We start from the raw sequence: 70,950 nt of genomic DNA, 5'->3' as shown, positions 1-70,950 counted from the left end.
ATTCTTCCGTGTGAATTTCAAGCTTAATTTTCTACTTTTGGCTTTTATTCATGTAAAAACGTGCCTACTATGCCTTTCCAGATCTGCTGGAGAAGTCCCGAGTCACCTTCCAGCTCAAGGCTGAGAGGAGCTACCATATCTTCTACCAAATCATGTCTAATAAGAAGCCAGAGCTCATTGGTAAGGAGCATCTTGGTTTGTTCCCATCGAGAAAAGCCACCATCTTGTCTATGCTGTTCCTCTGAAGCGTGGTGATGATCAGAGTAACTCTTCACTCTCTTCCCCACGTGTCCAGAAATGCTCCTGATCACCACCAACCCATATGACTTCACTTACGTCAGCCAAGGTGAAATCACAGTGCCCAGCATCGACGACCAGGAGGAACTGATGGCCACAGATGTAAGTGACAGGGAAGAGGCTAGCAAGGCCCTTGTTAGTGCACAGCGCTCTCCTCCCATCAGCGTGGGAAGAACCAGCAGCGAGTGGGCCAGACAGTGTTATCATTCAGGCTTTCTTACACTTGGAAAAGAAATCACAGAATATTTAAATGCCATCCTACACATGTATTTACATTTCAAATAGCTACAATATATGTTAGGTACCTGAATGAGTAAAGAAAGGCCAGTAAAGTTCATGCCCAGGCATTTCAAGGCCAGCCAAGCCGTGACCTGTTACCAGAGAAACGTGTAAAGAAACTCGGAGCCATTGCCGTTCTCATGATTCTTTCCACGGGACTGTCCATATCTACTGAGGCGGAAGGCTGGGGCTGCACAATAAATTAGGACAACATAGGAAAAGAAGAAATGTCCCGGGAGACTAGACAAGAAAGTGTGTGGCTAACTCACGTGCTGTCCTTAGCACCCACATTACTCAAATGATGTTTCTATTGGCTAAGAGGGGAAGAGCTCGACTTCTAAGCCATCCAAGTATGCGTCAGATATAAGGCAAAGTGGAACTGGGAATCAGGGAGCCAGACCCCTAGTGTCCTGAGCAAGCTGACCACTGTGATAATTGTTCCTAATTCAATTCTTTCGACAGACTGCTGTGGACATCCTGGGATTCAGCGCAGATGAAAAGGTGGCTATTTACAAGCTCACAGGTGCTGTGATGCACTATGGGAACATGAAGTTCAAGCAAAAGCAAAGGGAAGAGCAAGCTGAGCCAGATGGCACGGAAGGTAACAACCCTGTTGTCACCATTGACACGAGCCTTTTCAGAGGTGGGGACCTGGTTGTATTGTCTTTCTAATGAAAGGCAGAAGTTTTAGGGAGAGGAAATAACACATTGATACGTTGGTAGTTTACATAATTGAGCAAATATATAGGAGCTTTATTATTTCGGCTCATTCTACTGTTCTGTTTTTCCTGTGGTGTGTGTGTGTGTGTGTGTGTGTGTGTGTGTGTGTGTGTGTGTGTGTTATGGTGCTGATACTGAGCCCAGGGTGGCCATGGAAGAGTGGCCATGCTTTTCAGATATAAATAGGCAGAACTCACAAGCTTCGCACCTTACTGTGTGTGTAAATCCATTGTCAGCAACATCATCATTTGCAATGTAGCTGTGGAAGTCTCCATCAGTTCCACTGTTCTCGGTTCTTTCCTGCAGTGGCTGACAAGGCTGCCTACCTGACAAGTCTGAACTCTGCTGACCTTCTCAAAGCCCTGTGCTACCCCAGGGTCAAGGTCGGCAATGAGTACGTCACCAAAGGCCAGACGGTGCAGCAGGTGAGTATGATCTAAGCCCCTGATTCACCTAAACCACTGGGACTCAAAAGGTCATCCCTGTATCCAGCTCAAACAACTCAACCGACCAACCCTTTCCCTGAAGGTATACAACTCTGTGGGTGCCCTGGCCAAAGCCATCTACGAGAAGATGTTCCTGTGGATGGTCACCCGCATCAACCAGCAGCTGGACACCAAGCAGCCCAGGCAGTACTTCATCGGGGTCTTGGACATTGCTGGCTTTGAGATCTTTGATGTGAGTAATGAACCAGTTAGCAAACACACATTGGCAGTCACTTGGCTAAATTTGCTGGAGCCCTGGAAACACTCTTCACAAAATACAATCTACAAAACACACAAATTCCTGCTGAAGTGGGTCGGTGGAGGGATCTGAACACAAGGAAATGAATGTGAATGGAACAGAGAGAACGCTACATTTGCAGGATTAGAGTCTCAAAGAAGGACCATGAACACTCAAAACTGATCTTGGATTCAAACCCGGCACCACAGAAACACTTGTTTAGATTACCCTCAGTGACTATTTCAAAGATCTCCTATTTAACGTCATTTTGCTCAATATGCAAGATCTCATATTGTTCCTTGGAAAAGCATTTTGAGGATTTAACTCGATTTAGAATTATAACATCCTTTAAGAGATTATCTGAGGCCTACCTCTTCAATATAATAACCCTAAATGTCTCAGAATTTGAAGAAAATGTATTAACTGCCTTATAGATACAAATAGGGAATTTGTGACCAATTTCCTACATTAATCTCTTCCATAGTTCAACACCTTGGAGCAGCTTTGCATCAACTTCACCAACGAGAAACTGCAACAGTTTTTCAACCACCACATGTTCGTGCTGGAGCAGGAGGAGTACAAGAAGGAAGGCATCGATTGGGAGTTCATTGACTTTGGGATGGACTTGGCTGCCTGCATTGAGCTCATTGAGAAGGTTTGTGTGACTTTTCAAACTTTAAAACAGGAATAACAAATTATCTCTCTTACTATGTTTATTAACAATCCCAATTCTCATAGAGTAATTAGTGATATCTCATGATATGCCTGTGTGTAAAAGGTGTTCTCAGAATGTCATAGATGATCTGTTACTAACAACTCTAACACATGCACATACAAAACACAGATTCACACCCCCTCCCCTGGATTTTCAAGACAGTATTTGCCTGTATAACCTGGCTGTCCTAGAACTTGCTCTGTAGACCAGGCTGGCTTCAAACTCACAGAGATCTGCCTGCCTCTGCATCCTGAGTGCTGGGATTAAAGGTGTACCGCAGCGCTGATCAACCAATTCACATTTTCAACTGTTATAATCTCACATTTCCTGAGTTTTTTAATGGCATAGGGTATCACCATGTGACCCTTGCTGACCTTGGAACTCACTATGTAAAATTAGGCCAGCCTTAAACTCACAGAGATTCTCCTCCTCCATCTGTTTTCTGAGTGCTAGGATTAAAGGCACATACCATGAGCTTCTTTCTTTCTCAGCTTTATTTTTATGTGATTTAATTGGTATAGAAGAAAGGGATGAAAATATAGTTAGTCCTTTGAATAGTCAATTAATCTTGGTGTGGCTATGATGTATCCTCCTATGTATACTATATAACAAGGCAGTGCATAGATGGTTAAGATTGAACAGTAATGTTGTATTCATCAATTCATTCCTTACTTGTGATTACTACCAAGTAAATTCACTAAACTTCTATTTGACCTTACCCTGGGAATGAGCTCTGATTTTCCCATTAAGTAATTAAGGGAATTAGTAATTAAGGAAATTAATCCAATTAGGTTAGAGCAACAGATGTATCATATTTATCTAGAACTCATTAAGCAACTTCATTGTCCAAAACTGTTGGGCTCTTGGGACTGGAGAGATGACTCAGTGGTTAAGAGTACCTGTTACTTTATCATGAAGTCTGGAGCTTTGATTCTGTATCAAGTGGTCCACTAGACACCTGTAACTCCAGCATCAAGATCCTACATCTTTTTCTGGTCTCCATAGGCCTCCAAGTATATACATCTCTCTCTCTCTCACACACACACACACACACACACACACTGGAATTTTGTCATGGTACCAAGAAAGAAGCTATGTGAAACTTGTGAAGATAAAGTCAAAATAAAATGCAATTGCCAGCTAGAAAATTTTCAAATATTCAGATCAAAACTCATAAAATTTTGAAGAAAAAAAACCCTAGTATGCACAAGTTAAGGAAATATCTTAATTTGGTGATGTACTAGCTCCACTGTTTACCAAAACTACAAAACTATACAGTCCCAAGAAAAACTATTTCCTTTACTAGTATTTCAACTTCTGGATTATCAAAATGATTTTTGAGAATGAATTTGTGAATTCATATCATCATCAATGCTGAATTTGCTTTCAGTCTTTCATATCAAATTTGTCTCAGAAAAATCAAACTGCTTCATGAGCAAAACCAACATATTATCAATGCTTGAGTCCATAGAGATGGGAGGTGAAGCTGGGAGTAGAAAGAGGAGATTCACTTTCATCTTGGTGAAGTTGCATTTTTGGTCATCAGAACATAGTCTATCCTTTTCACATCCTTCCCACATCTAGCGTTGTGGTGAAGGATGTCACACCCTGAGAAAGAAGTATTCAGAACACATATGAGTATATATAGTCACAGGATAAAAACTGAGCCTTGAGAGGGTACTTTTAGAATTTAATTTTACTCATTGAACACATTTGCCAGACGGTACAGATGAACTTTTAAACTAAGTCTTTCAGCAACATATATCTTATGCATTCTTCAGACGATGACTGTCATATTTTTGTTAGGAGAGGGGAGTGATAAGTAGGATCTCATCTGTTTAATACATAAGTACAAGTTCTGTTTTGGAATGCCTTCTTTTCAGGTTTGTGCCAAACACACAAACTACTGGGAATCTCTTTTCTAAAGGACTCATCACTATTTCCTCCCTTTTTTAATACTTAGCCAATGGGCATCTTCTCCATCCTGGAAGAGGAGTGCATGTTCCCCAAGGCAACAGACACCTCCTTCAAGAACAAGCTGTATGAACAGCATCTTGGAAAGTCCAACAACTTCCAGAAGCCCAAGCCTGCCAAAGGCAAGGCTGAAGCCCACTTCTCTCTGGTGCACTATGCGGGCACTGTAGACTACAACATTATTGGCTGGCTGGACAAGAACAAGGACCCCCTGAATGAGACTGTGGTGGGGCTCTACCAGAAATCTGGCTTGAAGACTCTGGCTTTCCTATTTTCTGGAGGACAAGCTGCTGAAGCAGGTAATTTTTTATAGTATCAACTCGTTCTAAGAATCACAACACAGAAATAAACCATCTGTCAGAGACAATATAGGTCAGTGATTCTCACTCTGTGAAAGAATCAAATGAACATTTCACAGGGGTCACCTAAGACCATCACAGAACACAAATATTTACATTACAATTCATGACAGTAGCAAAATTTCACTTATAAAGTAGCGGTGAAAATAATTTTATGGTTGGGAGTCACTAAAACATGAGGAACTGTATTAAGAGGTGGCAGCATTAGGAAGGTTGAGAGTCACTGAAACAAATGTTACAAAATCTACTCTGAAAGTTCAGGCCAACGTGAGTGAAATGAAAGAAAGTGTATTAACAACCGTGGTACAGAGGCATCAGGAACACAGTCGGTCCACAGCCTTGCTTATCAGTGAGAAAGTGGGTCTAGAAGGCTCAGTGATTTGCTGCTGATTGTACCAGCCGCTCTTCCACATCAAAACTACTGCTTCCATCAAGGGTCCAGCTAAATTGGAGCTAAGGAAACTCTTCATCAGGACCACAGCACTAGGTGAACAGAATGAGGTTGTATTTCCTCCCTTAAGTATCTGAAGTCCAGATGTACAAGTGTCAACACGGGAACCAAAGAAAATAGAAATTACAAGTCCTTGCTGATGAGCCAAGCTCAACTACCTAGAAGCAAGCGTGCAAGTCTGCCTGTTCTAGGGGATGTGTGCACTGACAGGATCTTACTCCGCTGTCTTCTGGGTGTATCCTGCAGGAAGCAAAGCAGACACTGCTGATCTGGATGGAGTCAGGGAGTCCCATCTCTGACCCATATCTTCCAAGTTGTGCACAACTTTGTTCTTCCCTGGGCCTCTATAACCATGCCAGTGACTACTGTCTCTTCATCTAGGAATTCAGGTAGATGAGTTCTGGAAGGCAGAAAGGGAATCAGTGCCACAGACTCTGGAGGAAACATGACCATGGTGTCGCTGGAACACACAAGAGGACTCAAAGGCTGCAGCGAGTAATCTCCATTTTGTCTTTCTGTTTTTCAGAGGGTGGTGGCGGTGGAAAGAAAGGTGGCAAGAAGAAGGGTTCATCTTTCCAGACGGTGTCTGCTCTTTTCAGGGTACAGTGTGCTCTTACACTTAGAAGATAATTAAACTGTAGTTAATGAGAGATTTAAAGGATGCTTATGGTAAAAGTGGGGAAAAATTAGTAGTATATATTTTCAATCTGAAAAATACTTCAGGAAATTTTTAACAAAACAAAGGCATGAGATATTTCCCCATGTTTCAAATATAAGAGATTTGGTAGTAAAGAGATTTTACATAAAATCAAGCCCTCATTTAAAAGCGCCCACTGTGTTCTACTCCATATAATCAAAGTCTCAATACAAAAGTTTTCTGATTGGCAGGGTTTGAGAAAAACAATCTGAAATGGACTATTTTTGTATGATCAGGAATGTTCTAGAAATCCACCTTCCAGACATAGGCTTCCTCTTGGTCATCCTAATTGGTTTGGATATCTCATTAGAATGTGATAGAAAAAAAATACAGCTACAAGTTATTCTAAATGTCTCCGTACGGTTTTATAGGAGAATTTAAATAAGCTGATGACCAACTTGAGGAGTACCCACCCCCACTTTGTCCGCTGCCTCATTCCCAATGAAACCAAGACTCCTGGTAAGACACTTCTCATGCGCAGAGCAGCCTCAGTGTGGCTTCTCTTTAGATGTCTTTAGATGTAGAGTTGTATTCCCCTTTCCAGGTGCCATGGAGCACGAACTGGTCCTGCACCAGCTGAGGTGTAACGGTGTGCTGGAAGGCATCCGCATCTGTAGGAAGGGCTTCCCCAGCAGGATTCTCTATGCAGACTTCAAGCAGAGGTTTGTTTCACATCTTCCGATGTTTTATGTAGAGCAGTGTTAAATTTTAAATGTCATTTGGTTTGCCATTTGTTTTTTGATTGACCCATCTTTTCAAGAGTAGCTACTACTGTTCTATCTTTTATTTCTTGGTAAAGAAAAGTCATGTTTTAAATTTGCATTTCATTTCAACAGATACAAAGTTCTGAATGCAAGTGCAATCCCAGAAGGTCAATTCATCGACAGCAAGAAGGCTTCTGAGAAGCTTCTAGGCTCTATTGACATCGACCACACCCAGTACAAATTTGGCCACACCAAGGTACCACCAGTCCAAATTGCTGACAGACATTTGGTACTTTCAGAGTTTCTGCTTGGTTGGCCATACCATAACAAGTCTCACTGTTCTCTACCAAGGTTTTCTTTAAGGCTGGCCTATTGGGAACTCTAGAGGAGATGCGAGATGATAAGCTGGCTCAGCTCATCACGCGCACTCAAGCCATGTGCAGAGGGTATTTGATGAGGGTGGAGTTCAAAAAGATGATGGAGAGGAGGTGAGGAACAAAGCTTGTTTGCCTTTCCCGCCACCTTCACCACTGAACTCAGTGCAACTGTGATGGTCACTCGTCACATTTTTGCCCATTTGGACCTCTTTTTCTCCTTCCACAGAGAGTCCATCTTCTGCATCCAGTACAACGTCCGCGCTTTCATGAATGTGAAGCACTGGCCCTGGATGAAGCTGTATTTCAAGATCAAACCTCTCCTGAAGAGCGCGGAGACAGAGAAGGAGATGGCCAACATGAAGGAAGATTTCGAGAAGGCCAAAGAGGATCTGGCTAAGTCAGAGGCCAAAAGGAAGGAACTGGAAGAAAAGATGGTAGCTCTGATGCAAGAGAAAAATGACCTGCAGCTCCAGGTTCAAGCTGTGAGTAGCAGATGTGGCGCACAGCCTTTTCGTATTGCCTAATCAGGATGTAGCTGAGGACGAGCAATTCCAGGCTTCAGAGTAAACAGTCTCTATCCAGGAATCTGCTGTGATTTCCTGCCTTTCAAAAACACTAAGATTCAGACCCAAAGAAACAACAGCTGCAAAGCCATACCCATGATGCTTATGGTTATATGTGCATCCTACACATACACATGATGCTGATGTTCATTTGTGTATCCTACACATACACACCCATGATGCTGATGTTCATTTGTGTATCCTACACATACACAGCCATGATGCTGATGTTCATATGTGCATCCTACACATGCACATCCATGATACTAATGTTCATATGTGCATCCTACACATACACACCCATGATGCTGATGTTCATTTGTGTATCCTACACATACACACCCATGATGCTGATGTTCATATGTGCATCCTACACATACACACCCATGATGCTGATGTTCATATGTATAGCCTACACACACACATGGCGTTTATGTTCATATTTGCATCCTACACACACATACATGATGTTTAAGTTATATGTATTTCCTACACATGCACATCCATGATGTTTATGTTTATGTGTGCATCCTACACACACATAAACACATGATACTTATGTTCATATGTGTATCCTATACACACATTCATGATGCTTGTGTTCATTTGTGTTTCTTCCACAGTCTGGTCACTAGTGAATAAAGTCAAGAAAATATCTTTAGGCATTTTCCTTTCTGTATGGAGCATCTCTTATACTAGAATATTCTCTTTCATGAATATTGTTGAACACTAACTAGAAAATGCATTATTTTTATCAGAGCAGAAAAAAGGCTAACTTAAGCCCTTAGTTGAATGTGGAAAAAAACTGAATCCAAGAATTAGTAAATTGCCTTTTCAAAAGGACTGAGAGCTAGTGGATTATATATTTTTGCAACAAAACTACTTTTTCCTGATTTTTACCTTCTACACGTGGATTCTTATGGAATGTCTTATTCTGTTTGATCAACAGATAAAGATATTTGCATTTTGTCCTTTTAATTTTCTTAAAAAGTTGGCAATTGAATGGCCTATCCACTGAGCAGCTGGTAGTCATCCATGAGTGTGTATTTGCAGATAGAGCCCATACAAATGGAAAGTCACTATTTCTCCCCTCAGGAAGCAGATGGCTTGGCTGATGCAGAGGAAAGGTGCGACCAGCTGATCAAAACCAAAATCCAGCTGGAGGCCAAGATCAAGGAGCTAACTGAGAGAGCTGAGGATGAGGAGGAGATCAACGCCGAGCTGACGGCCAAGAAGAGGAAGCTGGAGGATGAGTGCTCAGAGCTGAAGAAAGACATCGACGACCTTGAGCTGACCCTGGCCAAGGTGGAGAAGGAGAAGCACGCCACAGAGAACAAGGTACAGTTATTATTCACTTTGAAGCATTCACAAGTATTCATTTAGTACTGAACCTTAAATCTTAAAATTCTGGAACATGAAAGATAAAGTTACAACCATAACATGGTTTTGCGTTCACCTTTATCCCCCATTGTATTCAGTCATGCAGCCTGCATAGGCTTCTGGCTGATGTTCTCCATGTCAGGCTAATGTTGTCCTAAGAAGTTCTCATGTACTTTATCAAGCTTTCCTACCATCTCTTCAAATCTATAGGTGAAAAACCTCACAGAGGAGATGGCAGGCCTGGATGAAAATATTGCCAAGCTGACCAAGGAGAAGAAGGCCCTCCAAGAGGCCCACCAGCAGACCCTGGATGACCTGCAGGCAGAAGAGGACAAAGTCAACACCCTGACCAAAGCCAAAACCAAGCTTGAACAGCAAGTGGATGATGTGAGTAGGAAAGATAATCTTTCTCCTTAGAAGGGATGAAAGAAACGGTGGGGAGACGAAGCCATCAGTGGTCTCCATGAGCTTCATGGAATCTTCATGCTGTTTGTTTTCTTTTGAGATTTTTCTTGAGCATCTGACTAACAACATTTGGGTCAATGCTTGAGAACCTAATCAAAATCCTTTATCATTTAGCTTGAAGGATCACTGGAGCAGGAAAAGAAGCTTCGGATGGACCTAGAGAGGGCAAAGAGGAAGCTAGAGGGGGACCTCAAATTGGCCCAAGAATCCACAATGGACATAGAAAATGATAAACAGCAACTTGATGAGAAACTCAAAAAGTAAGTCTGATAGAATTCAGGGCTGGCTTCTCGCTGTGTCAGCACAGATGCAACATGTATTTAAATGTTTCTCAGTTATTGCTTAATGACACATGGGGTAAAAAAACAATGACAACTTTGGTTTTTCATTTAATTAATATGGCACTTTGCGAACTTGCAAAAAAAGTACTTCTCTCTCTCCTTTAAGGCCAGCAGTATGAAAAATTTCAATTATACAGAGATAGGGCTGTGGGTAAAACTGACCATAAGCTAATGTGTTGCTGTTAAATTAGGAAAGAATTTGAGATGAGCAATCTGCAGAGCAAGATTGAAGATGAGCAGGCCCTCGGCATGCAGCTGCAGAAGAAGATCAAGGAGCTGCAGGTAAGTCAATGGCTTCCATCAGTCTAACTCATCAGGAAAAAACATGACTGACTCAAGAAGCTGAGTCTGTTCTTCCTGCCACCCCCAGGCCCGCATCGAGGAGCTGGAGGAGGAAATCGAGGCAGAGAGGGCCTCCAGGGCCAAAGCAGAGAAGCAGCGCTCTGACCTCTCCCGGGAACTGGAGGAGATCAGCGAGAGGCTGGAAGAAGCTGGCGGAGCCACTTCTGCCCAGATCGAGATGAACAAGAAGAGAGAGGCTGAGTTCCAGAAGATGCGCAGGGACCTGGAGGAGGCCACCCTGCAGCATGAAGCCACAGCAGCTGCACTTCGGAAGAAGCATGCGGACAGCGTGGCTGAGCTTGGGGAGCAGATTGACAACCTGCAGCGGGTCAAGCAGAAGCTGGAGAAGGAGAAGAGCGAGCTGAAGATGGAGATTGATGATCTCGCTAGTAACATGGAGACTGTCTCCAAAGCTAAGGTCTTTCCTAACTTCTTGATTTATCTGAAATACTTGGAAGCAACTATATACTGTATGTGACTCTAGCCAGCCACACTGCATGTAATCTGAGATTTTTCTGATTGACATTGCTATACTGAATGGAATTCCTCAAGTGTACATAACTTATTTTTCAAAATCACCTTAAACTTTGTTGCTATGGCCACAACAGTAATAATGCAATGACAAGGAAAAGTCCCCTACTCATGATGTGGGCCATAAATAATGTCCATGTTTCCCCCAAAGAAAGGAACCCAGTTTTGATGCGCACATATTCACTTAGTCAGTAACCTAAGCTCCTCCGCTGCTTCCCGAACACTGTGTGAGGCTTTGACAGCAGCATAAATAAGATTCTGTGCCTGTCATAAACAGTTACAGATCTCTAAATCTCAGCCTTCTGAGTAGACATGTGTCACCTTGCCCTGCTTCCCGCCACAGGGGAACCTTGAGAAGATGTGCCGCACCCTGGAGGATCAGCTGAGTGAAGTGAAGACGAAGGAGGAGGAGCAGCAGCGCTTGATCAACGAGCTGTCGACCCAGAAGGCACGCTTACACACAGAGTCAGGTCAGTCCATGAGTGCTGCTGCCTTTGGAATAGCAAGCAGAGAAGGTTGGGCCCCTTTGGGAAGCAAGACTCGTGCCTTGTACAGTGTTTGCACATTTATAGATTCTTACTCCTTCACCTTTAGGGTCTAAGATGGTTACAAAGCCATGACTTGAAGCTCTAACCAAAGGGGCAAAATGTATCTCTTGGGCTTAGAAGGGTTTTCTTCCCTCCACCCTAAAACACCAAAGGGAGTAGTGCACCAACACTCTGGAGACATTGTTTGCACTATGTGAAATAAGAAGGGTCCAATGCTATCCCGCCTCACTCATGGCTGAGACAAAAGAATTCAATCGTTCATGTTTGCCCTCTCAGGCGAGTACTCCCGACAGCTGGATGAAAAAGATGCTATGGTTTCCCAACTCTCCAGAGGCAAACAAGCATTCACACAACAAATCGAGGAACTAAAGAGGCAGCTAGAGGAGGAGACAAAGGTGAGAACCCTGAGTTGATGCTTTCATTTGTGGGACTGGGCAACCTGACACACTACTAACTCCCCAAAGAGGCTATCAGCGATCAGAACACAAACCCACACCATACAATTTGGGGTTTTTTAGGCCAAGAACGCGCTGGCCCACGCCCTGCAGTCAGCCCGCCATGACTGTGACCTGCTGCGGGAACAGTACGAGGAAGAGCAGGAGGCCAAGGCTGAGCTGCAGAGGGCCATGTCCAAGGCCAACAGCGAGGTGGCCCAGTGGAGGACAAAATACGAGACAGATGCCATCCAGCGCACGGAGGAGCTGGAGGAGGCCAAGTATGGGTTTCAATGAGTTAGACAGAAAGAAACCAAAGCAAAGGAAAGGTGAAGGGAAAATGGGAAAGAATATTCATGCAGCAAAGAATCATGAAATAATCTCACAATTTCCATATCTGTATAATTAAGAGGACCATCTGCATAATGTCTAGGATCCCATTCAATCACAACATTGTTGAGCAAATGTATCCTCTACAGAGCTGTCAGGGTTAATTCAGCTTCAGAGCCCTCCCCCTTCCTCCTTCTCTCTGGTTTTGTAGATATGTTTGATAACGCTTGAGATGGAAAAGAACTCACCCGGGAAATCAGAGTTCTGAAAGGGATAAAATGGACTCTAAGAAGTAATCCTGGAAAAACCTGTGGGCACACAGAAATAAAAGATCTTAGGGGAAAACATGCTTTCCTAATCAGCAGCTAGGCAGAGTTTATTGTGGTAATCGATTCTTCCCTTGGTCACTCACACTGACCACCTCCTCAGGAAGAAGCTGGCTCAGCGTCTGCAGGATGCAGAGGAACACGTAGAAGCCGTGAATTCCAAGTGTGCTTCTCTTGAAAAGACGAAGCAGCGGCTCCAGAATGAAGTGGAGGACCTCATGATTGACGTGGAGCGGTCTAATGCTGCCTGCGCTGCCCTCGATAAGAAGCAAAGGAACTTCGACAAGGTGGTCCACGTGACCCGTGAAGTGTCCCCGCTGGGGGAAAGGGTGTCATGGCTGGGTTCAGAGTTTAACTAATGTTGTGCGTGTAGGTCCTAGCTGAATGGAAACAGAAGTATGAGGAAACTCAGGCTGAGCTAGAAGCCTCCCAGAAGGAGTCCCGGTCTCTCAGCACAGAGCTGTTCAAGGTGAAGAACGCCTATGAGGAGTCTCTGGATCAACTTGAGACTCTGAAGAGAGAAAACAAGAATCTGCAACGTGAGTCCCAACCTTCTAGATCCTCCTTAGCCCTGGCTGGACCCTCGCTTGTTGCCACCCTCCCGATTCTCCTTAGCCCTGGCTGGACCCTCCCATGTTGCCCACCTTCCTGATCCTGCTTATCCCTGGCTGGACCCTCTCCTGTTGCCCACCTTCCCCATCCTCCTTAGCCCTGGCTGGACCCTCTCCTGTTGCCCACCTTCCCCATCCTCCTTAGCCCTGGCTGGACCCTCTCCTGTTGCCCACCTTCCTCATCCTCCTTAGCCCTGGCTGGACCCTCTCCTGTTGCCCACCTTCCCCATCCTCCTTAGCCCTGGCTGGACCCTTTCCTGTTGCCCACCTTCCCCATCCTCCTTAGCCCTGACTGGACACTCTCCTGTTGCCCACCTTCCCCATCCTCCTTAGCCCTGGCTGGACCCTCCCGTGTTGCCCACATTCCTCATCCTCCTTAGTCCTGGCTGGACCCTCTCCTGTTGCCCACCTTCCTGATCCTGCTTATCCCTGGCTGGACCCTCTCCTGTTGCCCACCTTCCCCATCCTCCTTAGCCCTGGCTGGACACTCTCATGTTGCCCACCATTCCCACCTCTTCCTCTCGTCTGTTCTTCCACAGAGGAGATTTCTGACCTCACTGAGCAGATCGCAGAGGGAGGGAAGCATATCCATGAGCTGGAGAAAATAAAGAAGCAGATTGATCAGGAAAAGAGTGAACTACAGGCTTCTCTAGAGGAAGCAGAGGTACGCACCTTGTTTGCTCAGTTGTCCATTATATTGGGACTCAGACTAAAAAGAGAATGACAACAGAGGTCTACCATTTTGTGGGCTTTAGGGGGACAATGCTCATCATCAAGGAAAAGTCTGGCATATATACGTCACAGGTGCAGAATCGGTGCTCTAAATGGAGAAGTGTGAAAGTCTGGGGAGGGGGCTCAATGGCTCTTTGAGAAGTCACCAAAATGTCACTTTTATTAAAGGCATCTCTTGAACATGAAGAGGGCAAAATTCTACGCATCCAGCTTGAGTTGAATCAGGTGAAATCTGAGATTGACCGCAAAATTGCTGAAAAAGATGAAGAAATAGATCAGCTGAAGAGAAACCACCTCAGAGTAGTGGAGTCCATGCAGAGCACGCTAGACGCGGAGATCAGGAGCAGGAACGATGCTCTGAGGATTAAGAAGAAGATGGAGGGCGACCTGAATGAGATGGAAATCCAGCTGAACCATGCCAACCGCCAGGCTGTGGAGGCGATCCGGAACCTCCGGAACACACAAGGAATGCTGAAGGTACCTTGGGGGTGAACCCACACTATGCTGGCAGGCAAGGTGTTGCTGTAAGCTCGTCTTAAAATTTTAGGAAAATTACAGGTCATAAATCATCAAAGCAATGTGGTAGCAAGATATAAAAATTGTTTGTTGAAAAGACGCTAAATTCTGCCTGAAAGGTCCAAGAGAGAATCTGCTTTGTCATCTGAGACAAAATGAGTGGTAAATATGTGGAGACAGAGTGTTGATAATTTAGCCTTCCAAGTACGAGGACTGTAGGCATGACCTACCAATTCTGACTCCTGGACTTCCTTCTTAAATATGTAAAATAATGTAATCAGGTTATCTGATTTTTGAGGATACTTTTCTGATACAAAATTCCATAGATTTATTCATGATTGTTTTTATGATTTGGGATCTTAACTAAAACATCATGTCATTAATGGTACTTGTAGATGTCCTTATTGAATCAGGCTCTGAGTTAGTAAGATCCAGGTGTGAGCGTGATATTAAATCCGAATCCACTTTAACTGGAACACAAGTCAGAGCTTCTCTTATTTCTGTGCAGGACACTCAGCTGCACCTGGATGATGCTCTCAGAGGCCAGGATGACCTTAAAGAGCAGCTGGCCATGGTTGAGCGCAGAGCGAACCTAATGCAGGCTGAGATCGAGGAGCTGCGGGCATCCCTGGAGCAGACAGAGAGGAGCAGGAGAGTGGCGGAGCAGGAGCTTCTGGATGCCAGTGAGCGGGTGCAGCTGCTGCACACTCAGGTGAGGTTTAGGACCAGGCTTACTCAATGCCTTCCCTAAAGCTAAAGGCAGTCTGCGGGGATGTTCACGAGATATACAAGTAATGTTGGCCATTGTAGCACAGATAATAAAAACCCAGAGACAGATATTGGGGTTCAAGCTGAAAGATCAAAGAAGTAAAGCGATCAATCACTAGACAGCACTTACTTCTACACAGTCTTCAGACTGAAAAAAGATTGAGTTCCTGTCTCATCCCACCTTATATCCCTCTCTAGTGCTGGGATTTTAGGTATGCACCACCACAGCCAGGCCTCTGTGGCTAACTAGTGTGGCTGTTGGGATTAAAGGTGTGTGCCACCACTGCCTGGCCTGTATCACTGACTAGTATGGCTGGCTTTTCTCTCTGATCTTCAGGTGGTAAGCCTTATTTGTTACATCATAAACAAAATATCACTATAGGCAGGGATACCTTCCCAGGGTTTGGGGAAATGCACAGAACGATCTAAGTATGTACTGAGACATAGACAGTTCACAAGTCCACTCAAAGGCTGGTGGACTTGTGGACTTGGAAGGATCTGGAGCTTAAAGCATATATAAAGAAGCACAGAAGACCACCCATGAGTAACGCATACAACACCGGTGGCCGTCTTATCTTTAGAAACTCTACACAGCAAACAAACAGTAAAAAAGTGCAAAATTAATAACTCATCATTATAGTTATTATCACGTGTGTACCTAAAATTAACATCACAGGATCTATAAAGAGCTCTTGGGTTCAAATTCCTGGAGCCATATTAGTGCTAGCAACCACTTGTGTTCTACAGTGCATTTGTCAAGTAAATGTTGGCGTTTTTTTTTTTCAAAAAAGTATACAAAAAACATTCAAGGGGGCTGGAGAGATGGCTCAGAGGTTAAGAGCATTGCCTGCTCTTCCAAAGGTCCTGAGTTCAATTCCCAGCAACCACATGGTGGCTCACAACCATCTGTAATGGGGTCTGGTGTCCTCTTTTGGTCTTCAGGCATACACACAGACAGAATATTGTATACATAATAAATAAATAAATATTTAAAAAAACATTCAAAAGGATAAGCAAAAGTGTTATTAATGGTTGTTTCTTGTTACTGAGCATGTATTACTTTTGTCTTTTGCTAATACGTATGCCCTCTACTTTTATTTTATTTATTTTAAATAATAAACCTATGTAACAGACTATTTTGAACACTGTAATTATCTAAAATCAGCAATTATGAAAAAGTTCAAACCAATATTCTAATTTTAAAAATCAAATTAATTAATATTTAACACTTTTCTTACTAATTATGACTATCTAGAATTAGCTCTTTCAAATACTATTAACTTTCCAAAAGCACGGGTATTCATGATTGGCCCACCTTTTGTACCAATAAGGATGCTATTTATGAACTTATGACAAAGAGTCAGTCAACCAATACCGATGAGCAGCTAAAACTGGTAAGTTATTTTCATCAGCGGTGTGCTACACAACAGTTTGGAGCTGGAAGATTTTACTCTGTGTTTTTTTATAAGTATCCATGGATAATAAGGAAATCCCTTTGGCACAAGAGATTAAATTTTACATGGAATCATTTATGTTTTAGAACCAGGGATATAGGTAGAAAAAAACCCACAAACTTGGAAATGACTTCTAATTTTGTTTTTATTCTGAACATTTCTAATGATTAGCTTTTAGGTATTATTAACTAGTTATAAATGTTATTAAATGTAGATTTTCTTTTTTTAAATTGCAACAGAACACCAGCCTCATCAACACCAAGAAGAAGCTGGAGACAGACATTTCCCAAATCCAGGGAGAGATGGAGGACATCGTTCAGGAAGCCCGCAACGCAGAAGAGAAGGCCAAGAAAGCCATCACTGACGTGAGAAGGGGGCAAGACGGAGGCGACAAACCTGAATCCCGCTGGGCCTTCTTAGTCCTTACCCAGCTCTGTTTTATCATTCACCAGGCCGCCATGATGGCGGAGGAGCTGAAGAAGGAGCAGGACACCAGCGCCCACCTGGAGCGGATGAAGAAGAACATGGAGCAGACGGTGAAGGACCTGCAGCACCGTCTAGACGAGGCTGAGCAGCTGGCGCTGAAGGGCGGCAAGAAGCAGATCCAGAAACTGGAGGCCAGGGTGGGTGCCGGCCTGTTCTTTCCGCTCCCACCCTGTGCGTGCGAACAGCCGCAGGCAAACTGTTACCCATGATCTTCTCTTCCAGGTGAGAGAGCTGGAAAATGAGGTGGAAAACGAGCAGAAGCGCAACGTGGAAGCCGTCAAGGGTCTTCGCAAGCACGAGAGAAGAGTGAAGGAGCTCACTTACCAGGTGACAGGCCTTCCCTTCTCCGCCAGGCCCCCTGTGTCTGGGAAAATAAAGATGGAAGGGTAGTGTCAGCTGACAACACTCTGTGTTTGCTGGGTCTTTCAGACCGAGGAGGACCGCAAGAATGTGCTCAGGCTGCAGGACTTGGTGGACAAGCTACAGACTAAAGTGAAGGCCTACAAGAGACAAGCTGAGGAGGCGGTGAGTATCTCCACAGGAAAGGAGTGCTCCGGGACCATGTGCGGTTCTGTGAAGGACCCAAGTCCCTCTCATTCAAGGGACTTTCTTCTAAGGCAATGAACAGGCCAGGAGCCCCAAATTCGGTGGGAAAACGAATATCTATTTGAAAACCCAAGATTTTGCTACAAATTATCAGAGCTTTAGATATTCTAGTTCATTTCTCTGAGACTACATCAAGTAATGCTTGAAAGGAGTTAACACAGAAATGCTTCGCTACTGCCCTATTCTTACTATCTAGAACATTCCAAAATCCCAGCATTCATAGGGACTATGCAAAAGAGAGCTTGAATTATTCTATGCCTTCCCTAACATTAGGATTAAATCCAGTTCTGAACCTTAAAAAATATTCATCTTTCTCATTGAGTAAGTGCTTCACTCTGCCTTGGGGCTCTCTGTAGCCAATATCACTCTTGTGCCCTTTCTTTAAAGTTGGTTTGCAGAAACAAGATGGAATAACATCCCTGCTTCTGTGGCCTCTGTATAGTCACCCAAGCATCCCCAGCTTGAAAAGGAGTCAAGTGAAAGAGACTAAGGAACAGGAATAGGGTTGCAAGCATTCTCATTCATGTAGTCAAATCCATGGGAGGTTCTGCCCCAAATAAGAATGCCACCAAATGACAGGACCGTTTACTTTCCCATTCAGGAAGAAATCCTGTAGCTTCTTTTAGCAACAAGGGAAATTAGCGAGCAGGAAATGTCAACTCTTGTTCTTTCTGATGGATTTCCATTCACAGGAGGAACAATCCAACGTCAACCTGGCCAAGTTCCGCAAGATCCAGCATGAGCTGGAGGAGGCTGAGGAGCGGGCCGACATTGCCGAGTCCCAGGTCAACAAGCTGCGGGTGAAGAGCCGAGAGGTCCACACCAAAGTTATCAGTGAAGAATAATAATCCATTCTTCTGTTGAAAGGTGACAGAAGAAATCACAAAATGTGACGTTCTTTGTCACTATCCTGTATATCAACTAAATAAAATCTGCAGATAATTTTGCAATCAATAGGTTCATTTGTCTTTTAATGATAAACTCCAGGATGTTTTGGAGACCAACTTATTTCTTAGACACTTGTTTGGTACCTACTATATGCAGAGACAGGAATACCACTCAACCAACTTTACTGACCATTGAGTACATGTCTGGTACAAAAATGGTCACCAAGGAAATGAGTTATCCCTGTCTTTGAGGAACTCAGCTGAGAGGGTGGGGGGACAAATACTTCAGACAGATGTGGAAGGGTATACATACGCAGACAGAAGACTAAAGATAATGTATGGTGAGGATATAAGGTGATACCCAGGAGTCCACAGAGACTTCTCAGAGGAGACTGTGAGTTCCTTCCTCAGAGACGAGCAGCTAGTTACCAGGTAACATGGGAAAAAAGACGACCACTGTAAGAGAAAAACAAGTATGAGATCCACAGTATTTTAGCATAGACATCATGGGCAAAAGGCAGCAGGTGAGGCCAGACACAGAAAGGGAGGGGCTGACAGTGAATGGTATGGTCCCTCACACAGCACTGAAGAATGAGGGCATGCGTCAAATGGCTCTGATTTCACAAGGAAGACAGTTGGTCAGCTCTGGTCATGGTGCAGGGGGAGGAATGAGCGGGCTAGAAAAGACGGAGCCTGTGAAGGCTGTTCAGAAGGCGAGCCCTAACTCGAGGCAACCCGGGTAGAAAGAATGAGAAAGCAGAGCGAATGCAGGTTCTCACGCTGACGTAGATGAGGCAGGGACGTGCGAGAGAAGTCAGTTTCACAATGTTCAGAACATCAAGTTACGTTGTGGTTACCCGCTTTATTCCATCTCAGGAAAAACCCTTCGCCTTAAAACCCTTCCCCTTCCAAGAAGAATGGCTAGAACATTCGACTCCCGGTATGGGAACCAGAAAGAAAAAAGAAGAAAGAATGGATAGAACACTTAGTTGAATTCTCATGTTGACCTTTGGACAGAAGTTGACTTTTCTTAATAGCTTACACATTTTAAGGAGGAAGGATAAAGAGAATTCATTCCATACTCTCAAAAAAAAAAAGAGCACTTTATCATAGCCATTGAGTGATTTTTTTCTTTAATACTTTTTTGAAACCTCAAATTTTTTATTTTATTGGGTGGATGTTGAAAGAATAAGGTAGGAGAAGGCCAATTTCTCTTTTTTCCAGTGGCAGATATCCCTTTCTAATGAGGAGGCCACTTTGAGACATCGTCTTCCCTTGCCTGGGAACCTAATTAGCATGAGGAGCTGGCTTCAGCAGACAAGAATTTTGAAAGCCTAGAAAATAATTATGAAGAACATCTCACCTCAGCCATGATGAAGACTAATGAAATGTCTTATGTGGAGTAGGCATTTATCATCAAATTTTAATTAAGCTCTGTAGAGTTAACCTATTGACCCCCAAGCCCTAGGCAACAGTCGTATTATTCTGTCTCCTGACTACGTAAGTGATTGCTTAAGCAGAGTTAAGAGTGGGTTCTGTTGTATGTAGGTCGATTTTTCTGCCTCGCCTTAAAGCAGCAAGCTTAGAGATCACAGTTGTTCTGGTTAACATTTTTCCTCAACTTCCTCACAGACTGGGTGGGTTTCAGCCTCCTTTCTGTGTCTTCTAGAATAAAGCTACGCCATATGACTTCAGACTGCTCGCAGGATATGCTACCCTTTCTTTCATCGCTCTGGGATATTACGAAATAGCTACACCTTCCTGAACCAAGACAGCGCGCGTGCAAAGCACAGGCTGTATTGAAATCCCAATGTATACAAATGTTCTCATTGCAATTAACACTTCATCTGAAGTGACTGGCTAACTAGCTAAGAAGATCTTGGGGCTGGAGAGATGCTCTGAGCCTCCACTGCTCTTGTAGAGGACCTGAGTTCAGTTTCCCGCACTCAGGTTGGGCAGCTCCCAATGGCTTACAACTCCAGGAGAATCTGGTGCCTCTACCTTGGCTTTGGTACTTCTTATCTCCTTGATTTGCTTCATTTCTGTCCTGCTCCAAGATTAATTCTTGATCTATCCCCTGCTAAATAGAAGCTCTACAACGACAGACAAGACATTTAGTTTACTATTGAGTATGTAATAAGTCAGGCGTTGCCTGGCACATAAATTTAAGAAATGTTTGTAGAATGTATGAGAAAGCTTACTAAGAATTTTCTCTGTTCTGTGTGCAGTGCTATAGTATACATGTATCACCTAAAAATGAGCCTAAAAGTGCAGAATATTTTAACTCTCTCTCATACACTTAGTAAGGAAAACTTTCCCTTCTGAGGAGATGGACTTATTTGTTTCTTTACCTGGTTTTCCCAGTAAGTACAACTAACACCCCCAGATAATCTGCTTCACACTAACGGGAGATTCTAGCAGACGGAGCAAAGATGGAGCTTAAAGGTCCTTAGCTCTGGGATCTACATGGTGGTAAGGTCTGGCTTTTCTGCCTCTCATCTCTTGCCTAGCCTTTCTGTTAAAGGAGCAGACAACCAATGAGACCTTGAAAAAGGGGGTAGAGGTAGCAAAGAGGGAAATAAACCCCAACAGAAGCCATTTTCTCTAGGACAAAGAAATGGGCAGCCTAGCAAAACAAAAGGTGTTTTTAGCCAAAAACTGTTCTGCGCAAATTAAATGAAGCAAAAGCATGACCTCATACACTCCCACTAAAATTCAAGGAAAAAAAAAACTGTATTTCACCTTTATGGAATTGGAAAAAGGTGCTTCTATATCAGTGGAGTGCTGTCAATGTGGACAGCTGGCAAGATGGGGGTCATCTGGTTAGTAACAGGTCAGGTGGCATCGGTAGCAATAACGCTATAACCCTTCCTGCCTGAGAGCAACAAGCTTCTTACCTCCTGTTGGAAGCCTCCTAGAGGAAGGTTATGACTATTGTTTGAGCCACTTCCCAGCAGTAAGAAAACTACCAATGTCCAAAAGGAAACGAGTGCCCCCCCCCCCCTTGGTGTCAGCAGAAGGGAATGAAAGCTTGATCCTCCACCCTAGAAACAGCCAGTGGCACCACCCTCTTTCTCTCACCGCAGCAAGGTCGCAAAGATCTAGCTTAAGGTTTCAATAAGTTCCAGAGACCCAAAGCGTATTGGAAAACTTCCCAGTGTCAGCAAGGATCAACCACCACACCAGGAAAATCTCAAACTGAATAGAGAAAAGGTAACTCACACCCACAAATAAAAAGACTGTAAAGGCTAAGGGAGATGGCGTAGGGGGAAAAACACTTGCTGTGTAAACATGAGGAGCCGAGTTCAAATTCCCAGCACCCATGCAAAAAGCATGACTGTATGTACCTGCAACCCCAGGACTGTGTGGGTCACAGGGAGGAAGATCACTGGGGCTTCCTGACCCTCAAACTACCTCCAGATTCAATGAAATATTCTGTTTCTACAGAATAAGGCAGAGATTGACAAAGCAGGACATCAGATATTTTCCTTTGGCATCCAAAATGTGTGAATATCCCCACCCCTACAACTACTCCTACATACTCCCTAAAAGACAATACATATATGATACTTACTTCCTCTTCCTTACCTACAAAAAACTATAATAGACTACCCATGTAATGTATTATTAAGCCTGTAATCATAAATGGATATCATAAATGCATGCAACATAAATAAATGTAATGCACTTGGCAATATAGCACAAAAGAGGCTTACAGGAGCAAAGCTGTGTCGAGCAATGAAATAAATGCAGATAGTAAAATAATAATTTTAACAATGCATTTCTGAGTTTGTAACATTAAGCGATATATTACATATAAAAATAAAATGACAAAATGGGAGAAAGGGAATAAAGCAGTATGAGAAATACTCTTAAACATTATTATAAGAACTGAACTAATAAAAATCTAAAGCCAATAAGTTAAGGCACATATCATAAACCATAAAGCAATCATTAACATAAAACTCAAAGAATAAAAAAGTCATTAAATAAGTTAAAATATTATATTACAAACTATAGATGTAGCTCAATGACAGAGTATTTTCCTCCATGTACAGGATTGTTGATCAAGGTTTCTGTCCTGCTTGGTCCGACAGCCATTCATTCCAAAGAAATACACAGAGGTCAACATTAATTATAAGAAGCCTATTAGCTCAGGTTTCTTATTAACTCATAACATGTATTAGCCCATAATTCTTGTCTGTGTTAGCCACGTGGCTTGGTAACTTTTTTGTCGAGGCAGTCACATCTTGCTTGCTCTGTGTCTGGATGACAACTGTGGACTGAAACTTCCCTCTTCCCAGAATTTTTGTCACCCTGCCTATATTTCCTGCCCAGCTACTGATCAATCAGTGTTAAAATACAAGTAACAGGGTACAGGCCATTGTCCCACAGCACTAGCCCCCCCCCCTTTTAAACAAGAACTCTGAGCTGAATCTCCTTTGTTTAGCTTTTCTACTGACCATTAACCATAATGTCTTGTAGCCAACATTCTAAACCAAGGCAAACATTCATAATCCAGTTTTTGGTAATGTGGGCATAGTTTTTCAGGCTACTTCCTGCTGGTTGGGGGTGCTAATAATCTTATGGGGACCTAAAGAAAATTTAGAATTATGATCAAGTCCTGACTAGAGTATCCTGTGAGGCTTGATCATCTCAGGCATCAGTCTTTGTACTGTTATGGATGCAGAACTCAGACATTTGGGCCATTCGGAGATTTCTCAGGGGGTCTTCCTTGGTCAAACCTGATTTTTCTTAATGCAGAATGCATCCACACTCCCTCATTTCCCGTGGAAACAAAAGCAAAACCTCTTCTCCAAAGTAACAAATCTTTTGACTTAAATTTTAAAATCAAAGCATTTTCAAAATATATATACTAGATGAATCCAGCAGCATTTATAATCAAATGTCTTTTAGCAGCTTTTACTCCTTCCTCAGTCATCAAACAATTTAAAGACCACACAATAACATACAGTATCCAGACTCTCTGTGTATTTTTCATCTTTGTGTGGCTTTATTTTAACCTCTATTTATTTTATTTCTATTTTTAATTTTTGGCTTTTTGAGATAGGGTTTCTCTGTGTATCTTTGGCTGTCCTAGAATTCACTCTGTAGTCCAGGTTGTCGTTGAGCACACAGAGATCCACCTGCCTCTGCCTCCCAAGTGTTGGGATTAAAGGTATGTGCAATCACACCCAACTACTCTCTTTTTTTCTTTTTTCTTTTAAGGACTTTATCCTTTTTTTTTCCTCTCAAGCCTACATGTATTTTTAAACACACAGTAAACTCTTTAGAGTTTTTCTTTGTCTTTGAATCTATCTTTACTGTATATATCTCTTTTTCTGACCACATGAGTCTTTAATTTGCTATGCGATATGGCTAGAATTAAAGCTGTGACTTTGACAGCTGGATCCAGCCCATTCCTTAGCTTTTTTTTCTGAGAGCCTACCCTCATGACAGAGGTACTGGCAAGAGCTATGTTTATTGCCACAACTCTATGGTCCCTGCCACCACCAAAAAGTATTCAGTCAGCTTTTCATCAACACTATTTAAGTGTTTCATGGCAGGACCTCTTAAAAGAGCTGCAAAGTTTTGCAGCTAAAGCTGAGTCAGGAAGCCTCTCTTAAATGAGAGCGCTTGCCTCTAGCGAGCGGAGCCCACCCAAGAAGGTGCTGCTATCAAGAAGCTGTGCTCAACTCTATTCTTTTCTATCTAGAATAACTTCCCAAGCTCTCTCAGGTTTTTAAGCGGATTTGGTCAGCCCCACATTGGCATGCCATTCTGTTGACCAAGGTCCCATAGCCATTCATCCCAAAGAAATACACAGAGGACTACATTAATTATAAATGGTTAGCCTATAAGCTCAGGCTTCTCATTAACTCTTATAACTTATATTAGCCCATAATTCTTGTCTGTGTTAGCCACGTGGCTTGGTACCTTTTTCATCGAGGCAGTCACATCTTGCTTGCTCTGTGTCTGACTTCCTCTCTGTATGGGTGACGACTGTGGACTGAAACTTCCCTCTTCCCAGAATTCTCATTGCCTTGCCTCTACTTCCTGCCTGGTCACCCTGTCCATACTTTCTGCCTGGCTACTGGCCAATCAGCGTTTATTTAAAATACAAGTGACAGGGTACAGACCATTGTCCCACAACATTGGATCCTTGTTTAGTCTACATTATCACACAAAAAAATTATATTAGAAGACAGTGCAAGAGAAAGCAAAAGAAAAAAAGAGAAACAAAAATGTTATGAAGCACTCAAGAAAAAAAAGCATTTAAATAACACATTAAATGTGAATGGATTAAACAATCAATTAAGAGATAGAGGTTGTCTGACTGGATTTAAAAAAAAACATGATCCAAATAAAGATGACTTGTGCCAAAATACAAATAGGCTGAACATAAAAGAATGGTGAAATAGAAATATAATAGAAAGTGACCACAAGATAAATACAAATAGCTCTATGGATAGATGATAAGGTGGCCTTTAAAATTTATCTACTATAAGAAATATAGGTGACATTTTATAATAATTACATGATAAATTTGACATATCCATCAAGGTACATACTGACAGAAAAAGACACTAAAATTTAAAAAAAAAATCAAATGCAACAAAATAGAGAGCTCATAAATACATCCCAATACCAATACAGTCAAATGATACTTTACTAAATTTTTGATTCAACTCACTCTAGAAAGAAAAATCTTTACAAAAAGTAATGCTGAATCAATTCCCATATATGTATATGGGAAATAAAAATAATGAACTATTTCAAGACAGATAATAGGTTTAGCACAAATCTTAAAAAAAATCAAACCACCTAGAAGAAACACAGATGCACATCTCTGTGCTGACAGCAAAAGCTCCAAAATAACACACCACACACAAATATAAAACACAAAAATATGATTAATTAAAGCTATTGCTGGGAGGGATCTCAGTGGTGGAGTACTTCCCCAGTGTGTGCAAGGCCCTGCATTTGATCCCTGTCACATTAAAAGAAAATTTAAAGCTCGCTGAATGGACCATCCAGGCACTGTTGGAAAAACAAAAATGGCAGGCTATAGGCTGGGAGAAAATATATGTTATACATTTATTCAACAGATGACTTGCAGATAAAGAATCCATAGAAAACAATGAAAAGAGCACAATCCAACAAAACTTGGCAAATGAGACAATTCATGAAGAAGATATTGTAAGGTCTAATAACTATATTAAAAGACACTCAGTATCATTGGTGCAGGAAAACAAAATCCTTAGGAGACTCCATCACAAACCCGAGGGAATGACTAATTTACAAAGACTAACCCTGGCAGATGCTGGACTGGCTTCTGAGCTTCCACAGCCTGCAGACACTGCTTACGAGGAGGGTGGAAAAATTTATTTTTTTAAAAAAGAAAGTTTGCTTATTCCTCACAAAAACAGTCCTTGCTCTTTTATCTAGAAATCCCACTTCTTGTTATTTAAGCAAGAGAAACAAAAGCTATATCCACAGAAAGGTAATAGAAACATTCATCAGCAAAGGGATATATGAACAAGCTGATCATGGTAGTACATGCAAATAGTCCCAGCTACTGTCTACAAGTTTTGAGCTCAGGTCTATCCTGGGCAATACGTGAGACTGTATAGCAGCTAAAACAAAACAATTGAGCAACAAGCAACGTTTGACGGAAAAGATGACAACATATTGTACTGAATCCTCACAATGGAATATTACTCACCACCACCCCCCCCAAAAAAAACTAATGATACATTCACGAACACAGACGGAGCTAAGTAACATATCTGTGCCAAGGAGGCCTTTGAAAAGCAGGCTGTTTCCTTTGGTGGAAGACAAGCTAACGTCCATTTCCGTCCCAGATCACGTACGGATGTCTGAACGGTTAGAATCCCTCTACTTTTACTCGCTGGATGAAGAAAAACAGAGGAACTCTTGGGGCCGAGGGAATCTTAGGAATTGCAAGCTGATGTCTGGTAGTGCCTCTCCGAGCATCAGGATCATTAGAGACAGTAACTTGATGCTTACCCTGGGCTTAATTGTAAGTGGATACTAACAAGAATAGCAAGGACAAGGATGTGTGCCAGACCTTGGAAGAGTTTCTAACTTAAAAGAGCTGCCACACAGGACCCATGTAGGAGTTATTTGCGTGCTGGGGAAGGGCTAGATATACAACAATTATTCCATAACAAGACACATCTCGGGATGTAGTTTTCTCATAGAGAACCAGTAGAGCTCCTTCATGCTTCATGACCATCAACAGGGCTTTTAGTTTTCAGTCCTGTAGCTCAGAGAACCAGTGGAAAATGTGCCATGGCAGTCCAAATCTCAGATTAAAATGAGTGTCAAGTTCCAACCACTGACCACATCATCAGCGCCATCACTTAACAGGTGGTCACCTAATTAAACGTGCAAAGTCACTGAAGAGATATTTGTCTCCCAAAGTTTGCTGTTTAGAAGAAACACATGGCCGGAACCATGATGTCCTTTCCCAGGAGAAAATGAGAAGTAAACTTATGTAACTTCAGATTTCAATGATGCAACCATTTATTCCGCCTTTGTTTCCAGCAGATGAAACTTCACCCTCCACATGCCACCATTTGATATATTATTTTATTTTATTTATTTTGGTCAACCTGATTGGTCAAATACCCTTGTGCTGTAGAATCCATTCCATCTTGCATCTCTTGAGGTTGATATGTTTCCATTTCCCAGTCATTAGCTTCTCCCGTTCAGAGAACCATCTTTTCTGTCCTATACCTCTGCTTCCTATTGACATGACTCTCCCTCCTTGATTTGTTTCTGCATATGAGTGCACACATACTCCATTTGATAAGCATTGCCAACAGTTTCCCCAACAGGCTTCCATTTATCTTCCAATTTGTCGATGAATCCTTTTTTTTTTTTTTTTACTAAATGAGAAGCTTTAGTTTTTGAGAGTGTCAGTTTCATAAATAGAAGGTACTTTTGCCCTATTTTAAAGACCTTGCTGAGCTGGGTACATAGTACAGTGGTCACAGCTTGCTTCCATGTGAACAGATCTGGCTTGATCCTTAGCCTTGAAGGAAAAGGGGTCTCTTTCTTCTCAAGGCATGAGCTATACACCCTCTTATCTGCTCTGACCACTTTTCTCTTTGTTTTCAGGTCTAACTAAGAGTTTGAACCTTTTACAGCTGACTTTTAGAAACAGTAACAAGCAAGGAAGAAGCTGTCTTCCTTTCATTGGTAAATCTCAACCCTGCTTACTAAATTGTCCTTTCTTTCCCCTCAGTGACACAAACGGCCACTCTTGTCACATACTAACTTAACATACATACAAGAAGCCTAATCATGCTCTAATGATCAACCTGCCATCAGTAATTTCATACTGTTTAAAGCCCACATTTAAAAAAAAAATCTATTTTGACATGGCAAAATCTTATTCCCGGAAGCTTGTATTCTTTGGTGGAAGCTCATTATTGCGATTTTCCGTCCAGAAAATTTTCTACTTTTGGTCTGCTACTTCCAGATCTGTTTTCTTCCCATGGGAAATATTTCTTTTGACTCAAGAAAATTCCATTTATTTCTACTTATCTTCAAGCAGAAGCAATTCAAATGGTTTCTACAAACCTAGAATTATTTTTATTCCTCCAGCAGAGAGGTTAGTCACGTCTACAACTTAAACGTTGCATCTCTCTCTTCTTCCCCCGAAATCTGACGGTTTAGTTTGGGTCCTCAACTCTTTGCCTGAAATAGCACCACTCTTAAGTCGGTCCTCCCTCTCTGTTTCGGTCCTCTGATCCATCTTCCAAGCTGCTAGCATGACTGTGACTCAAACAAACCTTAAGTCAGTCCCTTATTTAAAACACGGCAGCAATACTCCATCATCGCCCACAGGATACACCCCCTCCTTTACATAGCCTTAAACACACTATTTAGTAAAGTAAGTACATTCAACGCTGGCAAGTACTATTTAAAATACTTTACATGTACTACTAAATAAATTGATATTGAAATGGAGTGAAAAGCAAAAACCGTTCCTTCTTTAAAAGATAAACAGGCTCAGGTTTTCAGAGGTTTGGTGGCCTGAATAAATGAAAGGAAATGACGACACCTGTTCAGTTACACTGGTTTTTAACCACTTAACAAATCATGAGAACACAAAGGCCAACTTGATTCCTAAAATTGACCCCCTGCTAGGATCTCATAATGAATTTCTAACTCACAACTTGGCTATCTCGTTTATTTATTGTTGAGACAGGGTCTCACTTGGTAGCCCTGGGTGACTTAGAAGTCTCTATGTGAATCAGGCTGGCCTCAAACTCAAACTCAAACTCTGTCTTCCAAGTGCTGGGATTAAAAGAGAGTGACACCATATATAGCAGGGTTTTTTTTTATTATCAGTATACTAATTATTCAAGGTTTGGCATTTTAGTATGATCCAACCATGCTAGCTAGTTGGATTCCTAAAAGTTAGATACAGGATAGAGTAACTCAGAAAGGTTAAAAATATGGATAGGAGAAAAACCAATTTGTATATGTGCTACCAAAGTATAAAGGCAAAGAAAGCACTATTGACATCACAGCAAACAGAATTCAAGGCCAAACAGTACAAAACAAGTACAATCCCCATACTTGAGTTTTAAAGGATTCACTCTACCAGGCAGAGGTAACAAGCAGAAATTTCTACAAGGTTAATATACCTTTGAGGTAAACAAACCAATCTAATTCATTTGTCAATAACATATGAAGGATTTTAAACTTAATGTCCACTAGAAAGTAACACATCAACTACCCCCAGATGAAGACATGTATAATTTCAGAAACACAAGTAACAATTTTAAAAGCAAATGCGGGCGGGGCGGTGGTGGCACAGGCCTTTAATCACAGCACTCGGGAGGCAGAGGGAGGCAGAGCTCTGTGAGTTCGAGGCCAGCCTGGCCTACAAGAGCTAGTTCCAGGACAGGCTTTAAAGCTACAGAGAAACCCTACCTCAAAAAACCAAAATAATAATAATAAAAAGGAAATGCAGGGGCTTGGGAGGTGGCTGAGGTATTAGAGGATTAGAGTCCAGATCCCCAGAACTCATGTCAGGCAGCTGACTCTTCCACCTGTAACAGCAGCTTTGGGGGCGCCAATGCCCTCTACTGAACCCCACAGACACCCACACACTTGTGCAGACACTCACACACATACCATAAATCTTTCAAAGCATAAATACAAAGCTTCATAGCACTAATAAGGGAAATTACATGCTCTCCACATATCTAATATAAATAATTTCACTGCGAATGATGCTGACCCCACGAAAGGATGTGGAAATTAGTTCTTGAAAGAACAAAAATAATCTCAAATATTATAACAGTTGGTCTTCTGCCCTACTTCCGAAGTCCAACTGCCTGGAAACTTGTATTAGTTAGCATTTAATTTCTCTCTACAAAGATAGTTTAAATTTAAATGAATATAATTAAATCGTAACCCTTAGTACTTCATTTCTTTTTGTAGATGGATATTAAATTTAATTAAAGCTAATTAGATTTTAATTATTTTTGTTAATTTAATTAGGTTTTTTCCTTCTCAGTGGATAATCATGAAAAAATTGAAGCACCATCTAAAGCACTCACAAAATATTATTCATACGTGCACAGCGTGGGGAGGGAGAATACGTGTGTTGCTCATTTACCTACACCACTTCTTGAAAGACACAAAAGCTGACACCTATCCAGTGCTTCTGAGGACTGGGTGCCGGGCAAGCACAAGGCTGGTGTCCGCTGTGTGTTCAGTGCTTCTGGAATTTAAAAATATATACAGGGATTCACTTAAGAAGCAGATCATTAGGTCTGGGGAGTGGGTTCAGTAGTTAAAGTATTGACAGCTGTAGTGGAGAATCCTGTTCCATTCTCACATGGTGGCTCAGAACCACCTGAAACTCCAGCTTCAGGGCACCGAGCACACAGAAGGTTCACAGACATACATGCAGGCCAATAAAACACATACAACAAAATAAATAAAATTTAAAATTAAAGAAGCAGATCATTTCAGTTTTGAAATAAGAAAACATACATCAAACACTTAGCAGATACCAAGGCACATCAGCTGAGGGAGCATGGACATTTTAGCAAAAGGCACCAACCGTTAGATATCACTGGTGAAATAAACTAAGCTATAAGCCCATAAGCAGAAGTTAACTAGAAAGAAGATTCAGTTGCAAATGAAAGAACTGTAAGTATAAAACAGCTAGAAGAAAAGAAGAAGAAAGAAAGACCTTTATGACTTTGCATTACATAAATTTGAAAAATCTGACTCCAAAAATATAAAAGAAAATATTGACAAGTTGAGCTTCATTGCAAAACTGTCATTATTAACTTAGAAATTAAAACATTTCCTCAGATAGGAAGGGACTATCCATTAATCATCTGTCAGATAAATGACTCACAGATAAAGCACATATAAAGAACCAGCAACAATAAGAAGATGACAGATGGGCTAACTAAGTAGCGATCACAAATACATAGTAACATAGGAAATGGACACCTGATAAAAACATTCAATTCATTGTTCATTAGGAAAATGCAGATCCGAGCCACAGTGAGAGGTCACTTTACACCCAGTAGGTTGGACGCCACCAAAGGAAGCACAGGACAAGGACAAGTGACAGGGAATGAAATCAGAACCCTTGTTCACTGCTGGTGGAAACAACAAATGTACAGTCACCGTGGGAAAGAATTTGGCAGTTTCCTGAAATGTTAAACATACAGAGATTCAGCTCCCAGGTAGCTACCTAAGAGACATGGAGACAAATGGCCACCCAGCAACTTGGAGTGTATTCATAGTGCTGAAAAGAATCCACAGAGGGCAAGGTGTGGCTTTTCTATACAGGAGCCAACTACCCAGCAACGAAGAGAGATGCACCAGGAGCATGGACCGAAGAGCCAGACACAAACAGCTCCATTGCAGAATCTCATTTATGTGAATTTCCAGAAAAGATAAAACTGTACAAAGAGCTAAGTGTTGACGATCTCAGATTAGCATTAAGAGCTCCTAAAGGACAGTTCTTTAAGAATGTTACAGAAAGGGGATACAATTGTTTAACTCTGCCAAATTCTATGCATTCTTACAACGGATCACATTCAATGCATGCGAAAGTTCACAAAGGATATTAAGGGGTGGATCTCAACTAATTCTGAGCATCACACAAGTGGAAATCACTATCTGTCACATAAAAATGCAAACAAATTAAATCAAAATTGAAGTTCCAGCAAAAAATTCCTAATAGTCGAAAATTTATCTGCAGTTAAATGAGTAAATAATTATATTTATGACATAAAACTGTAAGGTAATAAAAGCAAAATATAGTTACATTTAACTTTATGGAAAAATCTTACAATAATTCTTGAGGCAAAATAATAAAGAGGAGCTGGAGAGATGGCTCAGCAGCTAAAAGCACTTCTTGCCTTTCCAGGACCTGGGTTCAGTTCCTAGAACTCACACTGGCAGGTTTACCCCTGTCTGCTACTCTGGCTCCAGGGGATGAGCACCTTCTGTCTCCACAGGCATTGCACTCCCATGATGCACAGTCACACAGACACACACTGATACATATAAATAAAAAGGACTTTTAAAGCCGGGCGGTGGTGGCGCACGTCTTTAATCCCAGCACTCAAGAGGCAGAGGCAGGTGGATCTCTGTGAGTTAGAGGCCAGCCTGGTCTACAAGAGCTAGTTACAGGACAGGAACCAAAAAAAAAAAAAGCTACGGAGAAACCCTGTCTCGAAAAAGACTTTTAAAAAAGAATAAAGATGGCAGTATTCCTATGCTGTGTTTTATGTAAACAGAATCATCAAATACAGAACCTTTGTGTCTAGCTCTGTTCACTTACTGTAGAACCTTGAGGTTCGTCTACATTGCAGCACCTGCCACTACTGCATCTCTTTCTACAGAACTAGCATCCCATCAAATACACATACCAGAGTTTGCTTACACACCTTCCAGGTGATGGGGATTTGATCATTTCCACTGTGGGCCATGATGGATAGTGTTTTTCTTATCTCCAAGCATAAACCTTTGTATAAACTTATATTCAAGGGAAGGTGAGATGGCTCAGAATTTAAGAGCATGTAGTTCTCTTGAAGAGAACCTGAGTTTAGTTCCCAGAACCAACACTGGGTGACTCGTAACTTTCTATAACTCTAGGCCCAGGACAGTCAACATTCTCTTCTGGCTTCCTTGAGTACCCTGTACTCACATGCACATATAGATATAGACACAGACACAGACACAGACACACACACACACACACAATTTAAAATAAAGTATATATTTAAAAACATGAATCTAATTTTCTTGGGTGAATACCTAGAAGTTGAATTATTTTATTCATTTTGTTACTAAGATTGTTATCAACTAACTATAAAATATACAACAAGTATTATACTGGATAAGATCAAATATGCAATAAATAAATATCCATGCATCAAGATAAATTATTTCACATGAAAGTTTACAACTTATTATTATGTCAGTCAAAAATAAAACTTGTAATATAAAATATTTTATAAATATGAAGACAAGAGCAAGGTAAAGATACTCTTATACATCCTCTTCTATGTCACAAGTTTGAATAGACAATATAATAATAGCATATTACTACAACAATATATGTTAATAATACTCAACATTTTTCTTAATGTCACAAAAAATACAATAAAAGAAGGGGAAATAATGCATAAATTAAGAGAGGAATAAAGGAAAAATTGTGATTATATTTGCATAGGATGCATTGAATATCCAAAAGAATAATTTAAAAAAATGTTATAACTAATTAAGAGCAAAAGCTAGGTACATGTCCATAATCCCAGCCAGCACTCAGGAGGTAGAGGAAGCAGGATTAGGAGTTCAAGGCTAGTCTTGGCTACAATCAAATCTAGGGACAGCCTTTGTATACAAGAGATCCTGTCACAAAACCAACCAACCAAAAAAGCCATAAGGGAATTTGCCAAAGGGTGTAAAAGATATGAAAGCACCACAGAAGAAATTCATGACTTTCTGGAACAGTTAAGCTCAGGACTATCAAGGCTAAGCTCTCTGAAATTCTTTTGATTCTTCTAGTTTCTTTGGCGGGCCAGTGCTCTCAGCAGGAAACAGGGCACTGGGAAAAGAAAAGGTGCTACATTGCCCGTGGCCATGCCAGAGGAGCAGCAGGTGGCAATTGACAGTCCAGGTGTCAGCCCACCAGGAGGAAATTCTCTGATGGGCTAATCTTGTTTAGACAAGGCCATGGAACTGCACACAAGGAGTTGTCTCTTGCTTCTGCTGTGCCCTTACATGTCTGCCAGAGTTCTCTTTCTCTGGTGTGAGTGGAAGTGGGGAGAGCTCCGCTGCCTGTAATATAATATGCTTATCTCTTGGAAACAGCCCGTTCTCCTGGGCATTTTTATATGTGGATTGTCAAGAAGATGACGCCTCCCTAAGCTGTCCTGTATAAAGCAATAATAATAATAGTAATAGCTTATACAAAGTTTTGATGAATAAAAATAAATACAAGTATGTTTCACAGTCTGGGTCTGTGAATTTCACCTAAGAAGCTGCATAGATTATAACTCAAGTTAATAATTAAGAAAAAAAAAATGTGTCCCAGTAGCCCAACTAGTTTCAATTCTTTTAACCTTAATATTGGGAGATGTGTTTACAGGTTCCAGAGTGCATCATAGCTGGAACAAAGCTTTGAAAATAACAAAGTTAGACTAAGATGTTTTTGTTAAATAGTTTTAAGGTAAAAAAAAAAAGAAAAGAAAAGAAAAAAAAAAGAAAAAACCCAACAAGACTGGTGTAGGATTTCCTTCTGTTTGTGTGTTGCTTTCATTAGTTAATGAATAAAGAAACTGCCTTGGCTTAGTTGATTGGGCAGAACTTAGGTAGGTGGGGAAGACAGAAGTGAATGCTGGGAGAAAGAAAAGCGGAGAAAAGGGAGAGACACTATGGAGGAGCCAGAATCAGACATGCAGAAACCTTTCTGGTAAGCCACTGCCACGTGGTGATACATAGATTAATAGAATGACCTAAATCAAGGTGTAAGAGTTAGTCAATAAGATGTTAGAGCTAATAGGCCAAGCAGTGATTTAATAAACACAGTTTCTGGGTGGTTATTTAGGAGCTAAGCTAGCTGGGCGGCCAGGATGAATAAGTGGCCCTCTCCCTTGAAACAAAGACAATCTGCAGTTTTAGAAAAGCATAGAGTTGAACACAGAATCCGATAAGGTCAGAGAACAAGAACAAAGCAGCCCAATTATCATTAGCTGATGTACCTTTCTTGCTAGGATTGGCTGATGACCAAAGGTGATGATTAATTCCTTATACACATTTCTGTCCTCAATCTCCTGATATAAAAACTATTGATGATTGGGTATGACCCTAAAGATTTAAAGTATAGCTGACTGATTCTTTTTCATATATAAATGTTTAGGTTTGTGGTGCCTTTAAAGAGTCCTTATAAGATTACTTTTCAAGATAAGTGAAAACGTAATTGGCCTTTTCTTTGTAACTGCAAAATGCAGCCTGCCAGTAAACAACCTGACAAGAACACTTTGTTTTCCCACATGGATCATCTATAACAAGTTGCTTGGGTATGAATTTATGTGGGTTCTTGTGATAATTTGTTTTTCACCTGTGGTATGCAAAATGTTTAACCATGTAAGGGGTATGGAAAGCAGGCTCGTTTTTACTGGGTTTTTTTTTTTTTAATTCATTGTAATCACTCACTTGAAGACTGTAACCACATTGCAATTCCTATGTTGCCTGAAAAACTTTTTGTGGATATATTAGCTGTAGGAAAAAAGTATACAGTAGGAAAAACAGAGAAAGAACACATGAGAACAAAGAATAAAGAAGGAAGCCATCGAAAGAGTGTGTGAGTGTTTCTTTTCCTGAAGCCCCCTCAGATAGAAAAGCCTAGTTTACGGATGACACCGTGAATTCCTCTCAAAGCCCTGTGCTGCTGCTGGAAGTTGGCCCCCCAGACAGTGGTACTATATGAAGTCTGTCCTTTTTTTATAATAAGCCATTCTGGAAGCCCCACACAACAACTTCTGTTGGCATCTTGTTACCTCAGACAGTGTCACCTGCCTGCCTTGTGTGCAAAGGATTCTGAAACACATACTTTAGTTGGGCAAACTTTTCCCACAGACAAAACGCTAGTTCCAAGGATGTAAACATGTCTGATACATGTTAGTAATCAACAAGCAAAAAGTGACCAAGGAAAAAAAATAACTATTCAGCAACAACAGCAAAAATAGCTAAAACCTGGAAAAGAACTAGAGGAGAGATGTGAACACTTGGAGTCAACAGAAAATACATTACACGGGGGGAAGGACCAGCTCACTATTCTATCAATTCTTTCCTGGGGAACCTACTAAATCAGCTTAATCCAAATTGAAATCCAACAGGATTTTTCAGGTCTAAAAACTGATTCTAAAGCTCATATATAGAGCCTAAAAGCCACCAAAATGACATTGAAATAAAGAAGAAAAATTGTCCGAATAGGCATCAGAGACTGTGCTATTTGCCTGGGAATATGGGAGAAAGTATGGAATCACACACACACACACACACACACACACACACACACACACACACACACGTGTTCAGGCTTCAAAATTAAGATTTTCTTAATATCATTAGTTTGAACACATAAAATAATATACGTATGACCCTGTGTCCCTAAGTTTTAGGAATTCTTTTACAATATATACAGAAGAGCAAAGACATAAAGGAAATCTTTTCATGACTTTACCTGAAAATTTAGGTCTTGTAGAAGATCTGCATTCTAGAAGCTGGAGATGCGACAGCAGGGTTAAGACCATTATTAGACCACAAGAAATTGTCCACACCTTGAAAATTCAAACTGCATCTCAAGCATATGGAATCCTACTCAGATTTTACAGAAAGTAACATCAAAGTAATCTAGCAATCAGGGGACGGAGAATGCTGCAAATGAAGGGAGGTGAACCATGAACTGCCTATCAGAAATACAATGGACTCATTAGAATAACACCCTTTTGTATATTATAAAACGTTTGCATATTGTTTATGTAGTAGTGAGAGAAATGAACCAAGATCACAAAAAAGTAAGCTGGCAAATATATAAGCTATGATGTTACCTAAAGTTCATTTAAAAAATTTATAGTGTCCGTTTTCTATGAGCCTATTTTCTTAGGCCAATTTTACTAGTTTATTTTTTCCCCAGGAATACATAAGAAAATGTACCCCTAAAAAGTCTGAGCTATTACAAACCAAACTAGAATTGAAAGAAGAAAACTATCAAAAGGGAAATTTAGCCTAGTCTATAAGATGCTGAATTTACATCATTAAAATATATGAGGCTATGGAATTGCATATACTTAGCAAGGCTCTTGGAACTTTAGCTGCTCTGCAGCCTGTGGTTAGGTGGATATGTGCATAAAAAGGAGGACAAAGGAAGTGAATTCTACTGTGAAGGTTAAAAAATCGTAATTACCACCTATACAGGATAAGCTAGACCGTATATAAATCATATCTCAATACAAATGACTTCAAAAAGAAAGATTTTAATTTTAAAAACACAGCCCTAAAACCCTTCCTTTGAAGAATAAGGGTGTGAATTATACTGATCGCATGAAAATCAGCAACATTAAAGTTAAGGCAGGCTGTAAGACAGAAGTGTACATAGAGCAAGGTCCCACGTACATCCCCCATCTTATCTCTGCAGCCTGGAGTCTTGATGTATTTTCTCTTTCCTTTCCTATATTTTCCCCTACGACAAACACACTGACTTCTAATAATAATCCCCTTGCGTGCTGGCTGGGTGGGCATTGGCCCAATGATGGAGACTCAGCATAAAGGCTCTTCTCAATTTGGCTCTGCTGCCCTAGTCTGCCTCCAAGGATGAGCCCTGGCGCGAACCCAAGGGAATGCAGTGTGGGGGCTCCTGGGGAAACAAATAAGGAAAGTGCGTTGCTGGGCATCTGATCATTTGGCAGCACAGGACGGGTGTGCATGACACTTTGCCAGATTGAATATAGCTCTTAAGAACTAACTTCTGAGGAGTCCCACCGGGCACTGTCAAATATCCCCTTCCCAGGACACTAGGAAGCATTCTCAGAGGGCAGAGTGGTCCTTGTCAAATTATTTATAGGAGATTGGTTCACATACTCTGAATGATATGAATACTTCTAATTATATCCGAACATGCCAAATGTCACTACAAACTACGCCGAGGGTTCCTGTTGCCAAATGCTTTGTCCTGACAGAGGGGAGGTAGCTGCAGCATCAGCACTTCACTTCCTATATAAGCGAGGCTGCCCCTCACGCCCTATCTCCGCCAAGAGCCCAGAGGTAAGTGATGGGAGACTGGGGACACTAAGGACCCTGGGGCAAACAGCAAGGCCCCTGCTGGGGCTGTTTGAGCACGAACCAATTCCTCCTAAGCTTGAAGTTTTAGGGCAGGGGAACTTCTTATTCTGTACTACACGGCCAGAACCACTGAGCATCGCTAACAGGAAACTTCATGTTTTACAGTGTGGGATAGCTGAGATTTTGCATTTTCATCCAAAACCTTTGAGGTAAGACTTGAATTTCTTCATTTCTCGATGACAGAGGGGAATTTGACCTAAGGGAACTGTGAATAGTTCTTAATTATGTACCGTTTCCATGTTCTTAGAGCAGAACGCATTTTGGGGTGACTGGTTACACGTGTTGGAAATCATTTCTCCATGAGGTCCTATTCTCAGAGACCACTTAGCCTCACTGAAGCCCAAAGTTAAAGGGGCATTTGGAACAGGCTGAGTTTTGACAGTGAGTTAGCAGCTGTAACTGCCCAGTGGCAATAAACTCTTGTGTGCCAAGGCCTCCACTGCAAAGCATCCAACACGTATGCACTTTATAGACAGCGTCTTAACACTCCAGGGAGCCTTACTTCAAACTGGAAATAAACATCTCGCTGAAACCATATTTGACTGATTTTTAAGACTTCACTTAATTTTTGTGAGGAAAGAAGAATACACTGTTTTTCTTTTCTTTAAGCGGCAGGTCTTCCAGCCTCGGAGTGCTAAATGCCACGCGCAGTTTAGGAATCATTCTGCCACGTCCTAAAGAAGTTACTACCTGATAGTAAAGCAAAAAGTCCACCAGTTTAAAGTCCTCTGCAGCAGAGAGCTCGCTGGTCAATCCTAAATCAATAGCTGTTGTGCATGCAGCAAACTCTTAATGGCAGAAAGAAAAGAACCCCATGGCATTTTCATGGGAAGAAAAGTCCCCATACAGAAGCACTCGTGTCTCTGTGATTAAATCAGTTAAACTGAAAGCTGAAATCTCTCCTGTCAAAAGAGATTTGGGGGACAGGGCAGTGCTAAGTCTCCTGCTCCCAAGCTGCAGGATGAAAACCCTGAACAGGAGCTGGGTAGGAAGTTCTAACAGTCCATCGAGAGATCTAACAGCAAACGCCAACAAAAGGAACACTATGATTTGGTTTTGAGCAACAGTGATCATCTGAAAGATCAGAAAGTGTCTCTGATAGCTGTGAAAATACCGTCTTCCATTTGTACAAAGTAAGGCTTCCTTCCTAACTAGGTGGCTGTCCTGGCTTGCGGCAGATGCAGACATTCTGCAGGAGACAAGGGGATTAAGCAAGACAGTTGCTGTAAAACAATCCCTCAACAGCTTTAACCACAGAGATCGTTATAGTTCAGAGGGGGAAAGCAGGGGGAAAGGTTTCTGTGGCAATTGAAGATGTAGGTACCTACTCCTGGGAGTCAAGATTCTGGAAAGGCTACCTGCCAAGTCCTAAAACTGGGTCCTCACATTACCTTTTCACTCCTAACTAGCCCTTCACACCATGTTAGAGTGTGGGACAAGATGCCAAACTGAAGAGAGGGTCTCAGCCTGTGCCGAAGACAGCACTTCAAATCCTCACCCATCCGTTTGATCTCTGCTTTTTATTTCTCTCTCCCCCTTGTTCCTCAAGGCAGATACCTCGGCTGAATTAATAGCAGCCATGAGTGGGGGTTCGGATGCCGAGATGGCTATTTTTGGCGAAGCTGCTCCGTACCTTCGAAAATCAGAGAAGGAGCGGATTGAGGCCCAGAACAAGCCTTTTGATGCGAAAACATCTGTCTTTGTGGCGGAGCCCAAGGAATCCTACGTGAAAAGCACCATACAAAGCAGGGAAGGAGGGAAAGTGACGGTCAAGACCGAAAGTGGAGCAGTAAGTGAGAATGCTCTGACCTCATTTTTCTGGCTCAATCCAGAGTCGAGGTCTCCCTTGCTAGGGCTGCTTGAGCCCACAGCCACCCTGGGATCCTCCTCCTAGTGTGTGGTCCTAAGATCTGGGAGCTAAAGGAATTTAGCCTACAGGATCTCCCCCTTCTCAAGCTCCCTCGGGAACCAGTCCATTATGGCCTCTACTATCTCCCTTCAGTCCCCTACTTCCAGGTCTAAATCTCCAAGTCTGAAAAAAAATAAAACCACCCCCTTCTGTCACAAAAATTCCTGAGTTACCTATTTAGTTCCATAACATATTGATACGTTTAAAGAAGTTTCTTGGAATGAGTGGGATGAAAAAAATTAAAAGTGCTTGGCCTGGTGAAATGAGTGTAAAAGGGAAGGAAAAAATGTTTAGAACGTGGGTAGTACTGCAGTCACCAGGGGTCTTGGCACCTCTCTACCATGTACTGATTTCATTTCCCCTGGCTATACAACCCGGGGAAGTAATGGTAGCTGGATCAGGGAGGGATGGGCAGATTCAATCAACCCAGGCTGCTCGAGGGTATGAAAAGCAAGCATGCTAAACCTTCTGAATTTGTACAATTAAAATACGCTCACAAAAAATAGCAACTCCTACATTATCCCAAGAAACTGTCTTTCTTGGCATCGGACCTAAAAACTAATATGTTTATGGCTTTAAAAGGCACCGAATAATTATGTAATGGAAAGTATATTCCATTGCAGTCTTATAACCAAATCAAACAAGCAGACGTAAACCCTATCTCAAACTGGCCTGCTTTCTTGCCAGACTCTCACCGTCAAGGAGGATCAAGTCTTCCCGATGAATCCGCCCAAATATGACAAGATCGAGGACATGGCCATGATGACCCACCTCCATGAGCCCGGAGTGCTGTACAACCTCAAAGAGCGTTATGCAGCCTGGATGATCTACGTGAGAACCCTTATTAGATCATTTATTTCTCTTTAAAAACAAAGCCAGAGGCACTATATTGAATATTCTCATTTCTTTCCCAGACCTACTCGGGCCTCTTCTGTGTCACCGTCAACCCCTACAAGTGGCTGCCGGTGTACAACCCCGAGGTGGTGGCGGCCTACCGAGGCAAAAAGCGCCAGGAGGCCCCACCCCACATCTTCTCCATCTCTGACAACGCCTACCAGTTTATGCTGACGGGTGAGTGAGGCATCTGTTTATAGGAATTGTGCACACACAATTGGGACGGACAAACAGAACTCACCCCAGTCTTATTATAAGACACCGCTGCCCCATGGGACTTGCCATTTCCAAAGAACAACACAGCCATGACATTGACTCTTTCTGGCAGTCATCTCCACTTTAGGATGGGGACAGTGACACTCCGGAATTCACTGACCTGCCCAAGCCAACAGGGCTAGCAAACACAAGCTCAGAGGAAGCCAAGAGCAGGTCTCTGAAAACAGATTAGTTACCTCTCTCTCTTTTTTTTTCTGGTTTGGATACAAAAGTACAAATAGATCTGGGAGGGGGGGGGATTACCTTCTCAAGCAGTCCAAGGAAAGAGCTCTCAGCCATATCCAGAGAACTCTGAATTCTTCTATGGATGTTGCCAACCTTGGGGACCGAGAGAGGGAATTGGAGGTGGGATGTGGATACAGATGGACCTATAGAATTTCTCCCGCTGGCGTTGAAACGTTCTCCTATCAGAGTCCGTGAGTCCCACCTTACCAAACATACTCATGATGAGCCCCAGAACAGCACTGAAAACTTTTGTCTTCCCTCACCAAATGTGCTGCCTCTGGATATAGCCTTAATTCCCCCTATTTCCTGTTCTTCTGTGGAGTTTTTGGTGGCCAAGGGACATTTTTTTCCCCTGTTACTTTTGCTGCATTTGTTTGTAAATTGTCTTTTAAAATGGGAAAGAGGAGAATGTGACACACCAGGGACCCCTGTGGCAAACTGGAACTTTCCCCAGGATTCCGTGCCCAGAAGCAGTATTCTGGTGGTCCACAGAAACTAGCCACCTCCCGCAAAGTTACCCAGGACAGGCTCCCATCAGAGGCTTCAATTCTCAGTGCTGCGATGTATGCCAACCCCTTCAAAGGACTCTCCAGGCTTTGGGGCCACCCTAAATCTAAAGTCACCCAGGCTTCCAAACATGCTTTTCATACAAAACGATGCAGAAGCATGGCACTGGCCTGCTTAATGTTATTTGAACATTGCCTGGAAGACCAGGAGATTGTTTTCTTGTCTGTTCTCCCACTAGGTGCATCTGATTGTCCATGATTTTATTCATACTAGGGGAAAACGCCTCTTATTAATCAAATTCCAAACCCCTTCCCTTGAATAGAAGCCTAAGATATTTTAAAGTCTAAGTTTGTATATACATCTAAATAACATCTAGACTTATATTGATTTTCTCTGAAAATACTTTTAAACTTAGAATTCTCAAAAATCCACACTATCAATACAGAATTCCAGAGTTAATGGACTAGAAAAGTGATACAAATATATTATTAATATATAGACAAATATCTATAATATTGAAAGGAAAAGAAAAATAAATAAAAGCAAACACGTATCACTCAGGACCATTTCTTATTTGGCATCACCAGAAGTCAAATGAGTGACATCAAAGGCTGGACAGAGAACAAGACGTTGAGCAAATGTCTCCCGGAAGCCAAAAGGCCTGATTATCTGCAGCCTTAGCTAGGTCTGCAATTCATATTTAAAAAGCCATTTCCTCCTCTCTGAGTCTCAGCCTTCATGTCTAGTAAGCAGAAGACTTCACCTTAGCAGTGTCTGATGTTCCTAATGACCTCACAGTCCCGTGATTCATATTCCTCACAACAAAAATCACCCGGTGCCTGAGGTTTCTTTAGACTAATCCAGTGAGGTTGGAATAAAAGAGAGAGGATATGAGACTGGCCGAATACTAATGACTATTCCTCTATAAGATGGGCCACCCCAGGGTCTTATCATCATAGTCTCTGTTCTCAAGTGTGCTTACATTGTCTAATAGCATCATTTAAAAATAGTAATAAAGTATAACCCCCACACACATTTAGATGGCAATGATTTAAAAAAAAAGAAAATAGGAGGTATGAGAAAGGAGGTGGAGAAATGAGGAGGCCGCCCCTGTTGTGGGGTGTAAAATGGCACAATTGCTACAGAACACAGTGACGTGGTTCTCAAGCAACTGAACTATAATTGGGGTCTGATCCATGGTCCCCACTTCTGGGAAGATAGCCAGAAGACCTGAAGCAGGCACTCGGAGAGCACTTGGTAGGCCATAGTCATGGTAGCATCGTTTACAACAGCGAAAATATGCAAGGGACCCACGCACCGCCAGCAGAGGGGCAGTTAAGCCAAGGGTGGGATATTCATGGGATGGAATATTACTATTCTTTTAAAAGAGTCAGTTCCAACAGTGCCACAACACAAACCCTGAGGATGTGTTAAGCCAAAAAGATACCAAGACAAACCCTGTGTGATTCTGCTTGCATGAGGGCTAGAGAGTAGTCACTTTTGTCAATAGAGAGCTGAGGAGGGGTTGCCAGCTCCTGAGGACTGGGACAAACAGGGGACCCACTATGCAATGGCTACAGAGGGCGGGTTCTACAAGATGAAAAGAGGCTGGAAGTGGAAGGGACTGATGGCTGCAGAGGGAACGTAATACCACACAACTACATACTTAAGATAGTGTGAATCTAACCAGCTTCACAGCTCCATGACGAGAGTGCTTGCCGCATAAGTCTGAGGAACAGATTATGGATCCCTAGCACCCAAGCAAATGCAGCCTGGACCTGGGCCTGCTTATAATCACAGTGTTGGGGACTCGTGGGTGGGGATCCCCCAAACAAGCCGGCTAGCTAGACTAGCTGTACCTCACAGGTACAGCTAGTCTAACTGAGAGATCCTGCCTCAGGGGATGAAGTGCAGGGCAACCGAGGAAGGCTCCTCACATCAGTGTAGGGACGCTGTGTGTATACACACACACAGGTGCACATGCACGTACATACGTACACACGCGTGTCCACACACAGACACATGCAAAAATGAAAAGGTGGTAGATTTCATGTTATATGTGTTTTACCAAAAAAAAAAAAAATAATATAATGGGAAAAAAGAAATAGATGATTCCTTGCCTCTCATTTTCACGAATTTTACTCTACTACACCCAAAGTTGAAGTCACAGGAGCCATCTTTGAAGGGATCAAGTCTGGGTTCACCTGACTTCATTGCTTTATGTTGAATACGCATAGCTTTTCGCTTTGTTTTGTTTTGACTGGTGGTCTTTATTCCCTCCACAGATCGCGAGAATCAGTCTATCCTGATCACGTACGTGACTTTCTTCTTATTTCTGGTAGGCAGTGTCTGTCTCAACCATCGCAGGCATGTGCCACAGTTCTGATCTCCATTCCCTTGTGTTTGACAGTGGAGAATCCGGGGCCGGGAAGACTGTGAACACCAAGCGTGTCATTCAGTACTTTGCCACCATTGCAGTCACTGGGGAGAAGAAGAAAGAGGAGCCTGGCAAAATGCAGGTGGGTTTGGTAGCTAGAACAAAGATCCAGACTCTGCTGGGGTGCCTAGAAGTCTGGATCTCCAGATACAAGGATTGATCTTTCCCTTGCAGGGGACTCTGGAAGATCAGATCATCAGCGCCAATCCCCTTCTGGAAGCCTTTGGGAATGCCAAGACCGTGAGGAATGATAACTCTTCTCGCTTCGTAAGTTTCTTGGTCACAAAGGGACCGACCCTTTCTGTCTTTACTTGCTATGGTCATCGTATCAAAATATTTCAGGGGCTTATCTCTGTGTGCTTCAATGTTTAGTACTAAAAACATCGTTATCTTTTCCAGGGCAAATTTATTAGAATCCACTTTGGTACCACCGGGAAACTGGCATCAGCGGATATTGAAACATGTGAGTAACAGCCTGCTGAAAAATCTAACTGGGGAAGCAGGCCAATTTGGTTGCAGGGGCGTTCTGCAACACTTTCTATGCAAAGAGTCTACCACCAGAGTTGTCTGTGAGCTCTTGTCAGACTCCCTCACAGTTCACTCTCTGTACCCCGTACCTCAATCTCAGGCTGGTGGTACCCTCTCATCTTTCAGAGAACTTCCAAACCTCAAGATCAACTCTAATGTCTACCCCCATGGTTACCTATGGGTGGGCTGTGGTTTGGTAAATCTATCTCTCCAAGGTAGACTTTCACCACAGATGGTGTAAAGTGATCCGGGGACACTAGAGGTCAGCTAACACACAGAGATCATGAATTCCCATTTAAAACTTGTCCCAGGGACGTACACTTCAGTGGCCGCACCTACATGGAAAGGTGCATGCCAGCTGTCACGTACATTTCGGTTCTAATATGCAACCGCAGAATGAGAATCATGACAAATCCTCACTGGAGCCAAATGTAGCATCTTCAGTTTTGGAGACTAAAGTTTACAGTATGTCAAAAGAATAGGTCGTTTTTCTAGTTCAATCTCTTTCTTTCCAGATCTTCTGGAGAAGTCTAGAGTCACTTTCCAGCTAAAAGCTGAGAGGAGCTACCACATTTTCTATCAGATCACGTCCAATAAGAAGCCAGAACTAATTGGTGAGAATTTAAATTTGTGGATGGAAGTTAAAGTTTCTATTACCAATTTCTCATGTTAAAACATAAATGGGAGGTGGGAAGGAGGCAGAATTTTTTTTTAAAAAAAACATATACCCTTCATTCTGTGTACCCAGAAATGCTCCTGATCACCACCAACCCATATGACTACGCCTTTGTCAGTCAGGGGGAGATCACCGTGCCCAGCATTGATGACCAAGAAGAGTTGATGGCCACAGATGTAAGTCATAACATATACAAACATTTTTTAAAGCCAGTTATGTATGGGAATGGCAGCAGCAAATTCTACATAGGTGTGCTCGTCTCCGTGTATATTATAAATTCTCATAAATAATGTCTTCCACCCTAACCTCTGCCCTTTCATCTTTCCTGGTAGAGTGCCATTGACATTCTGGGTTTCTCATCCGAAGAGAAAGTGTCCATCTATAAACTCACAGGGGCTGTGATGCATTATGGAAACATGAAGTTCAAGCAGAAGCAGCGTGAGGAGCAAGCTGAGCCAGATGGCACTGAAGGTACCCAAAGACCTTCTAACTGGGTTTGAATAGCAAAATTTTTGAATTGAAACACTTGGAAGTCCACCCTAAACTCACGTCTCCTTGTGACTGCATTTCCGAAGAAGAGTGCACATTTGTTTATACACATGCCTTCCTCATCCACCTCATTTCTCATTCTCCATCACCTCATCATCACTGCTGATTCAAATAAGCTATCCCAAACCCCAATGGCCACATAGAAGCTCAACCGAGGGCCGGGGAACTGGAGACAGAATGAGGTGGAGTAATATTCCTGCTTTGTCTTGACAAATGTAGGTAGGAATACACAACAGATTTACATATTATTTTAGCATTAGGCAGGAAAGCCTAGGAGCTAGGAGTAGAGGAACTTTGCAGAGGGTGAGAGGTGAAGGGTGCTCCTAGGCACATCTGTATGTATGTAGGTGCTGTCTACATGTAAATCCCTCCAGGCCAGCAAGCAAGAAAGATACAAAGGAAGCGACAAAGAAAAATCATGTGCTCCACATATGAAAAAGCATTCAGTACATAGGAACCGTCACCCAGTTATTCCCCTGCCCCCAAACCTTCCCCAATCTACCTAGCCTGACATTCTTCTCCCTCTCCTTTCCTTCTTCCTGGTTTTCTCCCGACTTTTCCTTTGAGAACAACACATAGCATTACGCATATTTTTAAGAAGGATCACTCAGTTTAATTAACCCCCACTATTTCAGATAAAAAAAAAGTAAGTACCTTTGGTCTAGTCAGGTTAAATGGAGAGAGGTAAAAGCTGCCTAAGAGTCCATGTACTCGGCCTCTTTCCCCTCCCTAACAGTGAGTGTCATGGTATGTTTATCTTACTCTTCCAGCAATACCTGAAGTCTTACAGGGAGGGACCATGTCACAGAGAGTCACAATAAGCACTGTTTACATGTTTATGGTTAATGAAAATGTTCTCAAATCCTACTTGCAACAAGTCACTCTGATCAACCCTTCAATGGCAACCAGGCACCTTAATATACATAACAAATAATCTTATTTGACTTTATCTGAAATTAATTAAAGTTTTTTTAAATATAAGTAGCAGAGTAATTAAATAGGAGAAAGACAAAGGGATGAGGATAAATGTTAAATGTTAAACATTTCTTGGTTTGTGTCACCACAGTGGCTGACAAGGCTGCCTATCTCCAGAACCTGAACTCTGCTGACCTGCTCAAAGCCCTGTGCTACCCCAGGGTCAAGGTCGGCAATGAGTATGTCACCAAAGGCCAGACGGTGCAGCAGGTAAATGCATGCCCTCTGTGAAGCACACCAAGGTCTACATGGCACGGCTTAATAACGCTAACAATTATCACTGTATCTACAAAGGTGTACAATGCAGTGGGCGCCCTGGCCAAAGCCGTCTATGAGAAGATGTTCCTGTGGATGGTCACCCGCATCAACCAGCAGCTGGATACCAAGCAGCCCAGGCAGTACTTCATTGGGGTCTTGGACATTGCTGGCTTTGAGATCTTTGATGTAAGTTATCTTCACATTAATAAAAACCGAGGGACACAATTTGGAATTTTGATGCACTAAGTGATAATCATTTATATTATTCATATTGTTTGCTTCAACACTGAGCCTAGTATAAGAGTTTGCCCCAAAATATCTAAGAGATAATAGAAAAATAATAACAATAATAACTAAATTTATTGAAAAGTCAGTATATTTTTGATATTATTCTAGGGACTTCAAAATGTTGCTTCATTAAACCTTCAATGAAGAGAAGTAAATGTTACTATTATTATTACAACAGAAATTGGATATACAATGAAAATCAAATGTGCTAAAGATTCCACAGGCATGTAACACAGAGCCAAGATAGAATCTGTCTGCAGCAATTGGTACTTATCAAGGCATCTTACACTGATTCCTGGGCATGGAAGGGAGAAAGCTCAGAGGCAGGAGCCCAACCATAGGTGCTGGCCTCTTGTCTTCCAGGTTAACATCATATAAACTATTTCAAGTCCAGGCTTCAGCTTTATCCTGGGTAAAGAGAGAGTAAACGGTTGCAAAGACCCTCAGATCTTCAACTACTATTCCATACTAGATCTCTGCTTTCATAGATCAGACAAGGGGGTTACCTGATGTCAACAGAAAAGAAACCAAACCGTCCATTCCATTTTACACATCAACTAAATGTCTTAACATAAGTTTTCTTTAATAACATGACAGCCAAAGATAAGAGTGTTAACCACTCCTAGAAATAGAGAATAGAGCGTTCTACCTCTGCTAGCAAGCTTTTCTAATAAATCACTTTCCCATTCTTTTTTGCATCAGAATCATAAAGCACAGGGCCATGCTTGTACCTTGATATACATTCTTGTCTTTGCATTTTCACAGGTGAAAAGAAAGTAGATTCTGTTAGAACTGTAGTATATTAGGCAGACAGACAGACAGACAGATGATGAATAAAATGTGGAAGGTTGGTTCTCCAGGCATGCTGGTGCGCACCTGCAATCTCAGTACTTGGGAGGCAGAAACAGACAGATAGATCTCTGTGAGTTCTAGGTCAGCCAGGTTTATAGAGTGAGCTGAAGGACAGCCAGAGTTACTTAGTGAGACTCTGTCTCAAAAAAGAAGGGAAGATAAAAGAAAGGCAGGAAAGAAGGGAAGAAGAGAGGGAGTAGAAGGAAAAATGGAAAGAAGGAAGAATTGAAGGAAAGAAGGAAGGGAGGGAGGAAGGGAGGGAGGGAGGGAGGGAGGGAGGGAGGAAGGAAGGAAGGAAGGAAGGAAGGAAGGAAGGAAGGAAGGAAGGAAGGAAGGAAAATTGTAGTGTAATTGATATCTGAGAACCTAAAGAATGTCCAGCCTTCATGAGAAAGGTATTTATCCCTGGGAATGTTGAACCAACGGCAATTAGCATAAATACTTAAGTTTAACCTCATCATTCTGTTCAGATTATTTCCCATAAGGAATATTTCCATTAACAGATTTTGCTCCCATGAATAAGCACTTAACCTGGGAAATCTCTACTTCTCTGTGTAGTTCAACAGCCTGGAGCAGCTGTGCATCAACTTCACCAATGAGAAGCTGCAGCAGTTCTTCAACCACCACATGTTCGTGCTGGAGCAGGAGGAGTACAAGAAGGAAGGCATCGAGTGGGAGTTCATCGACTTCGGGATGGACCTGGCCGCCTGCATTGAGCTCATCGAGAAGGTTCGTATAGCTGTGATGGAAGGGTCTGTCTGTGAGGAGGACTCCCAGATGTCCTGCGAAGCATTACTGTCGCCTGAGATCCGAACAAACTGGAAGAGCACTATTTAGAAATCACTTCCTCTTCACAACTTCTACATGAAGAAGGGGCTAGCTTCTTTTAGCTCCTCCCCCATTGGGTCCTAATCCTGAGTCATATCCAGGGGAAAGGCAGCTGTGACCACTCCGTGTGTGACCGTCGGCTTCACTAGAACAGCTCTTGCTAGCTCTCATCTGCCTCCGTCATAGTCCGGGAAGTCATTCACAATAATAAATGCTTTCCTAAATAAAAACTGATGCAGAGACAATACAGTCAGCACACCAGAAACCAAGAGGGCAAATTGCTTGTACTCCTTAATAATCTATATTTAAGGAGACTAAACATCTAAAATATCTTACGTAGTATTTGGGTTATTTATACTGTTTTTTTTCTTACTGTACATGGAGTCAAATATTATTCTCAGACAGAAGTGTGTGTGTGTGCGCGCGTGTGTGTGTGCGCGTGTATGTGTATATACACACTCAAACACGTGCAGGTACATCTGTGCACTGTGAATACCAGAGAAGGATGCTAGGTATCTTATTTTATCACATTCTGCTGCATTCTCTTGAGACCAGGCCTCTACTAGGCTGGTGACCTTCTACTTGCCCTACAGCAATGGGGCTACAGGTAGGCACACAGCCACACCTAGCTTTTATGTGGGCTCTTACACAGCAAGCACTCTTACCCACTGAGCTAGTTTCCCAGTTCCAGTACATCCTTTTTGAAGCAAAATAAAATGTTGACAACAAATTTATTCATTTAACAAGGGGGAAGTATGATAATAAAAAGCATTTAACAAATAACCTACAAATTCCTTGGGATTTGTATCCAGCTGTTCTTTTAACTGACCCTAATGCTACAGATTGAATGAGAGATGAGATAGTGGGAAAGTCATTCTAGAAACGACAAAGGGACGTTTGAGCACGAAGCCAGACTTACTCTGCATTTAAAATTAATTGGTGGTGCTTATAAATCAAATGGCAGCCACCATGTCTGCATCCATTGAGAAGAGTGAGGTTGACATAGGTCTCCTTTTCCGAATTCAGCCACTGGGCATCTTCTCCATCCTGGAAGAGGAGTGCATGTTCCCCAAGGCAACAGACACCTCCTTCAAGAACAAGCTGTACGACCAGCACCTGGGCAAGTCCAACAACTTCCAGAAGCCCAAGCCAGCCAAAGGCAAGGCTGAAGCCCACTTCTCCCTCGTTCACTATGCGGGTACCGTGGACTACAACATCACTGGTTGGTTGGACAAGAACAAGGACCCTTTGAACGACACCGTGGTGGGGTTGTACCAGAAGTCAGCCATGAAAACTCTGGCCAGCCTCTTCTCCACCTATGCCAGCGCTGAAGCAGGTACTTTCTATGTCCCTCATAGAATCAAACTATTCCCCTAGAATGTTCCTACGCTGCTCTGGCCTCTGGGAGTCTATTCTATTGATGGGTTTTTTTTTTTCATCTCAGATGCTGGTGCGAAAAAAGGGGCTAAGAAGAAGGGTTCTTCTTTCCAAACTGTGTCAGCTCTCTTCAGGGTAAAGTATAAATTTAAACTGGAAAAATATATTCAGTTTCTGTGGATTGTAAGTATAGGATTTAGAATAAATCAGGAGGGAATGGCATGGTGATGGGAATCACTTTAGATATTCACTCTCATCAGGATAGATCTAAAGCCATACTTGGGTAGGGATGGGTGCTTTATTCTTTATTCCTTATTATGATTATCTGAAGCATTCGAGAATGTCCACATGTCCTTAGAACTTCTTGGGCACAACACACACACACACACACACACACACACACACAAACGTTAAATGCCAATAATGAGGATGCTTTTAAAGGAAGCACTTCTGACCCTCAATGTTATCCCTGTGATGGCTGCATTCCTGTCTCACTGACAGCATCATTTGAGGATGTTCTTGAGTTTCCCTTTGTTTTCTTTGGGATAGTATCTTCCCACATAGGCCAGGCTGACCTTGAATTTGTGAACTTATTACCTCAGACTCATGTGCCACCTTGCCAGGGTTCAAATTTCCTTTGAAAATGAACAAGAGATACATTCTTTAGAAGATTCTCTCACCAACACACCTTTCACCCTGAGATGGACTGGACATCTTTAGAAAAGATGAAAGCCACCTGAAACCAAGTCTAGTGACCTGAATGGATGGTTAACTACAAAAGAATAAGACTTCTATTTACAAAATAGTGTAGCTTTTTCATTACGTCCATGAACATTTCCATAATGCAGGTATAATTCTTCTGCAGCAAGGCTCCTCTTGAGAGGAGCATGTAAGATGTCTACTCTGGGGACTGCCTATGAGGATTTTCATGCCTCATTGCTTCTAACTAAAATGCAGGTGTGACCTACCGAGGAAATTTGTTCCTATTCTTTTCCTATCTCACTCTGATCTGTATTATCCAGCGAGACAGATGGTTGCTTTGTCAACTTGTCTGGAAAGGTCTTTTCGGGCTTAGCTATCCAGGTTGTTTGTTTTGATTTTCTAGTGACTGGGATGCGAAAAAAGCATAAGTGAGAGACATGTGTGTTCTCTATGGAGAAGTGAAACATTCTCTGTCATAATCAATTATTTTATTCTCAGAGTGACCCCTCCCCCGTGTACTTTAGATGGAAAATGTTTTCAGGCACCCAAGATCCACCCACACAAAATTATACCGCCTCACATGTCTACACTCTCCAAACAACAAAACAAGAAATTAGAAGACGCTGTGAATGATTTTTTTAAAAAAAAAAGGGAAGGAAGGAAGGAAGGAAGGAAGGAAGGAAGGAAGGAAGGAAGGAAGGAAGGTAGAAAGGAAAGAAGGAACAGCACAGGTTGGCGTGACTGCTAACCCAGGTTTTCACTGAAAATTGCTAGCTACGGTGAACATCACAAGTGCTGGAAAACAAAAGAGGCCACAGAGAACATCTTCACCATTTTCAGATGAGGCCCAGGGAGACATGGAAGGGGCACAGCATCAGCTGACTCCCTAGGGAGCCTGTAGTCTTTGTTTTCTGGTGCTGGCTGAGAATTCTGCCTGTTTATGAAAGCAACTGGCTTTGCTGTCTGGACCTCGGTGTTACAATGGATACCTTGGTAATCCGCATTTATTTCCAATACTTTGGCTTTCTGGCTGTTTAGCAGCTTAAATACTGAAGCCTTCTAAAACAGCAACTAAAGCCTCATACACCAATGTCCAGTAGCCAAGAGTGTGCTGGGTAATTTTTACCTCCCCCACCAAGAGAAAAAAAGAAACTCAAAACACAACTTTCTCAAGACCCTTCTGTCTCACTTTCTAGGAAAACTTAAACAAGCTGATGACCAACCTGAGAAGCACACACCCTCACTTTGTGCGGTGCATCATCCCCAATGAAACTAAAACCCCCGGTAAGACACGGAACACTGATAACAAACTAGGCTCCGTCTGAAAGTTCAGCATCCAAGACTTAACTCCTTTCTCTATTTGCAGGGGCCATGGAGCACGAACTGGTCCTGCACCAGCTGAGGTGTAACGGTGTGCTGGAAGGCATCCGCATCTGTAGGAAGGGCTTCCCCAGCAGGATCCTGTATGGGGACTTCAAACAGAGGTCGGTCCCCTTGGCTGGAAGATGCTAAAGGCTATGAGCATTTATCGTCCGAGTTGCTGTGCTTTGCTCATTACAGTTCATGTTTGCTACTTAGCATCGTTATACAAATGAAAAGTCAAACAATTCAGTCCTGTGATAGAGGATAGAATAATAGGCTGGGTCACAACCTGATCTTAGAGAACCATTAGATCTCTACTTCCCTTTTTTGTTTTGGGATTTAAACAGATAAATTTTTTTTTCTGGTGGCCACTGGGCAAGCGATAGCCCCTTTCTGACCATTCCTTCTGTGTTTGATGAAACAGATACAAAGTTTTAAACGCAAGTGCCATACCAGAGGGACAGTTCATCGACAGCAAGAAGGCCTCGGAGAAGCTCCTGGGCTCTATTGATATCGACCACACCCAGTATAAATTTGGACATACCAAGGTATGGCCGCGACTCCTGTACTCCTGACCCATGTACGTGCAGCCCTTCCTGTGCCTGCTGAAGTGCGGGGATGACTCGTGACTTTCTGCTTCTCCAGGTCTTCTTCAAAGCTGGCCTCCTGGGTCTCCTGGAAGAAATGAGAGATGAAAAGCTGGCCCAGATAATAACAAGAACGCAAGCGGTCTGTAGGGGATACCTAATGAGAGTCGAGTATCAGAAGATGCTGCTGAGGAGGTAACAGCTAGGAGCAGCGGTGGGATCACAGGGGTCCCTGGGGCTCTCCATCAGCCTTCCCCGTGCACGGAGCCTTTCATTCTTCAGTTAGCATGAGCTTTCACCCCTCTAACATGCCAACTTTAGTGTCGCCCTTCAGGCTCGGCTTCCCTGAACTTCTCTCCTGGCCCACTCCCCACCCAGCTCACACACAAAAACACTCCGCAGCAAGCAGTTTTCATCAACCTTGTCTCTGTTCCCAGCTCCCCGTGGGATCCCACGCCAAATCCAAGCTGCTTGGCTTGGCTGTCAGGATCTTCTATTCTATTATATCTTTCATGATAGAATATCATAGCAAAGATATTCTATCATATCTTTCATGTCTAACCACACACCCTTTCCCAGTCATGCTAGACAACTCGCTCACCTCCTATTCTCTTGTCTGTGCAGCCATTGTCCATCATTTATATCTACCTAGTCACAAGTTCGTTTCTTCTTTCCCAAATTAACTTCAAACAATTTATTTACACAATATTTTTGCACATTGCTCTAGCTAATAGCCATGCCCACATTTTGCTCATTCTGTTCAGTTGTATTTTTTGGTTAGCATTACATCTTTATCATAGCTTGTGCCATGGTATCTGCCTTCTCAGAGTCAGAATTCCTAGAAACTGAGCTAATAGAAATAAAACCCGCATGCTAATCAACTTAAAGATGCCTACATGTAAGGCCGGGCGGTGGTGGCGCACGCCTTTAATCCCAGCACTCGGGAGGCAGAGGCAGGCGAATCTCTGTGAGTTCGAGACCAGCCTGGTCTACAAGAGCTAGTTCCAGGACAGGCTCCAAAACCATAGAGAAACCCCGTCTCGAAAAACCAAAAAAAAAAAAAAAAGATGTCTACATGTTCCTATAAGGCAGCCAAACCTTGCCGACCCATTGCTACCATTTTGAAGTCCTGTACCAATATTACTACTTTAACTTTTTATTTAAATGGAACAATTTTGGACCTTAATCCTTGCTAAAAATTGCCTTCCGATGTTAAGGAACTTACTGAACTGACAGGACTAGGTCACTCTAAGAATTTAGAAAAGCCAGTATGTTATCTGGAGACATTAAGAAGGGAAGTGCAACTAACCCAGAGGTGATGGAAAGAGGGAAGATTTGAAGGAAAGAGTGGCTGAACTTGAGAGGAGGCAAATCCTCGGCTGGCAGCTCGTAGCTGTGCGGCGGCAGCAGGACAGCACAATCCTGTTACAATATCCATGCCCTCCTAGCCACTACTCTCATATGTGTGAGCTCTCTCTGCAGCAGGGGTCTCTCAGACAGTACAGTCTGTGCCCTCCAGACTCAGGCTGTCTTTGGCAGCTCACCAGGGGCTGGGCACACTCAATTGCTCCTTATGAATCACACTCATATTAGCAACATAGCCGACACTGAGGACTATGGACTAACTCTGATTGTGAGAATGTACATGTGTCGGTACAGGAAAAGCCTGTTGTCTGCAAGAAATGTCAATCACATTGCTGCCAATGGAACAATTACACCACCTTCTCCCACATTCCAGAGAGTCCATCTTCTGCATCCAGTACAACGTCCGCGCCTTCATGAATGTGAAGCACTGGCCCTGGATGAAGCTCTTCTTCAAGATCAAACCCCTGCTGAAGAGCGCGGAGACCGAGAAGGAGATGGCCAACATGAAGGAAGAGTTCGAGAAAACCAAAGAGGAGCTCTCCAAGTCAGAGGCAAAGAGGAAGGAGCTGGAGGAAAAGATGGTCACTCTCCTCAAAGAGAAAAATGACCTGCAACTCCAGGTTCAATCAGTGAGTGGTCTGAGGTGAACCCGTCACATGATCATGCTCTTGGGCCCTGCCTGGCCTTCCGGAGACTATCACTTACAACATGGGACTTTACTTGAGGAAAAAAATCTTGGGGGGGGGGGGCAATGGTGGCTTTATTTTGTTAGTACCTTGCTTACCTTTCAATATTGTGTTGAAAAGGAAAGCTACAATTTCTTCCAATTACACAGGGGAAAGGGAAGATGCAGTAACATCACAAAATTGAACAACTTTTAAGCAAACAGTTTAAAGCTGCATCCCTAAATCTTACTCAAATATTTTACCTCTTTGGCTTTAGCTGCCTTGTCCCAGCCTTAAAGACAGAATTCTGAGCTGAGCCTACCTGTACAGGCCTTTAATGACAGCTACTCCAGAGGCCAAGTCAGGAGGATCCCAAGTCAGGGCCTGTGTAGGCTATAAAATCAGTTCAAAGTCAGCCTCAGCAACGGAGTAAGAGTTTTTCTCAATAAAAAGTGAAAAAGGATTAGAGACACAGCTCACTGATACAACATTTTTGCCATCTGCTGAAAATTCTGGGTTTAGTCCTTAGCACAACACAAGAAAGCAAAGCAAGCAAACAAAACAACAAAAAAATCTGCCAGGATAGAAATAAGAAATCCAAGTGCTGACTGCGGGATGGTGGGGCATGCCTTTAATGCCAGCCCTCGGGAGGCAGAGTCAAGAGAACCTCTGTGAATTCAAGACCAGCCTGGTCTACTGGGGGATGGTGGCGCACGCCTTTAATCCCAGCCCTCGGGAGGCAGAGTCAAGAAAATCACTGTGAATTCGAGACCAGCCTGGTCTACAGAGTGAGTCCCAGGACAGGTGCCAAACTACAAGAATCCCTGTCTCAAACAAAACAAACAACAAAACAAAAAAACCCCAAGTGCTTAAGATCATCTTATAAGTTAAGATAAACAGCACTCGAGAGGCAGAGACAGGCGCATCTCTGTGAGCTTAAGACCAGTAGGCCTACATAGTGAGTTCTAGGACAGCAAGGGTTCTATAGAGAGACTCTGTCTTAAAAAGTGAATAAAGAAGGAGTCAAGATAATAAGTCATCCCTCCTTTCCTAACCCTAGAGATTTAACTCAATAAATATACATACTTGTATCTGCTAGATTTGAACTACCCTGGAAGGCAGTGCAGGGCATCCTCCCCAACTCTTGCATTAGTATGGAGTCTCTTTATGCCACTGGTGATGAGTCCAGAAAGAAGTTGTAGCCACGGTGGGGAGTGAGTTTAGCAACAGCACTTAAGCCAGACATAACCTCCCATTTCCTTGGTCAACAAGCCCAACGGTGTTAGGAAGACATTGCGAGAAGGATGGTTTTCCAGATGCTTAGGACCAGATCCTCTCTGTCCCTTTTCCTGGTGGACCAGTAAGACTAATTATGCACTGAGCCTATCACTATAAAAGAGAAAAGCAAGAACCTGAGACATCTTCGGCCTCAGTGGCTTAAAACACTGAGATGGAACAACCACTGAAGGAGGTAGAGAAAGGCCCAAGGCAGAGTAATCTCAGAAATTCCTGGCTGAATTTTTGAGTTCTTTAATCAGTTACTTGTAGAATTTTATGGGGTGATATTGTTTCTCAGAATTACTTGTCCTTATAGATTCTGAAATTTATTTTGAGGCTAATAGGTCATCCTTTAAATAGAAATGGAAGCTTCAAGCCATTATAGTATTGTTATGGACCATCATAAATGTTTGAATGAATTGAAAAGGTGGAATGAATTGAATGAATTGAAATGTATTTAATTTACTTTTTACTTATATTGGCTTTCAATTCTATTTGACAACTAATACTTTGATAAAAATGATTGACACCAAAACTAACCAATGCCACTAAATCAACATCTTTGACTATAACAACTAAAGAGCTCTCAGAAATGATTGATCATAACCTCCTTTTTTATATATGATAAACTAGGAGGGAAAGCAACTTTCCCAAGACAACACTTGAGGATGTTTGGAGACAAGAATCCAGACTTACTTCCCTGTCTGCAAACCTGTCTCTTCTTCTAGACACAGTTCTACAGCCATACCTTCTCGGGCCCGATCACTGTGTATACTCCTTTGCTTCGAAACACCCAGTTTCACTTTTTAATTAGTTACATGTTTCTAAGTCAGATAAAATAGTCAATTAAAGGTGCTTTTATATTTGTGCTGAGAAATTCAACAGAATTCAGATGAACACTAAATACTTTGTGCAAAAATAAAAGTAAGTTTCAAAACAAGAAACAGACGTCTAAGTGTCTTGAATCCACAGGAAGCAGACAGCTTGGCCGATGCCGAGGAAAGGTGTGAACAACTGATCAAAAACAAAATCCAGCTGGAGGCCAAAATCAAAGAGGTGACCGAGAGAGCCGAGGACGAGGAGGAGATCAACGCCGAGCTGACGGCCAAGAAGAGGAAGCTGGAGGACGAGTGCTCAGAGCTGAAGAAAGACATCGACGACCTTGAGCTGACCCTGGCCAAGGTGGAGAAGGAGAAGCACGCCACAGAGAACAAGGTGTGAGCACTAGTGGTTGCACCACATGGAGCTTCTCCCGAGCAACTGGGCTGCCTTTTTGTTGAGACTATTTCTTTCTAACTCCCTAAGGTGAAAAACCTCACGGAGGAGATGGCGGGCCTGGATGAAAATATCGCCAAGCTGACCAAGGAGAAGAAGGCCCTCCAAGAGGCCCACCAGCAGACCCTGGATGACCTGCAGGCAGAGGAAGACAAAGTCAACACCCTGACCAAAGCCAAAACCAAGCTTGAACAGCAAGTGGATGATGTAAGCATGTTTTAAATGGCCTTTTGAAATATTTCTTTAAATGCATTACAGTTTTAGCAGAGTTCTCTTTTCCATCAGCTTGAAGGGTCACTGGAGCAGGAAAAGAAGCTTCGGATGGACCTAGAAAGAGCGAAGAGGAAGCTGGAGGGGGACCTCAAGCTAGCCCAAGAATCTACAATGGACATAGAAAATGACAAACAGCAACTAGATGAGAAGCTTAAAAAGTAGGGGCTCCAGAAGGAATTCTATGTGATGCCATCTTTCAAATAATTCACATATTAATATGTCTGCTATTCTGTCTAAAGGAAGGAGTTTGAAATCAGCAATCTGTTGAGCAAAATCGAAGATGAGCAAGCCGTAGAAACCCAGCTGCAGAAGAAGATCAAGGAGCTGCAGGTGAATTGTCTCACTTTTTTTATTTGATTTTTTTTAGGTATTTTGAGATCCGGTCCAGGTTGATCTCAAACTAACAATTCTGTTTTAGCATCCTGAGTTCTGGGATAAAAGGCCTGGACAACCCTGCCCAGTCCCTCATCTTTCTGGGTTTTTTTTCTTTTTTTTTTCTTAACATACCCCCAAACACTAAAACTGATATGAATTTGAGATGGGTTAGTGTACTTGTTTGATTTCCAGGCCCGCATTGAGGAGCTGGAGGAGGAAATCGAGGCAGAGAGAGCCTCCAGGGCCAAAGCAGAGAAGCAGCGCTCTGACCTCTCCCGGGAACTGGAGGAGATCAGCGAGAGGCTGGAAGAAGCTGGCGGAGCCACTTCTGCCCAGATCGAGATGAACAAGAAGAGAGAGGCTGAGTTCCAGAAGCTTCGCAGGGACCTGGAGGAGGCCACCCTGCAGCATGAAGCCACATCAGCAGCCCTTCGGAAGAAGCACGCGGACAGTATGGCGGAGCTTGGGGAGCAGATTGACAACCTGCAGCGGGTCAAGCAGAAGCTGGAGAAGGAGAAGAGCGAGCTGAAGATGGAGATTGACGATCTTAGCAGTAATGCAGAGACAGTCGCCAAAGCCAAGGTACTGAATGCCATCTCTAGATGAGGGCCATGAGCCAGAAAAACAGCACCCATTGTTCTTGGCATCGAATGTGGTTCTCAGGCATTTTGTCCCATTTATTCGAATATTTTCTGTCCTAATATATTCCTGAAGTTAGTTTTCTAAAAGTACTGGCTATATCCCCACTAAGATGACTTTGAAATCCACATCATTGGCTATATGGGTGATTTCCAATAATAAATGTAACAGGTATGTTGAATTCTGGCATATGCCAAAGCACCCACTTCGTAACTTTCTACTCGCAGCTCACATATTCTTAAAAATATATTTCATTCTTTTAATATTAAAATATCTTAATACTTTAGAAATCAGGGTTTATCTTTTCTTTCCCTGCCTGTATTCAGTTTTGATTCTTCCTTGTCACGTGATCCATAGGGCAACCTTGAGAAGATGTGCCGCACCCTGGAGGACCAGGTGAGTGAGCTGAAGAGCAAGGAGGAAGAACAGCAACGGCTGATCAACGAGTTGACCTCCCAGAGAGGGCGCCTACAGACAGAAGCAGGTAGGGACACCTTGTCAGGCTCCGCACAACCTGCACTGCACGAATGGGATTCTTCCTATCTAGCAAAACTCTCACTTTTAGAGGGAAATCAGCAAACTATCAGAATTTTTCAAGGCAGGCTACAAAGGTGTGAGGAAGCAAAACTAAGTAGACAGGTTTGCTCTGTGCCTGTGGCAATCCTGTCTGCAAATCTGCACTTTGACTTTAAGTTTTTGTTATTTTCCATTTCTATAACAGTATTTTAAAATGAATAAAAATTGCATACACCAACACACCGCTTATTGCTATACCCTGAGTTCTCCCCTTTTACTGTTGTTAGGTGAGTATTCCCGACAGTTAGATGAGAAAGACGCCTTAGTCTCTCAACTCTCAAGAAGCAAGCAGGCATTTACTCAGCAGATTGAGGAGCTGAAGCGTCAGCTTGAGGAAGAAACCAAGGTGAGTTTTACCATAGATCTTGACGAACCAAATGTGAGAATGCCCAGTCCTATTTTACTTGAGGTACATAAGTATCACAGGATAGATGAACTGAAATCACTGGACTATCCCTTCGGCAGGCCAAGAACGCGCTGGCCCACGCTCTGCAGTCCTCCCGCCACGACTGTGACCTGCTGCGGGAACAGTATGAGGAAGAGCAGGAAGGCAAAGCTGAGCTGCAGAGGGCCATGTCCAAGGCCAACAGCGAGGTGGCCCAGTGGAGGACCAAATATGAGACGGACGCCATCCAGCGCACGGAGGAGCTGGAGGAGGCCAAGTACGTGACACGAATTTAAGAGAACAAATATGGTCTCCGGCACTGCTTAACTCAGCAACTCCCACGAGAAGTGATGGTGGTCTTGCTGATGATGATGTGAAAATATCAGTAGCTAACATTTATGGAGTCCAGTTTCCTCTAATCATATGCATTTCAACTCAGGAGCTGGAGCAAAAGCCAGTTTTGCCTCTCCTAGTTGTCTCTGTTCCTGTGTCAAGTGCTTCACATTCAGCCGCTCACAGCATAGCATAGCATAGCATAGCATAGCACAGCACAGCATAGCAGTGTTAGGTCGCTGTCGCTGTTTTTCTAAATAGACTTATTAATAGAGGAACAGCTAATACTGCAACCAGATGTTCTGATTCCAGCAGTCATCTTCTTAAGCTCTGAGTGAACAGAAATTCCTCTTAAAATGCACAATCAAGTTCCCTAAACTGTACAAAGTGTTGAGGGTTGGTCTAAATAAGATATGGTTTTAGTTTTAGTAGACAGAGGACACCTTCAATTGCATCTTCTGGGGTGTCAAGTTTAAATGGGTTTTCTGTGTCTTACGGATGTGGCCTTGGCACACCACTGGGTATAAAGAAAAAATATAGAACACTCAATTGAAAGTCAAAGTCGCCTTTGCTTCTGCTGAATAAATTGTCCAAATTATCTTTCAACTGTGTTCTCCAGTTAAACTGTCCTAACATACATGGTTTAAACAAATTAGCTGTTTTCTGGGGGCAGGGGTCATGAAAGGTATCAGAAAGTCTAAGAAAACAGACATATTTGGTATATTTTTGCCCAATAAGAGTATCTAGTTAGCTTCAATTTCTTTTTGACTTAAGACGGGCTGTATAAACCAATCCACAATATTATACTAGGTAATCGTTTTCACAGTCATCCCCAGTCAGAATTCCTATATGTTCCAAGTCACTGAGCATATTAAGGCACCTCACACTGACAGCAACCTCTGGAAATCCAGTAACATTCCAAGATTCCAAATTTGGACTTCACCGAGTCCAAAGAGCTGCCACCTTGACACTCTTCAGTTTGTTACTGCAGAACACAAGCCTGGTGACTACTGCTTTGAAAAGCAGACATGTTTTGCCAGTATAGGACAGGACAGCGAGAAAGAGTCACAGCCGTTATCACTTTGTTCCTGGCTCTGGCCAGGTCTTGACAGTCTGGCTAACTTCTCAGGAAGAAGCTGGCTCAGCGTCTGCAGGCGGCTGAGGAGCACGTGGAAGCCGTGAACGCCAAGTGTGCTTCTCTGGAGAAGACGAAGCAGCGACTGCAGAATGAGGTGGAGGACCTCATGCTGGATGTGGAGAGGACCAACGCAGCCTGTGCTGCCCTGGACAAGAAGCAGAGGAACTTCGACAAGGTGGTCTAGCCTACTTAAACTGTACAAAAACTTTATGTGGTCTTCTTTCTCCCTGTGCCAGCTGATAATCTGTGGGTTTTTTTAGGTTCTAGCTGAATGGAGACAGAAGTATGAGGAAACTCAGGCTGAGCTGGAGTCCTCCCAGAAGGAGTCCCGGTCTCTCAGCACAGAGCTGTTCAAGGTGAAGAACGCCTACGAGGAGTCTCTGGATCACCTTGAGACTCTGAAGAGAGAAAACAAGAATCTGCAACGTGAGTCCCAACCTTCCCCATCCTCCTTAGCCCAGGCTGGACCCTTTCATGTTGCCCACCTTCCACATCCTCCTTAGCCCTGGCTGGACCCTCCCGTGTTGCCCACCTTCCTCATCCTCCTTAGCCCTGGCTGGACCCTCTCCTGTTGCCACCATTCCCACCTCTTCCTCTCATCTGTTCTTCCTCAGAGGAGATTTCTGACCTCACTGAGCAGATCGCAGAGGGAGGGAAGCACATACATGAGCTGGAGAAAATAAAGAAACAAGTGGAACAAGAGAAATGTGAGATCCAGGCTGCCTTAGAGGAAGCAGAGGTACATGTCACTATGGTCATGGGGGGTGGGGATCAAAGACAAACACTAGCAAAAGTATCAAGCTGAGTAATGGCACCATGAGCTGAATACATTACTGCAGAGCAGAGACAATTAAAGTATGGAACCTTTGTGCACAGGACAATTAAGTGGTTAGCAATGCCAACACTGGGGCTAGAGCCGTGTCTCAGCTGGTGAGAGCTCTTACTGCTCTCCCAGAGGACGTGAGTACAGTTGCCAGGACCCACATCTGTGGTTCACAACCACCTGTAACTTCAGCCCCAGGGGATCAGACACCATCTCCTGGCCATTCAGAGCTCCTGCACACACATGACACACACCCACATAAACATGTATGCACATAAATAAAATAAAAATAAATTTGAGAAAAACGCAAAAAAAACCCATCAATTGAGTTTCTTAAAATTTACCACAAGGAACTAATCTCTTTGTTTTGTAAGACAGGGTTTCTCTGTGTAACAGCCCTAGCTATCCTAGAACTCACTCTGTAGACCAGGCTGGGCTTGGACTCACAGAGACCCACATGCCTCTGCCTCCCAAGTGTTGAGATTAAAGGTGTGCACCACAATCACCTGGCAAGAAACTAGTCTTAAAAGAGATAAAACTTGGCTTGGTGGTGGTGGCACACGCCTTTAACACCAGCACTCGGGAGGCAGAGGCAGGAGGATTTCTTTAAATTCGAGGTTAGCCTGGTCTACATAGCAAGTTCCAGGAAACCCAGAGCTGTTACACAGAGAAACTCTATAACTCTATCTCAAAAGAAAGAAAAGAACGGGGCAAAACTTTGAGACAAAGATGCTCAGTGGGCTACAGGACTTTCCACCAAACATTATATCCTCTGTTCAATCTCCACAACCTACACCTACAGGGTAGAAGGAGAGGAGCAACTCTCACAGATTTATCCCTGACCTTTGAGTTCTCTCTCTCTTCTCTCTCTCTCTCTCTCTCTCTCTCTCTCTCTCTCTCTCTCTTCTCTCTCTCTCTCTCTCTCTCTCTCTAATTATTTATCAAATAAATAAGTGGAAAAAAGCCAAAAAGTATGATTAATATGGGGAAAGATCTTTGATAGACAAAAATATTTGCTTTTAATATATATGCAAGACATATTTGCATATACAACTTCGATTAGATAGAAAATAAATAGAAAGAGGTGAATCAGAAGGATCATAAATGAGGTCAAGGCCAGCCTGAACCACACAGCAAGAGAGCCTGTCTAAAAACATGAGTATAAAAAATGTACCACATTAAAATAGTTGCTTCTTTGTGAGGGACAATAGGAAACTGTTTTTATACATTGTCCCCACATTGTACGAGTATGTACTATATAATCAGGAATAAAAGAATTTTGAAACCAATAGTTTCTATGCCAGATTAGTATTGCACACATGAAGACTGTAGTTTACAAAACATTATGTATACTACATGTAAAATTAATCAGATAATTCTATTAGTACCATCATGAATCTTTAGATAGTGCACAGTATCTTTCTTACAGAGCAGACTGATATAATCTATAACAGGATAAACAAAAAGTGATTCACCTCATAGGTTCTTAGGACAATTACTTTAACTTTAAAGTTCAACAAGATGACAGCAATAGTAGCGTGCCTCATAAACTCATAGTAGAAACCAAGGAGTTCTCTTCCTCTCGGTGCTGACTGATCTCTACGTCCTTAAGGCATCTCTAGAGCATGAAGAGGGAAAGATCTTGCGTATCCAGCTGGAGCTGAACCAAGTCAAGTCTGAGATCGACAGGAAGATTGCCGAGAAGGACGAGGAGATCGACCAGCTGAAGAGAAACCACATTAGAGTCGTGGAGACCATGCAGAGCACGCTGGACGCGGAGATCAGGAGCAGGAACGATGCTCTGAGAGTCAAGAAGAAGATGGAGGGAGATCTGAATGAGATGGAAATCCAGCTGAACCACGCCAACCGCTTGGCTGCTGAGAGCTTGAGGAACTACAGGAACACCCAAGGCATGCTGAAGGTAGACATCCATTGGCCTCTCAGATGAGTCAAAGAACACACCTGTCTGCCGTTCTCACAATTAAGCCATCCTTTTTAACTACTTTCCCTACTGCCGTGATAAAAACACCCTGGCAAAGAGCAGCTTAAAGGAGTGTTTATTCCAGCTCGCAGGTCATCCGCCCAGTCCACCACGGCAGGGAAGTCAAGGCAGGGGGAAGGTGGAGCAGCTGGTCACACTGCACCCACCATCAGAACAGAGAGAAATGAACTCAAACTAGCACTTGGCTGGCTTTCCCCATTTTATTCAGTCCAAGATCCCCTGCTCACAGAGATCCTGCCCACAGTTACAGTCGGGCTTCTTATATCAATTACCATAGTCGTGATAATCAGCAGTCCCCCTGTGGCATGTCCATTGTCTTCTCCCAGGTCATTCTAGAGTCCGTCAAGTGGACAGTTGACACTGGCTCTCATAGCCACTCCCCCACTTGCCAAATTATACAGCTGAATGCACCAAAGAAGCCAAATGACAGTGTTTAAAACGTAACAGTTTCCAGAAAGTATATGTAGAAGAACAAACAGAAGCCAAAAGATGAAGAAATGACAAGAGAGAAAATACCCAGGCTTTCCACAAAATAGGCCTGAGGATGAACCTTAGTTTTTCCATTCTCTGAGTTCAGGCAAGTTATTTCACCTCTGGGCCCTGTTACTTCTACATAGTAAGAGTACGTTTCCCACGGCAAGGATGGCAGTAAGGATCCAGTGAGAGGACAGCTATCATGCATGATGTGGAGCTTGTAGAAAATGCTCTATAAATGATAAAGAATAGTGGCGTGCATGTGACAGACAACAAGGTAAAGGCAGAGACACAGCAAGAATCTGTCCCTTGATGATGTGCTCACACACTAAACAAAGGCCACCATCATGCTTCAGATCACACAAATGACAGGCAAGTGACCTCCTGTTCCTAGCACCAGTACACTGCTGTAGCTCATTTCCTAGGTATCCATCTCCTCTTCAGAACAAAGTATTCTTTTTTTTAACTTACAGGACACTCAGCTGCACCTCGATGATGCTCTCCGCGGCCAGGAGGACCTGAAGGAGCAGCTGGCGATTGTGGAGCGCAGAGCCAACCTGCTGCAGGCTGAGATGGAGGAGCTGCGGGCCACGCTGGAGCAGACAGAGAGGGGCAGGAAGATTGCAGAGCAGGAGCTGCTGGATACCAGTGAGCGCGTGCAGCTCCTCCACACCCAGGTGAGCCAAAGGAAGGGGCACCGCTAAGTCAGGAGTCTAGAGAGCAAGCACGTACGTAAAACCGTAAAACCAAGGACGGGCCCGCATCTAAACCACCATAGTTACGACAAGGTGACAGGTGACTTTGTTGAGCATTCCTATTTCTCTTCCAGATTTTTCACCCAAAAGTGTTTGTGAATTTAGAAATAAGGTTAGGCTTTGGGGGTTATTTGAAACCAGGAAGAATAAGGTTGAGTAAACATGCCTTTGACTCCAAACTGAAACACACTTCATGAAACACTTGTCGGTGGCACGGTGGAGTTCAGCTGCTCAGTGCTTACTGTTCCCAGGCCTCACAGAGCACTTAGCCTCCCTTCTTGCTCAGGCATTAAATGTAGTAGCAACCCTGGTAGGATCTCTGGGATACTAAAATATCCACACTCCAGTATTTCCAAAGAGTCCCCTTCGAGAATACTGGGTTGGGATTTTAAGAAGATGTTTTCATAATACAAATTCAGAATCCCCCCCAAAGGACAAACTCTCCCTTGTCCCCACCCCCCACATACATTTATATACACACACATACACAATTCTTTTGAGAGACTTCCAGTGCCATGTACTCACACACACACACATTAAAAAAAACAAACCTTTAGACAGAGAATACTATAAATAAAATAAAAGAAAGAACAAGTAACAGGTGACAACTCTTATGGGCATTCACATATAACACAGGCTAGCCCTAAACTCATGTGCCTTAGCCTCCAGACTTCTGGGATTACAAGCATGTGCTGTCATATTCTGTCAATACAGGCGCTCCTAAAACTTCAGAGGTCCTCCTATATAAGGCAGATAGGCAGGAAAGGACTGAGTACCGGAAAGGAGGTTTCAACTATGCAAATGATTACGAGTTTGCATCAAACAGAATAATTCCCAGTAGTAAATGTTGGCATTGGGTTTCCTGAGTTAGACAAAAATAGAACATTTGTAAATCCCAAGTGGGAAACCTGAAAATCTTATACATTTCCATTTTCCCCCCACAGAACACAAGCCTCATCAACACCAAAAAGAAGCTGGAAAACGATGTTTCACAGCTCCAGAGTGAAGTGGAGGAAGTGATCCAAGAGTCACGCAACGCAGAAGAGAAGGCCAAGAAAGCCATCACTGATGTGAGGGCCTTACGCGTGTTCTCCACACACTTGTGCCGCCTGCCACCACTGGGCTCACTATTTTCTTGATTTATTGGCTTTTCAGGCTGCCATGATGGCGGAGGAGCTGAAGAAGGAGCAGGACACCAGCGCCCACCTGGAGCGGATGAAGAAGAACCTGGAGCAGACGGTGAAGGACCTGCAGCACCGTCTAGACGAGGCTGAGCAGCTGGCGCTGAAGGGCGGCAAGAAGCAGATCCAGAAACTGGAGGCCAGGGTGGGTGCCTTTAACCCTAAATCTGGGAAGGGCAGGGGGATACAGTCTTCTTGTTGTGGGGTCAGGAAGACCCTGGCCATACCTGCAGTAGACCCTAGGGAATTAACATTCCCCACCACTGACTGGAAGGGTGGAGCTACATCTTTCTCTTGATTACAGGTTCGTGAACTTGAAGGAGAGGTTGAGAATGAACAGAAACGTAACGCCGAGGCTGTGAAGGGGCTCCGGAAACACGAGAGAAGAGTAAAGGAGCTCACCTACCAGGTGAGAGCAATGCTCTCCAGAATGCGCAGATTTCGTGCCTGAGGGGAAAGGAAAACCCCGGCGACTGCTTGGGTGGCACTCGCAGACGTGCATGTTAACTCCATACACGTCAGGATAAAGAGAGAGTTGCTAATCATAGGCATACATCAAGCTAGGGTGGTGAGGGAGGCCTTTACCAGACAACACAGAAGAGGGCATGCAGGTCAGTGGTAGACTATGCGTAGTTCACACAGGCTCGATCCGCAGTAAGGGGAAGGAAGGTCGGAGGAAGGAGAGGAGAGGAAGAAAGGAGGAAGAGAAGAAAGGAAGGGAGAAAAAGCAGCATAAGAGAGAAAAGAATATAGGCATTAAACAAAGCAGGCTAGATGTCAGTCCTAGTGTGGCCTCACCCAGAATAGCTTGGACGGGGGTTGGACAAGGTGCGTAGACTTGTATAGTACAGAGGCTGGCGCACGTTTACCAAGTGTGACTACGGCACAGGCTGATCAAGCTCACCCCCAGGTGCCCTTCCAGCGTATCAGCAACTTATTTTGGCACTGGTGGTAGACTAGTTCTTGGGAATGAAAGTACATCTTTTTTTTTTTTTTAAATCAAACTTTCAGACGGAGGAGGACCGCAAGAATGTGCTCAGGCTGCAGGACTTGGTGGATAAGTTACAGGCAAAGGTGAAATCCTACAAGAGACAAGCTGAGGAGGCCGTAAGTGTCTTTGAGGTTTCACAGAACAAAGCAAACTTCTGTTCAGGGAGAAAATGTGTTAAAAAAAAAAAAAAAAGCAAAAAGCCCTTTGGTGAGGAAGGAGGGCACACTGTAAGAATCTGCCATTCATGTGTTTTCTGGGGGCTGCGATCTTACAAATATAAATGCACACACTCCTATGCTAATGGTAGACTAAGCCTCAAGAGGAGATGTTGATTGTTAGGCAGAAGGGCTGGGGGAAGAGAAAGCTCCAAATATCCAACCTTAACTGATAGCAATACACACAACAGAATCACTAACGCCAGGATGAACAATTTCTGTCTCCCAACATATCAAAATCAAATGTTCCCAAAAGTGAAAAATGGATCCCCACCCCTACACACACACACACACACACACACACACACACACACACACACACCAACTGACTTGTTGACTGACTCACTGTATAGGTAAGGCTTTCCTCCCTGTATCCATCCCAACAACTGGGAGAACGTGATGGAAGATCTAGAGGTACAGCTAGCAGCAGTGTGAGGCCCTGGGTTCGGCAGTACCACACAGCAAAGAAACGATGCAGGAAGATTCGCCAGCTGCACTTTCCCTGTTGTGCCCGCCCCATTCTTCCAGATATGTGTGAGAGGAAGGAAGAAAGGGCAGAAATATTAACAGCCACACAAAAGAGGCAACTTCTATCTTAGTCCCACGTTTTCCCTTCTCTATTAGTCTTAAATGCAGGGGAAAACAAGGTTTAGTGGGATTTCCAAAGTTATTTGTTAACATTTCCTTACTGCGTTCTTTGAGGGTACCTGGGTCCCTTCTTCCTTCCCACCCAAGAGATACATCAGAAAAAGGGAAGCAAGGGGCTGGAGAGACACTCAGTTGTTAAGAGCATTGCTGCTCTCTCCTATAACCCAGATTCAATTCCCAGCATCCACATCGTGGCTCATAACCATCGGTAACTGCATTCCCATGTCTTTTTCCAGTCTCCCTGGGCACTGCATGAATATGTTGCACAGACATACATGCAGGCCAAAAACCTACACACATAAAGTAAAATTAAAAGAAATCTTTTCAAAAAGGAGGGAGGTGGTAAGCAGATTTGACAAAAGGCTGGTCTCTTCCACCTGAAAACAATTTCCCCTTTCCTTGCTTCAAGTCAAAATTGTCACTACAGGTACAAATTGGGTTGAGGCTGGAGGTCAGATCGACAGCGCATGACAGGGGAATACAATTGTAGACAGCCTGGTAACTCGTACAGAGAGACCCCCAGCGTCCCCAGCGTCTAACTGCCTGAACTCTTGTCTGTGCTCAGGAGGAACAATCCAACACCAACCTGGCCAAGTTCCGCAAGCTCCAGCATGAGCTGGAGGAGGCTGAGGAGCGGGCCGACATTGCCGAGTCCCAGGTCAACAAGCTGCGGGTGAAGAGCCGAGAGGTCCACACCAAAGTCATAAGTGAAGAGTAGGCGCCCTTTCCCGAGGCTGCCGAGTGGCTGACGAACATGCGCAGAATGTGCTGCTTCCGGTTACCGGCTTCACTACGTTTACTTTTCACCTACTGCTGACTAAATAAAAACTGCAGCATGTTTATAAACTAAGCCAGACTTCTTTTTTTATTTGCGAAACTGTTTGCTGGCCAGGCCAGTTCTCACCTACCTGTTGTTTTCTGTTATCATGTATGGCTATGTGGGGCTGTCTCGGTTCACTTCCTGTTGCCATGATAAAACACTGACCAAAAGCAACTTGGGGAAGAAAGGGTTTGTTTGGCTTATAGGTCACAGTCCATCAGTGAGTGAAGCCAGGAAAGGAAGTCAAGACAGGAATGCAGGAACTAAAGCAGAGACCACAGAGGAACCCTGCTTACTGGCTTGCTCCCCAACTTTCTTAACCCAGAACCACCCACAGACATGCCTTCAAGCCAATCGGATGGAGGCAATTCCCCAATTGAGGATTCCTCTCCCCAGACTCTGGTTTGTTTCAAGTTGACCAACACTAATGGGCAGGAGAAGCTCTCTGCCAACCAGAAGCCTGTTTTTTGTTGTTGTTGTTGTTGTTGTTGTTTGTTTTTGTTTGTCTCTGAGGGGATCTTTCCAGAAAGATTCATTCATTTACTCACTGTCTAGATACCGGGCATCTACCCTGTGCCAAGCACTGTCATAAATTCTGTGGGTGTCTCCGAGAACAAACAGCCTTCAGGGAATTTACACTCTACAGGGAAAGAAAGGTAATCAATACCTAAGTGGCTGTGAAATGTATCAGGTCAGTACAAGCGGAAAATCTAGACAGTAAGGGAAATTGTGATAGTTTAACGGTAGAAGGCGACCTTAGCAGGTTGGAGCCAAGGGGCACCACGAAGTCACACCATGTAACAGAGCTCAAGTGGGAAGTTTATTGGGGGGAGGTTCAGAGGCAGCCTCTGAGTGAGAGAGAGAGAGAGAGAGAGAGAGAGAGAGAGAGAGAGAGAGAGAGAGGAGAAGGGTTTGCATTTCATAAAGGAACATAGTACATGCACATAGGGGCAGTGCTCTACGAAGTGGCTGAGGTAGCTAGAGTCACATCTTGGCAGCTGCTGCTGCTGTGTCCTGCTAGGTCCCTGAGAGCAGGCCAGTGTAGATGCTGAAATGCTAACACTCCTCCCTTTTGTTTATTATAAAAAGATGAGGAATTAAGAAGGGGTAGCTGGTGAGGTGGGAAAGGAGGTGTTGTGTTCTCTAGACTGCTTCCTGTCTTCTTGGGGGTGTCAGCATCTTTAGGGGACCTGAGAAAGCTGGGATGCTAGCCAAGTCCAGAGATAGATGGCTATTTCACTGCTGTCCAGGCTATGTGGGACCGTCCGGAGCTAGGAAAGCACAGGCCTAGTTGAAACAGTCTGTGAGGTTGGACCACTGGGGGCAGCCACTTGGGAACTGTCCAGAGGCAGATTTTGAGGGGAACTGGCAGGGTGCTGGCAGAGCAGAAGATAAAGTTAAGATGTTTAGGAGGAATTTTTCCTTAAGTTCTGATAACTGAGGGAGGTTACATCCAAGAAAGGGG

The 70,950-nt window shown here is 43.0% G+C and overlaps 2 protein-coding genes across 2 annotated transcripts in view; both read left to right on the top strand.

The window, feature by feature from the left end:
• Positions 1-18,683, top strand: part of LOC142860627 (myosin-4) — a 24,148-nt gene extending 5,465 nt beyond the window's left edge. The window contains exons 10-40 of the mRNA XM_075992116.1: positions 82-180; positions 296-399; positions 1,039-1,177; positions 1,603-1,721; positions 1,825-1,974; positions 2,504-2,674; positions 4,698-5,007; positions 6,045-6,118; positions 6,587-6,674; positions 6,760-6,877; positions 7,052-7,175; positions 7,271-7,407; positions 7,523-7,778; positions 8,955-9,197; positions 9,450-9,626; positions 9,819-9,964; positions 10,237-10,327; positions 10,416-10,805; positions 11,262-11,388; positions 11,743-11,861; positions 11,985-12,181; positions 12,660-12,843; positions 12,930-13,095; positions 13,707-13,831; positions 14,068-14,376; positions 14,924-15,127; positions 16,877-17,002; positions 17,090-17,260; positions 17,346-17,450; positions 17,553-17,648; positions 18,422-18,683. Of these exons, the coding sequence (XP_075848231.1) occupies positions 82-180; positions 296-399; positions 1,039-1,177; positions 1,603-1,721; positions 1,825-1,974; positions 2,504-2,674; positions 4,698-5,007; positions 6,045-6,118; positions 6,587-6,674; positions 6,760-6,877; positions 7,052-7,175; positions 7,271-7,407; positions 7,523-7,778; positions 8,955-9,197; positions 9,450-9,626; positions 9,819-9,964; positions 10,237-10,327; positions 10,416-10,805; positions 11,262-11,388; positions 11,743-11,861; positions 11,985-12,181; positions 12,660-12,843; positions 12,930-13,095; positions 13,707-13,831; positions 14,068-14,376; positions 14,924-15,127; positions 16,877-17,002; positions 17,090-17,260; positions 17,346-17,450; positions 17,553-17,648; positions 18,422-18,574 (5,018 nt within the window). The 3' untranslated portion in view covers positions 18,575-18,683. The remainder of the gene's footprint in view (positions 1-81; positions 181-295; positions 400-1,038; positions 1,178-1,602; positions 1,722-1,824; positions 1,975-2,503; positions 2,675-4,697; positions 5,008-6,044; positions 6,119-6,586; positions 6,675-6,759; positions 6,878-7,051; positions 7,176-7,270; positions 7,408-7,522; positions 7,779-8,954; positions 9,198-9,449; positions 9,627-9,818; positions 9,965-10,236; positions 10,328-10,415; positions 10,806-11,261; positions 11,389-11,742; positions 11,862-11,984; positions 12,182-12,659; positions 12,844-12,929; positions 13,096-13,706; positions 13,832-14,067; positions 14,377-14,923; positions 15,128-16,876; positions 17,003-17,089; positions 17,261-17,345; positions 17,451-17,552; positions 17,649-18,421) is intronic.
• A 20,916-nt stretch (positions 18,684-39,599) lies between these two features.
• LOC142860628 (myosin-8) lies at positions 39,600-69,513 on the top strand. Its single transcript, XM_075992117.1, has 38 exons — positions 39,600-39,833; positions 40,641-40,784; positions 40,868-41,024; positions 44,141-44,168; positions 44,266-44,374; positions 44,467-44,559; positions 44,692-44,755; positions 45,336-45,434; positions 45,569-45,672; positions 45,829-45,967; positions 47,112-47,230; positions 47,315-47,464; positions 48,977-49,147; positions 50,273-50,582; positions 50,691-50,758; positions 52,522-52,609; positions 52,692-52,809; positions 53,112-53,235; positions 53,333-53,469; positions 55,013-55,268; positions 57,555-57,797; positions 57,888-58,064; positions 58,143-58,288; positions 58,370-58,460; positions 58,698-59,087; positions 59,502-59,628; positions 59,948-60,066; positions 60,186-60,382; positions 61,568-61,751; positions 61,837-62,002; positions 62,191-62,315; positions 64,012-64,320; positions 65,349-65,552; positions 66,575-66,700; positions 66,786-66,956; positions 67,116-67,220; positions 67,823-67,918; positions 69,231-69,513. The coding sequence occupies exons 1-38, from the start codon at positions 39,624-39,626 to the stop codon at positions 69,381-69,383; spliced, it is 5,817 nt and encodes a 1,938-aa protein (XP_075848232.1). The 5' UTR covers positions 39,600-39,623; the 3' UTR covers positions 69,384-69,513.
• The last annotated feature ends 1,437 nt before the right edge of the window (positions 69,514-70,950 follow it).

This window comes from Microtus pennsylvanicus, chromosome 11 (assembly GCF_037038515.1).
Source record: "Microtus pennsylvanicus isolate mMicPen1 chromosome 11, mMicPen1.hap1, whole genome shotgun sequence".
NCBI classification, from domain to species: Eukaryota; Metazoa; Chordata; class Mammalia; order Rodentia; family Cricetidae; genus Microtus; species Microtus pennsylvanicus.
The sequence above is the reverse complement of the archived record's forward strand: the minus strand, read 5'-3'. Positions and strand labels throughout refer to the sequence as shown.

Bases quoted from the DNA above. Each gene is read 5' to 3' on its own strand.
- LOC142860628 (XM_075992117.1), top strand. From the start codon at position 39,624: ATGAGTGGGGGTTCGGATGCCGAGATGGCTATTTTTGGCGAAGCTGCT. The intron at 39,834-40,640 runs GTAAGTGAGAAT...CTTTCTTGCCAG, and splicing joins TCAAGACCGAAAGTGGAGCA to ACTCTCACCGTCAAGGAGGA. The intron at 58,461-58,697 runs GTGAATTGTCTC...TTTGATTTCCAG, and splicing joins AGAAGATCAAGGAGCTGCAG to GCCCGCATTGAGGAGCTGGA.